The following is a 72089-nucleotide window of genomic DNA, read 5'->3' on the forward strand; positions in this document are numbered from 1 at the left end:
AATGAAGAAATATAACTGCAGCATCTTCTGAAAAAATTACTAGCATTGTCTGCACCCTAGGTCTGCAATTGTCTGCATCACTCACTCAACAATAAGAATTTTCGCCAGCATACCTGGTAGATAAACAGTAGGAGCAACATGGTAGTCAGGCCCAAAATCAATATGTTTTAAATTTCAAACATAGCTTGTGGCAGAACAGGGCTCTTCAGAGGGCGCTATCGCAAATTAAACATGGTCACTTATCATGGATTGTCATGCAGTTACCACTAATCCGTAGGCCCTGCGCATTTGTTGGGCAACATAAACTTTGGGTGAGGCGCCTTGACTGATTCCGGGCAGATGAAGGTGATTACAAGCACCAAAAGAGTAAATAGTAGATACGGTTCTACCATGGTGCTAAGACAGTGGATATAATGTGAGGGTAACTACCCAGGCTATTCGTATAGCAGACACAAGCTATATATTAAACTGCAACATTCCCAAGATTAGAGCATTTAAACCATAACACAAACAATAAAAATGATATCAAAAATAGTGTATTTTAATAAAAACAGAGATAAATTTCTTTTACAATGTAGATGTACAAATATGATGAATTGTGAATAAAAAGTGATCTGTTCTATATTTAAAAGAACACAAATTAAAAAACACAAGACGGGCAATGATACATGTCCTGTCTATTGTTGCTGTGGCTGTTGTTTGCGAGTCAACGCGTTTCGACACGTCGTGGTGTCTTCCTCAGGACAGTTAAAATCTCAGCCAAACTATCTGAAAATAGACCTCTATTCAGATGGTATATTTATGAATTTCTTCAATTAAAAACAGAGTGAGTGAGGCACCGTTATTTTTCTTTCTCATCAACTCGGCATGTGTCACCTTAATTTTGGGGATCCACTGTTCCCATCTCACTTAGTCTGCATTTACAGTTTCTGTTGGTGTCTTCCAGAAAAGAAATACCTCTTGGCTATTAAAACGGGGGATTTTTTCTCAAATGTGAAGCGCAAACCACCATATGGCAGTAACTGGTCGAATTTGAAGACAGCTAATGTGGTATCTTCAAAAAAAGGCTGTTACCCACATATATTCGCAGCGTCAGTATCTGACTTCGTTAATCTCTTTGAATAAACATGCCGCCGTGCATGTATTCTTAAAAAGCTGCAGACCGCGCTGCAGTCAAGCCCTTGTCACCGGTAGTCTCAGACTTCGTTAGTCTTCTTAGATAAACAGGCCGCCGTACATCTATTCCTAAAAGGCTGCAGACCGCGCTGCAGTCAAGCCAGTTACACCGTTTCTTTTCCTTTTTTTTGAGCGCGAAGATCAGCAAAATGTACTGCTGAGCGCTTGCTTCTAGCAGGTCTCTCGTTTGTTTAGTAGAGTACCTGGGAGATGCCTTTCTGGCGCTTCTTTTCTCTCCTCACAAACTGGTCCAATCGGTCGGCGGCTCTGGGCGGCAGAAAACAAAGGTGTAACTGGCTTGACTGCAGCGCGGTCTGCAGCCTTTTAGGAATAGATGTACGGCGGCCTGTTTATCTAAGAAGACTAACGAAGTCTGAGACTACCGGTGACAAGGGCTTGACTGCAGCGCGGTCTGCAGCTTTTTAAGAATACATGCACGGCGGCATGTTTATTCAAAGAGATTAACGAAGTCAGATACTGACGCTGCGAATATATGTGGGTAACAGCCTTTTTTTGAAGATACCACATTAGCTGTCTTCAAATTCGACCAGTTACTGCCATATGGTGGTTTGCGCTTCACATTTGAGAAAAAATCCCCCGTTTTAATAGCCAAGAGGTATTTCTTTTCTGGAAGACACAAACAGAAACTGTAAATGCAGACTAAGTGAGATGGGAACAGTGGATCCCCAAAATTAAGGTGACACATGCCGAGTTGATGAGAAAGAAAAATAACGGTGCCTCACTCACTCTGTTTTTAATTGAAGAAATTCATAAATATACCATCTGAATAGAGGTCTATTTTCAGATAGTTTGGCTGAGATTTTAACTGTCCTGAGGAAGACACCACGACGTGTCGAAACGCGTTGACTCGCAAACAACAGCCACAGCAACAATAGACAGGACATGTATCATTGCCCGTCTTGTGTTTTTTAATTTGTGTTCTTTTAAATATAGAACAGATCACTTTTTATTCACAATTCATCATATTTGTACATCTACATTGTAAAAGAAATTTATCTCTGTTTTTATTAAAATACACTATTTTTGATATCATTTTTATTGTTTGTGTTATGGTTTAAATGCTCTAATCTTGGGAATGTTGCAGTTTAATATATAGCTTGTGTCTGCTATACGAATAGCCTGGGTAGTTACCCTCACATTGTATGTTTTCCCTGACCCAGGATCCTTATCCTTACCAGGGGGCCCTTGTTGTTTCACAAAAAAGACAGTGGATATATGCATGCATATGAACCATGCAGTAATCAGGCATACTCCTACTATTCAATCCCTACACTTAGGTGTAGAGTCAAGAATCCCCCCAAGGGACGATTCAACCCCATTACCTAGCGGGAGAGAATGAAGGACCCCATCTTGGTCACAAACTGGACACCCCTCACAAGATGTCTGACCGCTGCGTTGTGAAGTCACAGCATGCAGGGACCCTCAGGGTCAGCTGAAATGCTTCCTCTGCTAATCTATTGGGATGCTCATTGTTTATAATAGAAAGCTTGCGATGTACAACGACATTTGTATAGAGTGCGTAAAGAGGCCTTTTACATGATGTTCGAGGCATCGTGATAACGTGCTAAGCTAGATCTGTAAACAAAGTAGTTTCTGAGAAACTAATCTGACAGTGTCATGTATGCAAATATGTGCAAACGTTTATGGCAGAAATGTTATTGTGAAAAAGAGGACAATGTAAGAAATGTGCATCTTCGCTACATTGGCCTAGTCCAGGCACATAACAGGATTTTCTCTGCCAGAGTGGTAACCTACATCCTCTTGTTATATCTGAACTCGATCATAAAACATGTATACATGTTCAAATCATATGTCCATTTCCTGCAATCTCGATCTACACATCTGAGTGAGCATACAAAAATATTTTTGCAGATGTTATGCATATTTTTAAAGAAATAATACCTTTTGTGTTTCAGGAGAGCCTTTTCCGCCATCTTTGTGGCACAGCCATGGCAAATTGTAAGCCCACAGCTAGAAAAACATTTGAATTGTCTGGTTGACATTTAACTATGTGGGTATGATATATAGATCACCTATTCTTTAGTTGAATAGGGGTGAAATTGAGACCAAAATATTAACAAGAACACAGTGCCCTAACTTTTAAAACTTTAAGTTTACAGGCAATATGAACTTTAACACTGTGACATATATGGCTTCAGTCTGGAGGTTAGAGGTGGAGCCTTGCAAACATATTTGCACTGCAGCCATCACCTAATGTGACATTATAAAAACATTGCAATGTTTAACCAATTTTTTACCTTTTGTAAGCGTAAATAACTAAGGACCTGGTTTAGAGTTTGAATGACAGGATACTCCATCCCAAACGCAAAGGTGTACCCTGCCCACCAAACCTTTGACCCGCCCACTTCATTTAGAGACAGATAGATCCTCAGCTGTCTGTCAAAAGAGCCTTCTTTGGCTCCATCAATGAAAAGCTTCCTCAGACCATTGGAGAAAGGTCATTACATTACACTGCCTGCCCTATTTAGGATGGATTGTGTAACGCCTTTTTTCCATCCATCATCGCCAAGTAAAGCTCCTAAGGGACAGAAAAAATAAACAATAACCCCTCTACACCCCAGTAGGAGACTCCTAGGGTGTAAGCTCTCGGTTTTTTTCTTTTTTCAGAAATAGACTTTGGGAGTTTGTTTCTGAAAATTATTTTGAAACATTTTGTGGATGCTCGTCAAAACCAATGGTGGCTGTCCACCAAACGTTTTGAAACATGAAAGAAACTCTAAATCAGAAACTAAACAACTAGTTTGTTAAGAATAGTCTATGCAACTATGGTCTTAAATCCTGGCTGGACCAGAAAAAGGAGTATTTCACTTGCCTGAAATGTAAGACCCCTAAAAATATAACAACAGGACATCTTACCCAGTTCCGCACTGCAAGATAAAAAAAGGAATTAAAGCGCTGCTTACATGTTGTACTGCGTATAATCTGCATGTACACCTTATGTTATATTATATCCATTCTATAAGTGGTATGTAGGTTCAAGACCCTTCCTCATAAAATAAAACTAATTCTTGAACATCGATGTTCTATTAAACACAAGGTAAGTGATGTGTAACCATAGATATCTGGTTGCTCATCACTTTCAAAAACTACATTGTAGTAGCTGTGATTTGATAGCCTATTTGAATATTGATGAGGCCTAAAGGTACAGCGGATGTAGCAAGAGGGCGTTGGATCAGAAGGAAACTAGTATGCTATTATATATATTGTTCCTCAATAACATGCAAACCAAAAGGACTTGAATACTGATGAGGAGAAAGCAGTGGATCTATGAGGTTAACACACAACACTAAAAAGAAGAATAGGATTGCAACCAATGGAAAGGCTCATTAAGATATTCCTTGCCTCAGCTGTACAAAACAAATTTATTGCATAATGTTGGCCTCCGTGTCGTGCCATAAAATCACAAATAATATCTTGTAATACTCATATTTGATAGTTGTACATCCATTATTTTCAATGGGAGGTTGTTGCAGTACTGGTGGTTGGCTATGTGGAGTACTGGACATACTACTGTTTTTTTTTACTTGTAACTTACACTAAGGGCCCGATTCACAAAGGTAAACTTAGATGTTTGGTCTAAACTTGGATCAAATGTCTAAGTTTACGACTTTGGGAATCCACAAAGGGACTATACGAGAACTATCTTTATGTCCGCTAGATCCGCCTCGAGTTCGGACATAAAGATAGTATTCGTAAATGCCCTTTGTGAATTCACAAAGTCGTAAGCTTAGACTTTTGGTCTAAACTTAGACCAAACATCTAAGTTTGCCTTTGTGAATCGGGCCCTCAGAGTTTGTGGATACTGAAAAGTAGTAAATGTACTCAAAAGTGTAAACTTACTCAAATTGTAAGTTCCCTGCCTCAGTGAATACCAAAATTAGTAAATTTACTTAAAAACTTAAAACTAATCAGAAATGTAAGATACCATTGTGATTCAGACCCAGAATGTAGTGAAAAAGTTTATGCCTGTTTAGAATTGCCAGTTCTTCTTTCTTGACATATATCAACAGATACTCTCTCTTTTTTTGAAGTGGCTTTCATATCCTTGTAGGTTACGTATGTTTCATCATAACAGTACTTTCTTCGAGTTCATTTGTGTTCCCCACAGGGGATATTCCACTTCAAGTGTTGGAAAGGAGGACAGTTGGTGTTTAAGGAACTGTGACAACCATTTCTCAGATGTATAAATATGTCACTATATTGCCATCTTTCACCTAAGGTCTGGTAGCTAGCTAGGTCATCTCCTCATAAATCATTTGATAGGTAAATTTAAAATTAAGCAAATTTTGATTTAGCTGTCTGAAAAATGTCTTGGGCACATTGTCAGACCACTCCAGATATTAGGCACATCACCTATAAACCATACTCCAACTACCATGTCGTATTTTCCAGATGTTCAAAATGTGTTCCTCACACCAATCCATCAGTAAAATTCACAAAGGTTGGCATAAACATGTTGCCCAAGCCATGGCATGCAGTATTAATGTAGAAAAAGGTTATTCATTATTTTTATATATCTTTTTATTGGCATTACAAGTAGTACATTGATTGAGAAATAATGATGTGCGACAGTCTCACATCTTTATTTCTCAACAAGTGACCAATTTATTCCTTCCCTCCTGTCCCTCTCCGTTCCTTCCAGCATTAACTACAGTCGTGCTGTTCACTGATAATGTCTCATCATTATTGAATATGGGAAGATCGCAGCATATATTACTCATGTATGTGTTTCATTTGGTCCATATTTTGCCAATTTCTTGGGCATTCTCTACCCTCTTACATCACTCGCTCAGCCAGCATGCACCAGTCCATGTCTCGCTTCCTGTCCTCAAGCAGGGGGGTCCTCTCGGCCCCCTCACAATCATGCTATATTTCTCTTAACTACCACTAAGCCTAGTGTCATCCAGATTTGTTGCATGCAGCCTGTATCTGTTTCACCCCAGATGTTTAGCAGGCACAGCTTGGCGGAGACCTCCATACCTCTCCCACTCACTGCCCCCATACATTCATCCATCGCCATCCAAAATCTCTGCATCATTAGGCATTCCCACAGATTGTGAAGAAACGTTTCTGTTTGCCCATCCACACAGACAACACCCATCTGTTGTTTTACCTATCTTAACCATAGCCGTTTGGGCATAATACTATTGATGGAAGATCTTTAACTGGATCGGGCGGAAACACCAAGGCAGCCAAATTGCTCAACTATTGATTCTTTTCTAGTGAAAGAAGTGGGGGCCATTTCAAAGGAAATTGACCGGGCGCAAAGGAGGCTCTCAGTAGGCCATGAAGGGCCTGGAGGCTCACCTACACCATCACCCATGGATGCCCTCACTCGGCCGCCCCCAGCACTTGTGAGTCACTTATGGAGGTATCACTGATAGGCCCAGATGGCCCTATCCCTAAAAGGGCAGGTAAGGTTCCTATCTCTAGAATTAATAACAGCATGGCCATCTCAGCTTCGCCTGCCGCAACTGATCTGACAAACTCTCCCGATACCAAACGGAAGCATAAAGCCAAAAAGTGTGATGACTCACAAGTTAGTCGGAAGGGGCTCGGGGTGAACATGTAAGAAATATACTGGAGGGCAGGGACAAGGGCAAAAGGGCTGTATTGACTCCACTTTGGGACAAAATAGCAAAACTGGTGGTGGACTCAAGAGACATGTTTGATAGATCTGAGAGAATGTTGTCCTTTTTTAATAACACCTCTCCCTTACTACCACTGCAGATTCAATCTATGACCTTCCGAAATGCCCCCCTCTGATCAACTGAGTAGAGGGCAGCCCTGTACTTGCAAAGCCACGCTACTGGTAGCCACAAGTCAGAAGCCCCTATTCGGGCTATTGTTCTTCACCCCAGTGGTAACGGTTTAGCCTCCACGAGCCAGCCCTTCTTGACATGCACCCCTGTAGTAGCTACGCAGACCCTAGGCCCTGCCAACAATAGTCCCCCTTTACCAGTAATTAACCTCTCTTCGGCCTGTTGTCGTTACACTTTAGTCTTGACAGGGGTCCCTGGGCTTGCTCCCTCCAACCAGGAAACCACGGGACAATTGATCAACAAGGTCTCACACTGGTTAGGCATACATGCTAGATATAATGCTGCAGACCTCTGGCATCTCCTGATGGCCCAGAGGTAGGGAGATATCCAGAAATGGTACGAAATATTCGGAGGTGCTCTTTCCTGACTTACTTTCCTGAATCCGGTATTAAACCTCTACCACTGGGCTACTTCTGTAGACCCTCTCAGAGTATCCTATTCAGGGCTCAGCCTTTGGCCTGTGGTGGTTTAGAATGCCCCCGGCTGAGCCTGAGGCATCTTCTTTAAACTAATACGCTCCTCTGGTGGACCTTAATGACCCAGATTGACTCCCAGAGAGCGACAACAGAAGTACAACTCAGGACCTTCCCCTGGGGTTGCCCTTACTGGAAGCAGTAAATACTGAGGTCTCGCCTCCACTGAATTTAGAGCATCAACTTAGCAGGTCATCTTCCCACGGGGCCACAGACCCTTCTATAGGGCCTATAACTCATTTTTAAGTCATGGTACCTGAAAAAACTTAAGACTCATTTCATGAAATGTGACAGGCCTAAAAGCAAAGTTTTCAGATGAAAAGTGGATTTTGTGTGTCAATTCTTTTAATAGTATCGGCCTTCAGGAAATGTGGGAAGTTGAGAATAATTTCTTAGAGGGGTATAAAACCTTTTTCTGCCTGGCTATGGGTTCTAGAGCAGGAAGAGCGAGTGGGGGCTTAATTATTTACGTTGCCCTCGAGTACAGTGGTAAGACAATAAAGTGGGACTCCAAAGTGTTTCAGGACCTTAAACTGGTAGTTGGGAGATCATTTTGCTTGGTACTAATCACATTTTATAACACTAAATAGGGGAAGCAAGGGCCCTCAACCCTCTCAGACTTAAGTAGGTCTATTGATTTGCTAATGGGAGAGAGCTTCACCCAAGAGAATCTTATGTTGGTAGGGGATTTGAACTGTCACCTGTGCCCAAACTCAGTATATTCTTCACACTGTACCCAAACTTGTAGGATAAATGAGGGCACGCTCTTGAAGCACACCTCAGAAGGAGCAGAATTTAATCGTTTTTACAAACTTATAATCTCATATTCACCCTAGATAAGATAATAACCCCCTTAAGTTTTAAATATCACTCTAGTCTATAAAGGAAGGGGAAGTGCTACGATTATTAATTTTATCTTTGTCTCAGCTTTTCTGGGATGGCCCTCCTTTTATTTTAACATTTTACACAGCCCATTCAGCGACCACAACCCCTTGGCCTTAGTGTTTGAAGGGGTGGGTAAGTAACCTGAGCACTCTAGAACACCGCTGGCATATTGTCTTCAACCGACCAGGGGAGGCGGCTATACTGGTCGCAGATAGATGCCAAGGCTTTTTAAAGTACCCTGTTTAAAACCCGACAGCAGGAGATTCTAACCTGCTTAGACCTTTCAGCCTTTGCTGAAGCGACCCTAAGATCCTTTATTTCTTTGCTCAGTCGATTGCTGGTCTGTTAATAGGGCCTTTGGCGGTCCTACCCCTGATGACCGTAGATGGTTTGATGACGAATATTCACAGACCTTTCACCTCCTAAAGAAAGCCCTGAAGCAATCCCCTTGAGACAGAGCATGGGTGGCAAACTGTTGTAGTAATTACAAGGGGGCATTAAGAGAACAGAGGAGTTTGCTACAATGACAGGCATGGAATGAGCTAGTCCAAGTGAGTGAGCAATATGATAGTTCACTTTTCTGGCGGGTTATAAATAGACCTTGCTTTTCAGAGCCATCAAGGCCTGTACTATGCCATCATACTACCCTGGAACAATGGATTGATCACTTTGTAGGAGTGTATAACTTCGGACACAGTGATGGATCCTCCAATGAGATTGAACCTGGACATGGAGATACCCCATTTATTTTCTCCTTGGCGGAAGTATGTCTGGTCATTGAGGGATTGTCCTGGAATAAGGCATCAGGACCGGATGGGATTCCACTTAACCTCGTTCAAGACAACATAGATGTGTGGGCGCCACAATTGATGAGGGTGCTAAATGCAGCAGTAAGGGAAGGGATGCTGCCTTCTTGGTCGACTGCTACCATTGTTCCAGTTTTCAAGAAGGGGGTTAAGGATAATCCATACTGTTACCACCCCATTTCCCTCATTGACTCCACAGTTAAGTGCCTGGGTCGGATTTTATTGACTAGGCTTTCCGCTTGGGCTGACACAAACCACATAATTACTGAGGAGCGGTTTGGTTTTCGCTCTGGAAAATCAACTACCGACCAATGCCTCAACCTCTACCTACTAGTGTCCAAATACACAATAGCTCAACCTGGTGCACTTCTTTTTGACTCTGGGACCTTATGGTTGCCTTCGAGCAGGTGAACCGTAAGAAACTGTGGGACCTATTCACCTTTTTGCAGTCGAACCTGCTATCTTTACCCTTTTCACTAACCTTCACACCCACACCACAGCAGCAGTTAGGTATTTACAAGAAGGGTGGCCTTACTGATCATTTTAGCTGCGCCAGGAGGAGTCCGCCAAGGTTGCAATCTAGCCCCTATTTTATTTACCATCTATATGAATGGCTTACACGCTGCTCTGACCGCATTACATTCCGATTGCCCCCGTGTGGGAAGGAACACATTTGCCAGTCCTATTATACGCCGACGATGTGGTGCTGATGGCACACACACCTATGGGCCTCCAAATTTTGAATAATGGGTTTATGGACAGGTTGGAACTGATGGCTAACTTCACAAAATCGTACGTTTTGGAAGTTGGCCCTCAGGCAACTCGGTCAAAAATGTTTGAGGCGGGAGCCCATATTCTTGTGAAGTTTCCAGCTTTCCCCTACCTGGGAATTTTATTTGACACAATACTTACCTGGAAACAACTAATGGTGGAAAAATTGGGCGGTATGGATAAAGCTATGGGAGCTACTGCCAACTATGCCCACAGATGGGGTTCTTGGTCCCCAGGGGTGATTTTAATGTTATACCAGTCTATATGCATCTCAAAGGTCCTATCTGTAGCGAGATTTGGGGTACATGGCGGCTAATAAGCTACAAGTTTCTGAGGCAAATCTTGAAGTTCCCACAAGGCTTCCCTCGTTCACTGTACACAAAGAATTAGGAGAAGATTATTTAGCTTATTTGGTGGCAGTGAAGCCTCTGTTGTGTTGGGTGTAGATATGGTCTAGGAATGAGGCCGAGTTTAACCGCTCGATCATTTTAGACTGTTTGTCATTATATCACACATTTAAAACCCCTGGTTACGGTATGTAAAGGAGTCCTTGGTGGCCTTGGGCAGGGCAGATATTTTTTCTAAATGAGACACACTGAGGCCTCAGGACATACGTCTAGTAAAGAAGCTGTTTTTTAAACGTGCCATTACCCAGTGTGGAAATACTGAGCTCATGAAATCAGCTGTGAGAAGGCATGTCATGGTGAAATCAGTGCAGGGAATGGAGAAAAACCTATTGACACTTACAAGCGCTTCTGATAGATGTTTAGTAACCCGATTCAGATTTTATCAGCTCCATTATCTCATGGTATCCCCACCTGGTTTTTTACCTGCAATCGTGAGAGAGCCCCGTGGCTGCGACGCTGGGTCTCCATCGGACAGCTTACATTTTGTCCTCTTATGCAAATATTTTAGCTATCCCAGTAGAATGTTTCTTAAGCCCCTTCTAAAAGCTATGAAATTAGGACAAGCATGCATTGCACTTATGTATTTACATCTTTTGCCCCAACTATCACATCTTTTTTGTTGTCACAAATTTCCTGAGGGCTGCTTTTAGATGAAGAAGATCAGGATGGGACTGATGACTGCTTGGACTTTGCATTTATGCACAACTTTTTTTAATGATTCATAACTGTATTGTTGTTCTTTTTATGAAATGTCTCTTTTTATCTTTTATTATGGTTGTGATCACTTCTGAATAAAGATTTATTTATTATTATTATTATTAACTGGACCAGGCAGACACCTGCCCGCACAGCCACCTCCCTGGGGGATGCCAGGCCCTCAGTCCATTCATCGTTCTCCAGCCCTCAAGCTCCTGGGCCCATTTCCCATGTAGGTGGAGCATTCTGTCCAAAAAGGTTATTCTTGAGGCATAATTTTCAACATGTAGAATATCACATATGCATGTTCATGTAGGTGGATGGAGGAGTGGGCATATGTTTTCCATCAGTCGACATGTTCTATGCTAGCGAATAGTGAATTAACAGCAATGGAAATCATTAGCTAATCATCATGCCAATAGATCTCAGAGATTTTATTAAGGACGTCTATACTGTCATGAGCAAAAGAGGATAAGTCTATGACTTGTGGCCTAAAAATTGATCAATATACATTGTGGTTGGCCAAGAAAGACAATAAGTCTGCCTGGTGGTTTAGTAAGATGTTTGTGTATTTTGGGTAAGACGTATAGTCTGAGGAACATTTGTTTCAGGAAATCAAATCAAATCTTTATCCTTCAATTTATCCAATACTTTGTGAAATTCAGCTGCTACCTTATTGTACATTTGCATTGTTGTACATTCACAATATTTCACTTCACCCAATTGTTTCCATGTTTCATTTATCTATGTTTCTTTACTCTTTGCATTATGTTGCTTTGCAGATTACTTAATGATGACCGTTTGTCTGTCCTCAAAGAATGAATGTTATTTAGCTTTTGTTTTTTTGCTAACCTTTGCTAACCTTTGCTCAAAAACGTCTAACTTTCATCAAATACTAGGGGGTCCATTATAATGTCGGGCGGATTGCCTCCGCCAGGCTGGCGGTAGCCACCGCCGGCCTGGCGGAGGCAATCCGCCCGACATCCATTGCCCAATTCCCCCCGCCACATTAGGATGGCGGGGGGGACCGCTGCGGTGAAAAACACCGCCCGCCAGTTTTCCGCCCCGGTGGCCTTGTGGCCGGGGCGGAATGTGTTTCATATGATGGCGGTGTCTGTTAGACACCGCCAGCCATATTACAATGAGCATATTGTCAGGCCGCCACGGAAAGGCAGGCGGTCTTTGGTTTGGGGGCCCCCTGCGGGCCCCCCTGGTGATGGCTGAGGTGATTGGTGCAATGGGGGGTACCTGTGGTACCCCCCCGCATTTGCATACACCAAGCAGCAGGCACCGCGGGGTGCCTGCCGCTTTGTGTATGCAAATGCGTGCATTTGATTGTAAGATTGTGGCGGGCGGTGAAGTGAGCACCGCCCGCCACAATGTTAAAATGAGGATTGAGCCCGCCACTGTGGCGGGCGCATCCCAATGCACATTTCGGGACCCCCGCCCTCGAGGCGGGCGGTCCCGTTTCCTGATAGGGTGGCGGGTGGGCAAAGCCCCCATCCTAATGGCCCCCATAATAACAGTCTCTTGAAAAATACCGGTGGCATTGAATACCATGTTGGCTATGAATTTTTATTTCCTTAAAACACCATCCATGCTATACTCAGTTGCAATGCCCAATCCCTTTAGTAACTAATTCACATTTGTGTTTATTTGCCCTTTATTGCTTAAATCACACATTACACTGAAATGTTTTTGTCAACTATTTCGAGAGGGGTCTTAAAGGTTTTTTTTTTCTTTTCCAAAACGTTTTGTGGCACAATATTTTAACAATTTGAATTTCTGGCAAAATGTAAAGACATCATTCTGAGTATGGGCATAGTCAAAATTATTCTGAGGACAAAATGTAGTCTCCGCAACAATTTTGTACACTCATTATTAGTATATGATTAAATTAATTAACAATAGCAACTGGAGCCTTCAAAGGGACACTTTTAACTTTGAAGCCCTCACTAGTATATGATTAAATAAATAAATTACAGTATTTTTAGCCTCCAAAGGGACATTTATAACTTCTAAACAGTCCCTGAGTATCTCTGCCTTTTCAACAAGGTCCCTTCACACTTCCTATTACTCCCTTATAACATCCTCCCAGAATGAGTTCCTTTTTCCTCCACCTCCTCTGGGTTGACCTCATCCTTTTCTTTTTGGAAGTTGATATTGTTGTACTAGTATTAACACATCTAAAAAATGTCTCTGGGATTTCTATTGTCATCTAATGTAATAATAATAATAATAATACTGAATTTTATATAGCGCAAACAGCTACCTCACAAGGAGGTGTCCCGGCGCTCCCCGTAGTTCCCGTAACTTCTCCTGAGTCAGTTGAGTCCGTATTGCAGCTTCTATCACTTGGATCAATACTGGTATTCTCCTGGCCTTTATTCAAATTCTTGGTTTATACCTCCAAGTGTATTCTTTCTGAGAATATCAAACCATTTTGTAAAAGTAGATAGTCCTATTTATCTCTAAGAGATGCCAGTCTCTTTATTTATTTTTTTTTTTAGTCTTTTATAGCGTGAACTTCGCTCGAGGGTATCAGAGCACTTTACGGAGTTTAAATAGCATTGGTTATAAGGAATACATAGGGGAAAATACAGGAAAATAATATATAATTGAACAATAGGGTATTTAGTGGTTTGATAAAATAGTTTAGAGGTTAGGTTGCTCGAGATGTAGGAAGAGTAAATGCATAGTTATTTCTCGAGGTAGAGATATTGAAGGCTCTTTGAGGATTAAGGGGGAAGGGTATCCTGGGACATTGATTATTTTAGGAAGTGGGGTTCAGGTATTTGTTAAGCAGAAGTAGTTGGATGTTTTTCTGAAGTGTAGGAATGATTGAGTGATACGTTAGTCCTGTGGCAGAGCATTCCAAATTCTGGGCGCATTCCCAGGGAATGAGCGGGTGAGTGATTTTTCTTTCTTGAATTTGGGTGGGATCAGGAGTAGAGTATTTGAGCTTCGCAAGGGCCTCTTTGTACCAGCTTTTGATAGTTAGTTTTAAAGGTAGATAGATTTTCAGTGTAGAGAGTTTGTGGGTTATGCAAGCCATTTTGAAGGTACTTCTCACTTCGATTGGTAGCCAGTTGAGTCTGGCCACTGCATTAAGTGTAGATTTCATAGGGATGAGGTGGATTTTTGGGGTACCGGTGATTGTTGTATTCCCATAGTCCATTTTGGAGAGGACTAGAGATTGCACTACAGTCTTTAAGTCTTCAAGGGGTGATGAAGGCTTTGATTTTTTTAAAGGTGTTTCAGCGTATAGAAGGCACTTTTTGTTGACTCACTGATATGGTCTTTCATGTTCAGGTTTTTTGTCACTTGTAATCCCAGTGATTTAACGGAGTTGGAGATAGATAGATTGCAGTTTAGAGCAATTAGGTTGTCAAGCCAGTTGTGGACGGGATAGGGTTTTCCTTTTGGTTGGATGAGGAGGAGTTCAGTTTTTTGGGGGTTAAGCTTTAGGTGGTTGTTGGTCAGACAGGATTGTACCATGGATTGTTGTTTAGGTGCTGGTTGTCTTTGGATTACTAGTTTTTACTGTACAGTTGGGTGTCATCACCATAGAGGTGGTGGGTGATTCTGACTTGCGTCAGGATCACTGCAAGGGGTTCCATATCGTGGTTTAACAAGGTAGGGGACAGGATTTATCCTTGTGGAACACTTTGTGTTAATGATACTATTGGTGAGGTGGAATTGTTTAATTTGATTAGGTGCACTCTCTGATTCAGGTATGAGGCCAACCACTGAAGGACAATACCATTGATTCCTGAACATTGTAAGAGGATGTTTAGGAGTATTTTATGATTGGCTGTATCAAAGTCAACGGAGAGGTCCAGGAGAAGTAAGCGGCAGGCCTGGATATCATCTCGAGACTATGTAAGTCTATTGTCTAGAGATCTGTTTAGGTGTCCTTAATATTTAAAGTTAATCATTGTTGTCTGATCAAAGTCTCTTACTAAATTGCTCAGTGAATTTTTTATATGCCCAGAATCTTGCCCTGGTCTGTTTCAGTGTACTTAATTAAACTCTTTAACCAAAGTAGCAAGAGTTTGGGTTTTCTACCCATTCTCCAATCATCACTGGATTAGGTTCTTTTTAACTAGTGATTATCAGTATCCTTTATCTCCTGGGGATTCTTCGCATGTCTACATAACTCTGATGGATATGGACTCCCACCATTTACTCATTTCATTACTATGCGATCTCTCTAATCTGTTTTACATCAGGTTAACAGATACAATAGACAATGGTATTTCTTTAGTTTTGCTGGGCAGTTTATGAACTGTATTATCCTCAATAAATAAAAATTATTTACTTACAATTAAGTTAGTTTTGATTAAAACATAGACCTAAATCATTACATTTAATCATAATACAAATGCATAGTTAAAACACAATTATATCTGTTATTAAAATTGAATAAAAGTAACAAGTGAGAAATAATATCAATTAAAATAAAATGGTCATGTTAATGAATAATGTAGCAGCCTTAAATTACTAATATCTAAATAATCTGTGCCTTTGTGCTGATAGACCATGCTCAGTTTACATACTTGCTAACAGAAAATGGAATGGAGGGTCTGTGAGCTGAATTAAAAAGCAATAATTCAGTGAATGGAACATTGGGGCGATGGAATTGCCCACATTTTCCTAATAAATTAACATAGTGGGCAAAACATTAAGAATGAATAAGATGTTTGTGACCGAACCACTCCATCGGGAGCCACGGGCGGGCGGTGCTTATGACGGAGTGGTTCCGTCACGGCCCCGCCCGCTCATTAATTCACCCACGCAGGCGCGGAATTGATGCCGCGTGGGTGGAGCGGCGTGACGGAACCACGCCGTCATGAGCACACGGCGCCCTTGGTTCGTGACGGGGTGGTTCCGTCACAAGCATGGAAGGGGTTAATAGGAGTTGGCCTAACGGCTAGGGCGCTCGACCTTGGACCTGGGGATCTGGGTTCGAGTCTCGGTAACGACGCCAAACATCCTGTGATTCTGGGCAAATCACTTAATCTCCCCGTGCCTAACAAAAATGAATGTGTGTCCTAATGTAACATAACTGGTGCTATGTAAAGCGCTCTGATACCTGATTCGGTTTGGGTTCAGTTCGCGCTATATAAAACTCTGCAAAAAAAAATAGCATCATCCCAAAGGCAGGAACCAAGTAGAGTTCATAATATACTGGTCAACAGAAAAAACTCCAATCTGAATTTAGCATATAAGAATCTTAAACAAGAATACATATATTCTACATATGGTTAACATCCCTTGACTTTTCTATTTAATAAATACTGAAATTAAAATCGGATCTAGATTGCTAGTCAGTACCCAAGAATATCATCTTTCTTTGATGGCAGAGCCATCCTTTCTCTAAATAGAGTAACAGTAGAACTATAATGTAAGAGTATCAAGACTAGTCATAGGCCCATTATTTGTTTGAATTAGGGGGAAATGGATCTCTATCTCTTGAAATGAAATCTGTTCAAGTATTGTTTAAGACAAAATCATGCGATTTGTCCTTAACAGAATCCGAGAGACTAGAGTTTCAGTTGTGCTTGTTGCACAATATTGCGCACTCCCAGTTCCCCATCAAATATTAAAGATGAAGTCAAATGACGCCTGGGTCATGAGGGGCAAGATGGCGGCCGCTGCAGCGGCTGAGTGAGCTGGTGTGCTGAGCTCTTACCTGTTGCTGTCCTGCCTGGCGTTTTTTTTCATTGGTCTCATGCGTTGCACTTTGGAGTTTTTCGGTGTTCGATGCAGTGGTTTGTGTGGGGCTGTTGACAAGTTTTCCCCGAAAAAACGCGTGGAGCGACTGCGGGGTAAAGCGGAGCAAGGCGGCAAAGCGCCAAAGCGGCGTTCATAGGTCTGGGACCGGTATCGGCTTCAACGGTTACCTCCGCCTCTGTGCCGCGAGAGCGAAGGTGCACAGTAGTCGGCGTTTGAGGGAGAAGGAGAGAGGCAGCCGCGGTCACAGGGCTTCACTAGCAAGGCATGGTGGAGACGGAGCGAGATAGCGAGGTGAAGCTGCAGCTGAAGCGGATTAGCGCGGCTTACCTCGGAGCTGCGGCGTTTTTTGGAAAAACGACTAGGGAAAGAACTACAAGCTCTTGTTTAGCAGGAGTAACAGCCATCCATAGCGTGGAGCTCCAGCTTATAAGGATTTATTTTGGATTTTCTGGACTTTCATTGGACTCTTGGTGTGCAGGTATAAACAGTGTGTAGCATTCATATGTAAAAAAATCTCGTTTTGGCAAGGTGGGAAATAAAAAAAAATATATAGCTATGGCACCAAAAGGCAGGGGAGGAAGAGGGAAAGGTGCAACTAATACCAATACCAATTTCAATTCTGCCTGTAATGAGGACCCTCCATCCAATATCACTACTACACCTGTGAACAGCAATAATCCCCGAGCGCGTAATGAGAACATTAAGGAACACACAGTACTTGATTTACTTAGAAAGAAAAATACAGGTGGCACAGTGGGTGCTGTCAGCAGCTCTGTGCAGATACCTCCCACAACTAAGCCTAATAACGGCCTTGCTGATCCCTCAGGTGCAGTCCCCAAACAGAGGACTACTCAGAACCACTTACCTTCAGTTGAAACATCTCTAGCGGAAGCTCCTAGAGAGCAGGAGCGAGAGTAAGACCTGGAAAGGGAGCTGGCGGTTCTATGCCAGGCAGTTGGGGAGGTTAGTGTCTCACCTCAGATCAGGAATAACTTTGAGAAAGAAAAGGATATTCTGTCCTTTGCCGTAAATGATGTGGAATCTGTTGATTCAGGGGGCCCGTTCTTCTCCATGTCAGAGGGTGAGGAAGAAGACGGGGATGGAAAGGATAATGAACAATTTTCTTCTTCTGGTGATTGGGGATATGATATTAATGCTAATATAAGCTTGGTAGAAGATGTCTTATCACCTGACTCCCCGAATGCTACAGTTAGGAAAATTAATGAAACATAGAAATCCCTTGCTAATAGCAAACTTAACATGATCGGGCAACCACAATGGCAGGAACAGGCGGAAGCTGAAGAAATTCAGGATGAGGCGCATAATCTCGGAGGAGAAGGAGAAGGGGAGATCACTTTAAAAGCAATCTATAATCTACAAACATCCATGTATAAAATCATTATGGCCCATAGGGAGGAAACTAAAGCAGAGGGGCTTCGGACACAGTGAGCTGTTCGTAAGTTGCAGAATGTGGTTCGTCGATTGGCTAAAAACTGTACTGAAACGACCACGAGAGAAGTGGAAACCCGAGTTTCAACAGTTGAGGATGAGCTTTCCAGCCAGAAAACCTCAATCAATCAGATGCAAAAACTTGGAAAATCGGGCACGTCGGAATAACTTGCGTATTTTGGGGATTCCGGAACTTTCTGAGGGAAAAGATGTTCGCCGATATGTTGTTGATCTCTTTGCTGCAACTTTCACGGACCTTAAAGACTGGGATTGGGAAAAAGAGATCATTAGGGCTCACCGCTTTCCCTTTACTCAAAGATGAGATGTAGGGAGGGCAGCGACTCAACCCAGGGCAATTCTTATTTGTCTGCATAATTATCTCCTCCGTGAGATTTTGTACGATTTAGATAGACCTACAAAACCTAGGAAAGGACTGGGACACAAATTTTTTGTCCATCCTGATTTTTGTCAGACAACTGTCCAGCAACGCTGGAGGCTTAGGCAGCTAATGACACCCATTCAAGCAAAAGGGGGGCCAGTTGTTCTTATTAAACCCCCCAAAATTGAAAATTGTCTATAAGGGGAAGACAACTTTTTTTGTATCTGAGATTAAAACTCAGCAGTTTATAGACACAATGTAAGGCCATTCAGGGAAAGATTTATTTCCCTTTTTTCTCTTTTCTCATGATGGGGTATTTTTGTCTAGGGTGTTAATCAGTTAAGGCCAGGTTTGGTCAGCACAAACAGGGAGACTACTCCACGCCACCCACCATCAATGAGGACTTTTGTCCTTACGCCTCTGTTGGGAGGGTGTCGCAAGGGTGGGGGGGTAGGGCGGGTGTGTGGAAGGGGAGGGGAGGGAGGAGGGAGGGAGGGTTCCGGGGGCAAGGAAAAACAGTAAATGGTCAATTATTGGCAGCAAAATTTCAAATTGGGCTTGTTTCTGTGTTTTCTCATCTTAATATATTTGATATATTAAGCAACATATCTGAGGTCTGTGATAAATACTTTAATAAATATGATAATAGGTAAAATATCTATATGTTCATGGAACGTGTGGGGGCTAAATGACAAAAAAAAAAGGTACAATCGGACAGATGTTGAAAACTATGGCTGTCGACATTCTATGCATTCAAGAAAGTCATTTAGCCTGGAAAAATAGAGGGTGGCTTAAAGATCTTAGGAGGAGTGGCAATATTAAAAAGATTTGGGCTTGGACAGGTTAAAAATATCAAAGAGGAACCATTGGGCCGCTGGGCTATAGCTGCACTGAAATTAGGTGAAATAACTTTGACTATTTGCTCAATCTACGGGCCAAATGCTGATGATCCCTCTGTTCTACATCAACTAAGTATTGAACTGGCCTTATGGCCACCTTTGTTAATTATGTGTGGGGATTTTAACTTACATTTAGATGAGATATTTGACTTATCTAGTGGCAATCATTACGTCGGTAGAAAGAAAAATGTATACAGAGCTGTTAAAGGATTGGTACAGGAATTTGGGTTGACGGATATAGGATATGCCAGGGCTGGAGGCCTGCCTGGGCACACATTTTTCTCTGCCCCTCACCAGGAGCATTTTAGGCTTGACTACTTTTTTGTAGCTACATCCCTTATTAATATCTCTGTAAACCTATCATATAGGATTCTACCTAAGGTCATTTCCGACCATAATCCTATTCTTCTTAGTTTTGATTGGAATTTTTCACCAACTTTTAGACCATGGTCTTTTGACCGTAAACTCTTGTATGACTCATCCTATATTGAACACGTGAGTAAATGGATCCCTGAATTTTTTGAGAATAATAAAGGGTCTGCCGCGCTTGTAACAATATGGGATGCCTTCAAGTGTGGGGTCCGTGGGAAAACCCTGAGCTACTTGCTTAGAAAACAGAGAGAGATTAGAAAAAAGGGGGAAGCTGAGATGCATAAACTGAGAGATCTTGAAATACAATTCCCCTTCTGGATCTTTTGCAAAAAAAAACACCAATAGGCATTCTCTACTCTTGTTTGATGCAGGAATTTGGGGAAGATTTAACGGAATGTCAGGGGAGGTGGGCCGGCAAATTGGGGATACCCGACACTAGGGTTTTTGATTCAGTTAAACTTGCCTCCGAATGTTTAATAACTGGGATGATGAAATCTCAACATTTTATGTGTTTATATGATCTTTATTATACCCCTAGCAAAGTTATAAAATGGAGTACTACAACTGGGACAAAATGTAATCGATGTGGGTTATACGCTGCAGATGCTGAAAAACATATGTTTTTTTTCGTTGCCCTAAATTGGGAGAGTTCTTTAAACAAATTGAGAATTTTTTGAGTGCCGTGGTAAAGTTTAATATTAAAGTAACGGCTGAGATGGTTTTAATTGGCTTAGAGGCAGGAGTGTCAAGACCTAAACCTTTAACCTGTTTTCTTTTTATTTGTATGGCAGTAGCTCGAGCATGTATTACCAGAGAATGGATTAATGTAGACCCCCCTTCTTTTTTTAGTTGGAGGGAAAGATGATTATATATGTATAACATTGAATCTGCTATATATAAACTCAAGGGGGTCAAAAGAAGAGCTCTGGGCGAAAATATTTGGGAGTTTATAACTGAATGGATTTAGACATTGTTCGATGCTGCTTATAGTAGAAGCGACTTGCTGATGTGGTTCTTATTTTTCTTTGGCTGTTGTCTGTTTTCTACTTATCGCTTTATTTTTTGTTCTTCTGTGCTGATATGTGATTGACCATTTCTGTATATCCTTGCATAAAACAATAAAATAAAAAAAATAAAAAAATAAAAAGAAGTCAAATGAAGGAAAGTAGTGATTAAAAAACCACAATTCTCCACTACGAGCCAGCATATACAGATTAGTATAGCCCCACTCTTCGATGCCATATAAACAACTATTTAAACATTTTACATTATATAAATCAATAGAGCAGATAAAGCCCAAACACCATTGCTTCTATTGAAGACTTCAAGTCTGATGTGGTATTGGACTTTAATTAATTGCTCGGCCTACTTCCTAGCGATGAGATTATGATTCATAAGTATTCTAAATTTGTAACCAGAGACAATGGGGAGCCATTTAGGTGCAAAATCTTTTACAATGTCTGTTTCCAACTAACAACCAGCATCTTAGATTTGAGGACATTGATGGTAAGTTCAGATTCCAAATACAAATTCTCAAATCCAACCAAAGGCTCTAAAAGGGCAGTTCTTCCCTACAAAGCTTCCTGGAAGTGAATATCTGCTATTCTCACTGGAGCGCTCAGCTACATTCACCTTCTCAGGTATCCTAATATGCTGTTCCCCAGGCCCGCCTCTGAATTCCGTTCACCACTCCCAGAACTATAACTGCAGAACTCAGCCTAAAAAAATCCAATCTTACAGTACTAGTAGATCTCAACAAACACTGACAAAAATAGCAACAAACGTATAAAAAACATCACACAGAATATGGCAGTAATTCAAATGACCTGAGTACTATTAACTTTTCTCTATTGAAAACAAGTTACTGTTGCTATTCACTGCTAGGAGCAGCTTACAATTTTGGGGGAGGAAATACCAAAGTTGCCACGCAGAATACAGAGGTGGTGTACATGTTCACAATGACATAATTATGTACTAGCACAAGCTGAAAAAATACACAACACAACAGGCTACAGTGATAGAAAACACTGCAGACAATGTCAGCACAGTAATTATTGACCGAAGAATATCTAAACTTTTGGTGGAGACGGCCAGTGTACCCTAAATGTTACATGTTCAGATTAATGACTGACAGCTGTTGTTCCCACATTAACAGGTGAGGCAAATAACTAGACAGACTTTTCAAACGAGTAGCTCATGAGCTACTGGTAGCTCTCCACCTACATGTAAGTAGCTCTCCTGTGTGTGGCCCAGCCTACCAAATTAGACGTTTTTGTTAAGTTAACTTGATGTATGTTGAATAAAATTCAATAGTGAGAATTTGAGACAAAAATGTGTGTATTCTCAGACTACATAACCTCCAAAATATATTTAAATCTGATATTTGAGTGATAAATCAGGTGGCACTGGGGAGACCTATTACTAATATTATGAACTTGGTATTAGAGGCATTTCTGCTGTGGCTGTTATGTATTCACCATGTAGAGGCATTGCAAATTGATAAAGCCTTTTTTACACTGCAGCTGGCAATCCTGCCTGATGCACTGAGGAGATCACCACTGGTAATCTTGCCAATTATGTCCAGTTATGTAATCTTATCTGAGATGGTCGCTATTACAACACTAATAATATTAATATTATTATTAATAATATTGTTGATTGAGCATCAGTAGCTCTTATTACTAAAAGGTTGGAGACCTGTCACTGGAACAACAGACCGCTGTCACCATGTGAACACTAGTAAACAATGGCAACAATAATAGAAACATATAGTCTTTGAATCAAATTCAAGAGGAACTATTGGTAAACCAGCGGCCTTCCATTGAGAGGGTTTTAAAAGACATATTGGTGTTGCTGATTGGTCAACTCCATGAAGAGTGGTACTATGGAGATGTCATCCACGAAAAGACTATGATTTCTAACACAAGATGTGCTAACAGAGTGGACTTGTGGAAGGCCACTATAGGCAAAGCATTTGCTGAGGAGGAAAACCAACACTACTATGCATGTAGCACATGCCTGTATAGGTCTGAAGAGAGCCAATTGACCTTGTAAAGTTATCTCTTCATTAGGACTGATACATAATCCCAATTTCTATTGGTCAAACTAGTAAACTCTACATGTATAATAGCAGTCATTTCAGGACAGGAGCCTTTTTTTTTGTATTTGCCTTGGTGCACCCCAAAAACTATGTTTCTGAAATCAAAGAAGGAAGCTAGTTGCTGTCACTTAAGAAAGCAAGCAAGCAGACAGGTAAGTCATGTAAGAATACAGCTCTTTCAGTCTCAGACAGAAAACATCAACAGAGACGACAACAGGCCGATTCATCAGGTAAAAAGTGTAACACTTCAAATGATAGACATTAAGAGCATCCAAAGCAACCACCTCTCCTCAACAAGCTGAGCCAAAACATTATGGGACATATTACCAAGGGCCTTATCGCCGCTTTAGCTGGTTTTTTTCCCGCTAAAGCGGCGATAATTTTATCGCCCTATTACCTAGCTGTCGCTAACACCAGTTAGCGACAGCTAGTAGGAGATAGCGATCATCTTGGGGCCCACCTTGCATGTCAGCGATATTTATCGCTAATGACATGCAAAGCGGGCGTGCCAAGATGTTAGCGACTGGAAACAGTCGCTAACATCGCTATCTCCTATTACCTACAAAGGCGTACTTTTGGAAATATTTGCGCTAAGCGCGAATATCTCCAAAAGCTAACGCCTGCCCAGAGCAGTTCTTAGCCATGTTATCCAATGGTGGGTGGATAACATGGCTACGAGCATTCGCTTGGTAATGCATGAATATCGCTGACTTTTCAGCGATATTCATGTATTACGGCCGATTTTTATCGCTTTTGAGATAAACCTTGATAATAGCAAGGTTTATCTGCGATAAAAATCGGCGGAGCTCGGCGATAATAATATTGCCGCTAAATGTGTTAAGCGATACTTATCGCTTAATCTTGGTAATATGCCCCTATGTCAGGTGTTCTGAGCACCATTTTCCTCAACATTAAAATTTACACAACATGAAAATGCCACCACTTCCCCATTTATTTTGAGACAGTCATCAGGAACCATCAGGGACCTATGGCCTCTTCGTGTAGAGATGTAACCAGTCAATACAGAATGGGTGGTAGTTTTGTTTAAGCGAGCCAACTATGTTGAGATGTGCTATGCATATTAATGATACTGATGGCCGGGAGGTGATGTGAGAGGGTCCCTCCCACCAAAGAGACTGAACACCAGCTTCTGTGACCTACTTTGGGAAAGAAATAATCAGATCAATGTTACTCGCAAGGAAACCCGCATAGACACAGCCTGAAGGGAAACAAACTAAAAGAAAATATATGAAGTTGGGATTTGCAATGAAGATTAAGTTAAAATCTAATGCCTCCTGTTTTATTAATAAAAACACAGCCCGTGAGAACATGCTAAATGCCTTGCTCATGGACTCTTCAGGAACTAATAATGCGGTCTATGTTAGGAGAAGGCAAACACCATCGATAATTTCAACTACGATCTACCATTTTTTTAACAGCTTTTTGTAGCTCTCCTACACCATCAAAGGTATTTAGGCTCTTGTACTGAGAAACATTAGAAAAGAAATTAAATTACACCAAACAGCTGTATCACTGGGCAAACACAGTACATGCATGATTACTTACGGCCTCATTTAAAGTTTTGCGGACGGGTTAACCCGTCACAAATGTGATGGGTATCCCATCCACATTATTACAAGGATCGTGGATGTAATGCACTTGTAATAAGAAAGACAGGATATCAGCCACAGTTGTAACAGTGTAACCCATCAGCCAAACTCTAGATACACCTTTAGTCTCTCATATTTTCACCTCTTAGATTCAGAGCTGTGCAAAGTGGCTTATGGGTGTTTAGCATCCATTTATAACATATCGGGTGTGCTGATGGTGACAATAAATAACAAATACAATTGAACTACAATTCAATAATATTCATAAAGGAAATAGTGAGAAATTCTTATATTTGCTCATGCAGGTTGGTCTCTCAAAATGTTCGGGGACAATTACAGTAAGTCCTTGTGACTAGTTTATAATAGTCTACTGAGATATTATCAGCCAGTTTGCTGCCATTCTATCACTTCCCTGTGCTCAGTTGCTGTTATTGATGCACCTATATTTACTGGCAAACCCTAATAAAGTGGATGAAGGCAAATTTACATAAAGAACTGAAGTCCAGTCAGAAATCCCTGGGATTCATCACAAGAAGCAATGTTGCCCATGCAGTATCAGGTGTCAGAGATCACAAACCAACAAGTGCTATTTTTGAGGAAGCTATCTGACACTGTGCTACCCTACTTCTATGAAAGTGACAGAAGAACCCAGAGTATTGAGTGGTTCTATGGCTGAGCTCCCCTCCCCCGATGTTTTTATTTTATTTCTGGGGCTGGTAATAAATAGATATAAGGGGCCATTTGTACAACCCTACCAATTTGCAAGTCACAAATTGCGTCATTTTGCACCTCGCAATTTGCGACTCACAAATAGGAATGTATAATAGTTTCTCAGACACTGTTTGCGATTCCAACTGGGGTCACAAATTGCCTGCCTCATTAGTAGTCATGAGGCAGGTGCAATTTGCGACCCCATTTGGAATGGGTAGCACTCCCAGGGATGGTGGCCTTCTGGGGTCAGCATACCACCATGTATTTGACTGCTTTTTAAATAAAGCAGTTTTTTTTAATTCAGCCCGTTTTCCTCAAAGGAAAACGGGATGCATTTAAAAAAGAAAAATGAAACGTTACTGTTTAGCTTTTTTAAGAGTAGGCAGGGGTCCGTGGGACCCTTTGCCTGCTCTTAAAAAATATTTTCAATGCCAGCCACAAAGGGGAAGGGGTCAATCTTACATTGAAGTGCGAGCAGCTATTAGGAAGGGATGCTCTTGGTACGCCACTTCCTAATAGCGAGTCGTAAACCCTATTTTGCGAGTCGGTAATAGGTTAACGACTCGCAAAATGGGGTTTCTAAATAGGGCAGACCTATTTTGCGGTCGCAAACAGGCCGATTTCCTATTTGCAAGTGCAATAAGGGTCGTACATCTGGCCCCTAGTGGTCTAAGAGATTGAGGTTAGTTATGAAATACAGCATGGAAACCAGCCAATGAGTAGGAACTTTTAGATGGAGTAGTGTAATTTGGATTCATGTGGACGGAGAGGGCTAGGGTTGTGGAGCTGGAGAGATGAGCATATGACCCAGGAGGCTGAAGAAAATATAAATATCAGCTCGACTGTGTAGGCGTTTTTGAACTGAAGAACTAAGGATTAAGTGGCTGATTCATAAAGTGACACGTTGATTCATTTATCGATTGAGAATTACAGACAAATTAGAACCTTTTGTTTACACCAATCCTACATTTTCGGCTAAAACTGCTTAATGGTACATTAACTTTGGGTGTATAGTTACCAATTAAGGAGGACATTAGAATATTTTAAAACTACACCAAATAGTCATTCTGTCTTAATTGAGCTGCACGTACATTTCTTATCTTGATAATGTCTTTGACACTTCTTCAATCCCCGCGAGCTCCAATTTTTTTTTATTCATTTTATATTTTTTTACACTAACCTAATTTTCATCGACGGTTATTTTCTACGCTTGTCACTAATTTTGTTTTGAGTTCCAGCCGAATGCAAGTGTGTCTGAATTGTTGAAAAAAGCAGATGAGGTCGCCAGGCAGACTTGCTCTTTTCTTTGCGCATAGCTTGCAAGTTGTGTTCCCCACAGTGCTTTGCAGCTCGGGAGCCTTCATCTGGTTTGGGAAGCAGCGTCCTGCAGAGCCTCTAAGGCCGGCCTGTCTGGAATTCATTAGGCGCCTCTCTCCGGATTGGCAGAGGGGAAAAGTGCAAATAAGAGGGGTCACCATCTGAAATGCGAGATCAGCCAACATCTTGTGAAGCTTATGGGAATGAAAGGAAACCCAATACTCTTCAAAAGGGGAGATTTAAAGTTGCATCATGTGAAAGCATTTGCGAGAGTTTAATCACGGAGTTTAGGATATAATAAGGAGCATTACCATTTATCAACCTGGATAATCTGAAATTGATTTCCCTTCTCTGAAATGCAGTCTGTCATATGACGAAGGTCCCTTCATCTCAACACTTTACTGGAAAGACACCAGATATGTGCCATTATGTTTTTTTTAAAATGTACATTGTTATCTAGCTTTGGCAACTAATCAAATCCTGTTCCTCTTCCAATTACTGTTTGGTGGTTTACCAGATACACAGGAAAACCAATACAGTGGTGTCTGGAACATAACAGTCTCTTTCCTCCGAGGCCTTGTGATAAGACATTATTTTTAAACTGGAGGATTGTGTTGTGGTAATTCAGCGGCGGCTTCCCTGGTAAGGCGCAGGAGTGTCACCCCATTGCTTTTCAGCAGTGCAAAAAAGGAAAAATAAAATTCCAATAACATGATGTTATTATCATTTTATTTTTCCCTGCTGAGGCAGTTTTGCGGGGCGGGGAAGGGCTGCTCACAGAGCAGGGGAGGAGTATTTGGGGCACTTTCTAAGTGCGCATGACAGTTTGGTCGGCCGTCTTAAGCCGGTCAAACAGTCATGCACACTTTGCATGTTCTACACCAGGCTGTATTTCAGACTGGTGGAGCACATGAACTGGGTCATAGTCCCTATCTGCGCACCGAAACACGGCACTCAGATCAATCATGACGTGGCTGTCATGGTGACAGCAGAATCGTGATTGGCTTAGGGGAGCCGGTGTGCTTCCTGCTTCCGTTCCAGGACTCGTCAGGAAAAGAAGCGGACGAGAGGCGCAGCAGTGATGAGGAAAGTATATTTTTTCCTTCTCCCCCGTGCCCTGACACCCCCGCTCTGTGGCTGCCGCCACTGGTGGAAATGCAGTTTTAGGTACAGAGGCATAATAAAGATTATAGCAGGAGCTAAAAGTAGTTCCTGCGATTGTTACATGTCTACTCTATTTCTACATTTAAAGGATGTGCAGAGCTAGGTTTAGGTTCAGTGTTCACACTGCAAACATAAAATAAATAAGACTAGCAGGACATTTAACTGATCCATGCTACAGACTTGTGTGTCCCAGGAGACCAGGACACACCTTTAACTGCACATTCTTGCATTAGCAGCAATGGCAGAGGATCATCGCCCTCCTCTCCCAGCCTCAAAATTAGAAAAATAAAATGAGAAAGTGTTTATTATCGTTTTATTTTTCTTACTTTGAATGTGCCTAAAGGTCTGGGCATTCACGGATGCAGTCATAAGGGGGAGTGGTGGGCACTGCTGTCAGTGAGCATGACGGTTTGGCCGGCCGTCTCAGGTAATGAAGCTGTCTCCAACCAGGCTGCATTGCTGGGTTGAAGACAGCAGGCACAGGCTTCCAGTGTCCCTGGGAGCGCAAATCGAAGGCACTCTGGCCAATCCTGATGCTGCTCTCATGCATGAGAGCAGTGCCAGGATTGGCCATTGGGGATTTTGGGAGCCCGTGCTTCAGCGAGGACTCAGAGCAGAGGAGCGGTCCGGCAGATAAGTTATTTCTATATACCTCGGTCGACCAAGATCATCAGGAGGACGTATCTGATTTTAGCCAACCCCCCCGAATGTTGCTAATGTTCTGGAAAAATTCAACCTATGCTCTCTAGAACAGGTTCAGGATACGCTGGTTATGCAAAATCCGGAGCTCCTGTGGATTATGTTCCCCCAGGATTACTTCCTGCATAGTGCAATCCATCGCGCCAACATTAATGGCTCTTCATAAACTATCATTAGCCTCTGCCAAACTCCCGACAGAATGGAAGTCAACCTAATGTTTCTTATTTTAAAGAAACCTGCTGCCAACCTAGAAATCCTCTCCAACTACTGTCCAATTATCCTGCTTCCCATGCTAGGAAAAGCGCTTGAAATCCACATAAATAGACAATCGAGTTTCAGAGCATTGCACAGCATGGTGACCGCACTAGTGGCAGTCACTAATACCATCAGACTGTCACTAGATGCAGATACACCAGTTTTGTTAGTATTATTAGATCTATTTGTGGCTTTCGAGATGGTCTCTCTTCTATCTTAATCCACAGACTGTACAACACAGGAATAAATGGCAGTGTGCTACAGTGCCTCAGGAACTTCATTAATAATTGAACCCAAACCATCTTTTTAGACTCCTTTAAATCTCACACCTTGCCAGTCAATAAAGGGGTTCCTCCCTCAGCCCAACGTTGTTCAGTGTCTATGTAGCCCCCCCCCCGGCACATTTCCTAAGATCATGCCGCTTTGAGACCGTATCATACGCAAACAACACCCAACTTCTGTGGGCAAGACCTGGAACCAGTTTAGTCTCTGTTTACTAGCTAAATGAGAGAAATTGCTGATTGGATGACCAAAAACTGCCCCACACTGAACAGTGTGAAAACCGAGATAGGACTATTTGGCAAAGCGCAAGAGGTCTGGTCGTTGGACAGGTGGCCCGTGGAATTTGGCCCTGCCCCAAATATTAAACAGGTTGTAAAAAACCTGGGTATCAAGCTTGACCAAATCCTTTTCTATGAAGGATCAGGTTAGCACTACCTGTGGTACATGCTTTAACACTAGGCGTCTCCTACAAAAAGTATTTCCCTGGCTTCCTTTGACTTCTCAAAAGACTTTGGTCCAGGAACTAATCACCAGTCGCCTCAACTATGGAAATGCTTTGCTTGTGGCAGCCAATGACACCCTCCTGTCCAAATTGCAGATGGTACAGATTACAGCAGCATGCCTGATCTGCAACCTCCCCTCTCAGTCGTCTTCCACAAAGTAGTAATAAAGCAGGAGGCCAATATTGTGACAGGTAAATTTATTACTACTATTGAGCTACATGGTTGTAGAGGACACTCACACAGGAGCTCCTCCACTGTAAAACTGTCAATAATAAAACAACAACATTCCAAACTCCTCTTTACATCATAAGGATATCATATGGAACATTCAACAGTAAAAGTCAATGAAAACCTTACACATAGAATAATACATATCATCCCTTCTTCAACAAAAACAACATCAACAACACATACTAGAGTACTCTTCCTCACATAAAACACAATAAAACAAAAACATAAAAAACAACACCATTCCAAACTCCCCTTTACATCATAAGGCTGTAATATGGAATATTCACCCCATAAAATTCTACTCATCTGGAACATTCAACATTAAAGATCTATGTGCAAACCTACTGGGAGTTATTATAATTCTTGAACTTTCTCTCCTAACCTCACTCTGTGGTGTCACGGAGTTACTAAGAGAATTCTTGGGTTGCTGACTGTTAAGTCCAGAATCCACTTTGTATAAATGAGTATGGCGATGCCCGCCTTCAACTTGAACAGTATTGCCACAGATCCCTTCCACTGTAACAGGGTTGCCAAACTTGTTTTTATTCATTTGCATATTGACAGAAGACTTAGGGCCTAATTACGAATTTGGCAGTATTGTAGCGGCCTCCATGCCAGCTCCCCACTGCCACACCGCCAAACCCGTCTGCTCACCGCCTGCCAGATTACGCATTATAATCTTGGCGGATGGTCCTGCTTTGCTGGTCCCACGGCAGTGCCTTTCAAAGTTTGTATGTGAGCCTTAGAAAGGCACTGCAATGAGAGCGCAAAAGCACGCATTCCTGCATCGCATAAACTGTGAGGTCCATGTCATGCAGGAACAGGGGGTACATACAGACAGCCGGGAACTCCATGTGCCCCCTGCACCCACCCTCAGGACTATCGGACCGCCAAACTCATAGTTAGCCCCTAAATGCAAACAATGTCAATGACATTAAATCTGACCAACAACTCTTTTTAAAAAATTATACCAGAACTTCTATTTCTCCTGAGTTTGACTCACATTTTCCTTTCCCAAGGTCATACATTTTTGCACATCAGGCTCACTCTTAAGTCATTTAGCCATTTACGCAAGTCTGAAATGTATTGGCTTTCCTGCCTGTCAGTAATTCAAGAGGAGACCCCTTTTTGGTTGAATGTGGTGTTGCTCTGTAAAACCATAACATGCTGTGCATGGCTTTTGCCACTTCATGGTTAGCACCTTTGGCCCACTTAATGCACTCCCACACCACATGGTTCATTCTCTCAACAAGACAATTAGTTTGTGGATGGTACAAGGAGCTTCTAAGAATTCTGAAAACACATGATTTATGAAAAACCTGCAGTTCACTACTAGTAAATTGTGGATCATTATCAGAAACCAGGAACACAGGAAAACCCTTCCTCATCAAGATTTCCCTAAAAAGCTCCAGAATGACGCTTACAGTTGGCTCTCTAACCATCTTAAGCTCAGGCCACTTGGACCTATAAGCCACGAGAACAATAATGTATTTAGTACCCCCGAGTAGAGAATCATAAGGACCCATAATATCAATACCAATCTTGATCAATGGCTTGAGCGACACTCAATAGGTATGAGGGGTGGTGTAGTTACCTTGAGACTAATATCAGCAGACTTGCAGACACAACAGTTTTAAATCTTTTTATCAACTTCAGTGTCCATTCTTGGCCACCAAAAAGATTCAGAAATGTGATGTTTAATGAGAGACGATCCAAATGTCCCTCATGGATTTTCCTGGTAATACTCTTCGTCAAAGAATGGGAAGGAACCAAATTGTCTGACTGTATAGGAAACCATCTTCAACAGAAATATCATCTCCCACCTTACTATATGGTTGCAACAATGGAGAAAAGATATTTTCTCTGGGCCATCCACCTTAAACAAATTTGATTACTTGTTGAAGAATCTGATCACCCTTGATAACTGCTATCCATTCTTCTTCAGAACATACTTCCAATTCTTGTATTTCTAGAGACGCCACTAAACAATCCTCAAAGTTTTTCTCAATTAGATCTGATAACTTCACTGTCATCATCACCTTTGTACAGAAAACAAGAAAGAAAATCAGCTCTGCAGTTCCAACCTCCTGAAATGTGAACTATATCAAATTGGTATTGCAGAAACTCTGTGAAGAGCCTCAAAATTCTAGGAGTACAACATTTGCTTGCTCCACCACTCAGAACACTAATCAACGGCTTGTGATCATTTTGTAGCACAAATTGCATCCCCCACACATAAGGTTGGAACTTCTCAATTGCCCACCAACAAGCCAAGAGCTGTCTTTCAATCATAGAGTATTGTATTTCTTTTTTTTTTGTTGAAAATGTGTTTATTGATTTTCATCGAAAAATACAAAAAAAGTCATATTTAAAAAAATAACTCAGACCATTACATTTCTGCATTCATTATCCATGTGTAAGTATTACAGGAACAGTAACATCAGACAGTGTCTTACGGGTAACCTGTACCGACCGACTGCCGTGTAATAAGTAAGAGACACATTGTTAATTACAGTTGCTCATTCATTTCGGTGTTACGTACATATTCAGTAAAGAATCGCCAGTAATCTTTCGGATGAGATCGGGATGGTAGTTCTTCATACATCAATAAACGATCTCTACAACAAGTCATATCACGGAACCATTGTATCACATTAGGGACTTTTGTGCCATCCCAACACTGCTCATTTTGACGTTTTGCTAATAATAATGATATGGCACAGAACTTACGCTTCTCTGCTCTCACATTCATCAGCAGACCCAATAGGCACATTTTTACTGTACAGGCAACTTCAGTTCCTATCATGACCGTAATCCTGGATGTCACTTCTTCCCAATACGCACGAACCTTCACACAGTTCCATGCCAGGTGGATAAAATCAGCCCCATCCACCCCTCACCTTTTGCATATCGCTTCTGTTTGTAACCCATAGCGTTATAGTTTAACCAGCGTGTAATATGTTTGGTGTAGATACTTGAAGTGTATAAGACATAAATTGCCATTAGGCATGAGCAGTTGGACGAGGGCACACGTAGTGTGCCATTATTCTCAGTGAGTGGGTCACTGAGCAATACATTCCACCTCGCCATAGCTTTATCAGTTGTATACGGGATTTCTGCCTGCGCTACTGAATATGTTATGTTAAAATGAGTTTTATATAGCGCTCACCTACTCAGAAGAGTGTCCCGGCGCTGCAAACCCAAAGCGGAGCGGAGCAGGAGAGGATGGCAGACTTACTGTACGAAAAGCCACGACTTGAGGTCCTTCCTGAAGGCCAAGAGATTGGCATTCTTCCTCAAGGACAGAGGCAAGGCATTCCACAATTGAGGCGCCAAGCGTTTGAAGGAGCGGCCTCCGATACTAGATGTGATACTAGATGTGTAGTGTTGGAAGACGTCAAGATAAGTTGAAGTGTATTTAAGCAGGCTGGTTCAGCTGGGTAGTTCGGATATAACTGTGGAACTGCTCTCTGCAGTCTATAGTAGGTGAAGCGGAACAGTAAAGTCTGGTTTTGAATGTATGTCAAGTCCTGTACCTGACGAAATTGCCCCTCATGATATAGATCCCCCATCGTGTCGATTCCCACCTGATGCAGGAGACCTATGCCCACAGCCTCCCCAGTGACCGAAGTCTCTGGATGAAAGTGTAGAGGCAATGCTGGTGTATATAATGGTACCTTGTGTGCCAGTTGTCCTAGTCTCTGCCATGCCTTCGTTGTAGTGTCAATAGTGTTAATATCTTCTGCATGCAAAGGTGCCGTTTATGCGTTATTATGGCTGTCAGTGGCACTGGCATTGCATCACCCTCTTCCACTGCAGTATGCGTGAGATAAGGTGTCCTATGGTATCAGTAAGCAGCATATTGTGCCTGCGCACACAGGTAGTATAGTAAGTAAGAAGTCTGGTACACAGAATCCTCCTCTCTCATAAGGTAGTGTTAGTGTTCTAAGCTCGATACATGCCTGTTTGCCTACGTTCATTTTCACAGTTGCAATACGGTCTGCTAGTGAGAGTGGTAGCTGTATCCAACGCTTAATTCTTTCCTCTAAAGTGGATATTACTCTCCCATAATTCGTGCGGATAACCACTTCGGGATTTCTATGGTACTATACCCCCAGATACTTGATAGGATCAGTCTGCAGTCTAAGGGAAATTCAGTGTCATGCGATCTAGTGGTGCTTGTCAAGGGGATGATTGACGATTTGGCCCAATTTATCTGAAGGACAGAATGTCTGCCAAATTTTCTGTATTCCCTCAACAGTGGCGCTAAATTTTGTTCGGGGTCTCGGACATACAAAAGCATGTCATCTGCATATAATGATATATGTAGAGGCCTGGAAGAGAATTGTAATGCAGAAAGCTTATGTTTTTGTCGGACAATGCAGGCTAACGGCTCCAGCGCAAGAGCGAATAATAAGGGCGATAAGGGGCACCCTTGTCGTGTCCCTCTCTCAATGGTGAACGTGTCTGAAATATACCCATTTATCCTGAACCTAGCTACAGGTTTCGTGTATAGTAACTTCACCCACTGCGTGAACATCGGGGGAAGCCCATACTTTCCAGTATCGTTAGTAGATAAGACCATTCTATTGAATCGAAAGCCTTGGCGGCATCTAGCATAACCGCCACATCCTTAGTAGTGGGTATTAAATAGTGAGAGAGGGAAAAAAGGGTTCCAGTGTTATGGGAGGTGGCTCTAGTTGGTATAAAACCAGCCCGATCCGGAAGGACCAGGTTTGTCATCAATGGTTGTAACCGGACTGCGAGGATCTTAGCCAGGATCTTAGAGTTGACATTTATCAAAGATAAGGGTCTATACGATTCGCATACTTCCGGGTCCTTAGTTGGCTTCAGAAGGGCTATTATTACCGCTTCACGAAGTGTTGGAGGTAGCTCTGCCTGATCGAAAGCGTTGCCATACATTGCTACCAAATGGGGGGCCAGTATATCAACATTTTTTTTGTAAAATTCGCAAGTGAACCCATCAGGGCCGGGGGCTTTCCCATTTGGTAATGATTGCATTACCTCCGTCACTTCCTCCAGTTATTGGTAGCGACAGATACTCCCTCTGATTGTCCGACAGCCATGCAATGGCCACATCTTCTAGATAGTTAAACACTTCTGAGGGGGGCGCTGTGAACTGGGACCTGTACAGGTCCCTATAAGTACTCACAAAGACTTGTAATATACCCTCCGTGTGTGTAGTCAACGTGCCATTTTCCGCCCATACCTGTAAAATTGCCTGAGGACCTTTCCCTTCACAAATCTTAGATGCCAGGACTCTACCCGGTCTGCCCCCTTTGCCAAATTGCCTAGCAGTGTATCTTTTGGTTATATATTTGAGCTCATCCTCGATAAAAGCTTGGTGTTCTGTGTGTATTTGTCTTAATTCCCCCAGTAGCGCTGGATCTTGCGTGTGTTCATAGTGTGTCTCTAGCTCCTTCATGCGGATTTCACACCGCTTGATCTGTTGCCTGATATCTCATAAAATCCCCACCGACGTACCTATACAGACTCCGCGCAAGGTGGCTTTAAACGCCTCCCACAGAATGCCCGGATCCTCAACTGTAGACATATTTAACTGGAAATAATCCCTTATGGCTGTGTGTATGGTATCCGCGTATATGGTGTCTGTGAAGGCTTTAGCGTTAAATCTCCAACTGAATGGAGGGGTGGTGTAATGCGGTATCTGGAGCGATAATAAAACAGGATTATGATCCGAGAGGATTTTAGGCAGAGTACGTAGTTCCCTTGTCCATAGTAAGGTGTTGTCTGAATCCAGCCAATAATCTATGCAGGACCAGCTATTATGGATCACATTAATGTGTGTTGCCCCTGCCTCGTCTGGGTGTCTCTCCCGCCATATATCTCTCATAGGTAGATCAGCCATTATATCAAATACTTTCGCTCTTGCCTTCCTGTGTGGTTCTGTGGATGTCTCAGAACGATCAAGTTGATCTACCAGTGCTATGTTAAAGTCCCCTCCCCACAGTATTTGTGTATCACGAAGTGTATGCATGTGATTCTATAGTTCCTGAAAAAATTCTTGCACCTCTACGTTGGGACCATATATGTTAGCCAGTGTGATCCGCTGTCCCCTCAATATCCCCGTGGTTATGGCATACCTCCCATTCGGATCCAGAATCACCCCACTTATTTTGAAATTCGTGCCTTTCCGCACCAGTGTTATGACCCCCTAGAATATGATGAGTAGTTAGATGCGTGTGCCGTTCCCGCCCATTTCGCACCAATGTTTTTTTGCGTGTTAGGGGCAATATGGGTTTCTTGTAGGAACGTTATATCGATTCCCCACCGATCTAAACAAGCAAATATCGGTCTAATTTTCTTCAGATTCGTGAAGCCCCGCACATTCCATGTGAGGAGGTTCAATCCCGTGTTACCTGCAGGCTTTACTCCATGAGTCATCCAGTGTTGTGTAACATTTGCATAACAATGACATTGCAATAGTGTCTATTCACAATGTTTACATAACCCCACGGAGGCACAGTACCCTGTTCGTGCACCAGAAGTACAGCATGAATTTCAGCAATGCATCTTAAATGCTCTGGTCTTTTAACTGGAACAAAACCCCAACTCCACCCACCTCCACCCACTTCAGCATCCCAATCCTGCTCAAGCCATAGCCCCCAAGGAACATCCCTTGATAACATAACTGGCATGGGGATCACCCATGTGGAGGTCCACCGAGGGTACACTACACCACCCAACTTAATGGATGGGGGCAGACAATTACTTTAGCGTATAGACGCATTCTTCAGTAAATAGACAGGTGTGTTATTCTACAACATTAGTACCCATGTTCAAACAATAGACCAATAGTTTGCAGTACCATATCCCCTTTCTCTACTTAACAGTTGGTAGTAAATAACATTAATGGCATCAATATCATAAACATGAGCAATAAAAAGCATTCCGCATATATGTCCAAGAACACCTTATATCATCTAGTGCCGTTGTCAGACCGGTGTTCGTACATGTCCCTTCATCTGTACTTCAGCTAACTGGGCGTGCACCATGAAGTCATTATGTTTACCGCAACTAGACAGTACCAAACACAACCAGCAGTCATAGTGAAGGGTACTTCTCAGTTCCAGTGTGCTTTCGTTACATCCCTTGTGCATATTGCGGACTGTAAACATCTGCACGCTAAACCCCTTACACAGTGTTACCCCCATACCTGCAGACCCAGCCGCTCAGCCGAGTGCAGTACTTTGCATTAGACTCAGCCACATTCCCTCCAATGTCTCTGTAATTGGCAGTCATGCAGTCTTACCCATGTGAAGCACACCCGGACATCTTACAGCAAAGTCTGAAGTCGCTGCATTCGCTGCTCCTAGTCACCAATCCAGCATCAGCCTGTTAATCAGAGTCTTGCTGCTGCTCCCTTCTGTCCGCGGTCTTGCTCTTGTTTGTTACTTTCTTTATAAATTCTTGTGCCGCCTTAGGACTGGAGAGAATTACCGACTTTCCCTCCCAGTTCACCTTCAGTCGTGCAGGATAGAGCATGGCGTAGTCCATCTGCAATGTCCGTAATTTCGCTTTGGCCGCGGTGAACTCTCGTCGTGCTTGTTGAACTGCAATGGTGTAGTCTGGATAGAATTCTAACTTGTTTCCATGGTGAGTGATCAGACCTTTTTCTCGTGCAAGCCGTAGTATAATATCTCGATCCCTATAGTTCAATACACGAGCTACAATCGGTCTTGGCGCAGCACCCGGTGGTGGTTTCGGTGCAAGGGATCGATGCGTCCTCTCAATTATAAAGATCGGTGATAACGCTTCCTCTCCAAAGATGTCTTTACATAACTGCTCGATATACGCTTCCATGCGGCCTGTATTCTTTGATTCAGGTAGTCCCGCTATCCTTACGTTGTTACGACGGGAATGGGCCTCCAATTCCTCAGCTTTGGCCTTAATCACTTCGAGGACCTTTTCCATGCCATTACATTTGCCCGCCGCAGCATGCACCTTGTCTCCAACTGCCGAAAGGCGCGTTCCAGCAGTCTCCAGCCGCTCCCCCTGTTTGTCCATTTTTGCAGCCATGCTGTCCATACGACACGTGTAGTGATCAAGTTTCCCATTGATGTCCTGTAAGTTGGACTGTATGGCTTTTAGGATGGATTCCATACTACTTTTTGCTGGTGCATCCGCAGGTGGTTCGCCCGCCGACTGTCCAGCAGGGCCCTTTGGCGCTTTCTTATCTTCAAAATGAATCTTTGGTTGTTGCTTGTCCGGTCTTACCATTTTTGAGTGGTATTCAGACCTAGCCGACTGAAGGTTCAGCTATGGTTTCTACGCTTCGCTTATTTAGCCGAATTCCACAGCCACGTTCATGACGATACAGAATTTAGTGCACAGGGGGGAAGATGGCATGCAACGCTTCAAAACTGCGTTATGTGTCACAAGTACAGCTAGTTGGTCCAGATGTGTCAGGCTATGAGGCAGTTGTTGTCGGTCTCGATCCCCCAAGGCTTTGGGCTTCCACTCTTACAGCAGTTTCCCTCCGCTATACATTCTGAAGATGGCACACCCGATGGGGTTCGCAAGGAAGATGGCGCTCACCTCTTCATGCATCCCCCTGTAGATCACTCTCTCCACTTCCGGCTATGCCAAGCAGGAGGTGTGCCACTCTATCACAGGCCCCCCGCCGCCATCCACAATGAGCGCACAGTCCTGTTCTGCGCTAGTGTACCTCTGTACAAATCATAGGGTCCAGAACCTTTTTATCAGCCTGGGATATATTCATCTTAGGCACACGACAAGGTTGGTCAGAAAGTAATGCTCATGCAGGTGTCCCATATACTTCACGGGTATTTTTCTCGGTTGCTCAGGGATGCCAGCAGCGTGTTACAGGCTTTAATTTCTCGCCATTTTGTACCGTTTCGTGCAACCTTCACTACGGATGATGCGCCATATCGCCGCCATTTCGTGATCACAACCACCCAATGTATCTGTTGTTAAACTGATTAATCTGGTATATTAGGCATGTTTACAACCTTTCTGCCGCCATATTATGCAGGTTTCTGCTGTACATGTGTCTCTTTTTGGGCCATGTGAGAGTGTTTAGCCCAGTAGTGAAGGGTCTTTGCTCTCCCCGCTATTCCAATCAGCGGGTGGAGGAGGACATGGGCGCCGCCATATTGATTTTCGCTGCCCTTCCGTTCCTTCACCCGGTGCTACGCACCGCGCTGCAATTACACCTTACCACAGATATTCAGTTCACCTGTTATCCCTCCGACCTCTGTGGCCGATGTTAGAGTCCAGTCGGCGGCAGTGAGCGGCACTCTGCAAAACGGCAGCAGTGTGTCCTGAGTATTTCATTGCCCGCATCCGCCATTTTATCCTCCGTACTCCTCTGGCTGCAGCATCGCTTTTCTCCGGGAATTTCAATCGTTTAATCAGCGGAGACACTCCTCTCTACTCCCGGTGTCTTCCCATCCATCATGCAATGTTTACCGCATTAAATGACGTCCATTTAGCATCATAAACCACGCAGTACTTGTGTCTGCCCGGTGGAGCTGTCACGTCAGGCTGCCATTCCGTTGTGCGCCCCCTAGCGCCTCCCCATAGAGTATTGCATTTCTGCTTCCCTCAACACTCTGGATGTGAAAGCTTCAGTGTTTTCATAATCCCCTTCTTTCTGAGTAAACATAACCCCCAACCAGGCTGGCATCAATTGTGATATACCATGGTAAACACCGTTCAAAAGGTGAGGGCTTTGCTCTGACTCGACAAAGACTAAGGGGCTTATTAGGATGGCGGGCGGACGCGCCAGTGGTGCGGTGGTTCCGCACCGGCAAATTAGGATGCCACCACCGTGGTGGCGGTGGCATCCCCCATGCACAACATTGTGGCGGGCGGTGCTCACTGAACCGCCTGCCACAATGCTGTGGCTGCACAACGTGGCAGGCACAACGCAGTGCCTGCCACTTTGTGCATGCAAATGCTGGGGGTTACCATAGGTATCCCCCCATGAGCCCCCCCCCACCCCCTCAACATCCTGGGGGCCCACTATTGGCCCCCAACCCAGGAATCAGCATGCCGTTACTGCCACGGAAAGGCTGTTTCCCGCAAGCATCCTAATATGTTTGGCGTTGTCTAGTAGACACCACCAACATAGGCAACCCTTTTCCACACGGTCGGCCTGTTGACCGGGCGGAAAAGCGGCGGACGGTCTTCCCGTCCAGTGCGGTCCCCCCGCTATCTTAATATGGTGAGGGGGAAATGGGAGGCGGGTGAGGGATGATGTAGGGTGGATCCCCATCGCCATATGGGCGGTGTCGATCCGCCCTACATCATAATAGACCCCTTAGTCTGATCAAATGCCAATGTACAGTCATCTGACCAAACAAATTTACATCATTTTTTAAGTAAATTGCTGATAGCTGTCACTCTGGTAGCAAAATTAGGAATAAATCGAGAGTAGAATTCACACAAACCCAGAAAAGCCTTGATTTCTGTTTTGTCAGTGGGATGCGGAGCACCCATAATTGATTAAATGAATTTAAGTCTGGGTTTAATACCGTCTCTAGATACTATGTGTTCTGAATATTTTACTTCACTGCTTAAAAATGTACACTTTTCATTTTTTAGAACAACTCTGTGTTCTTCAAAAATTTCCAAAAGCTTTTGGAGATTGGCATTATGAGCATTAACTTCTTCTGCGAATATCAACACATCATCCTGGAACACAAGAACACCTTTCACATCTTTGAGCAAGTTGTACATTACTCTCTGTAAAACTGAGGCCGCAGAGCCTGTCCACTGGGCATGCAATAGTATTGAAAAGTGCCTTTTGGTGACATAAATGCAGTCAAGTGTTGTGAGTCAGGATGAAGTTCCACTTGATGGATAGCAGAGACCAGATCAAGTCTAGAAAAAACAGTAGCACCCTTTGAACTTGTGAATAAATCATTGATTGTCATTAGGGATGTGAATCCACCAATCCCTACTAATTTAAAGATATATGGCACACACACACACACACACACACACACACACACACACACACACACACACACGCACACACACACACACACACACACACACACACACAACCACACACACACACACACACACACACACGTCCACACCTCGTGTGTGCCGCCACGAAAGGAGACAGCCATAGAGAGGATTCTGCTGGTTCAGCACAGACTCCTTTGTTCCTTTTCCAGATCTTCTCTTACACTAAATGGCACCCCTCTAAGTCTGTGTTTAACAGGGATCTCCACTTCCTTTATCTAGATCCTGTGTTTAAAACCCTGAATTTTGCCTAACCCAACACTAAAAACAGTGGGAAATTTCTTACTCCATTCGTGAGCCAAATGATCATAATCAACCACCAGAATTTTCTCTTTGGCATCTGGCTTCAAAACCATACCAAAAAGCCCTTAATGAAACCATCCAAGGACATTAAGACCCTCAACATCCACATAAACTTTCCCACTGATCTGTCTCCCTTTAAATTCCAAAATATCCTAAAAAAATCCCATCAGCTCAATTTTGTGTCCTTCATGTGAAACCGGGGAATTGTCAAGAGACATCAAAGGTCTATTTCCCCATGTTTCAGTAAATAGTCGGTGAGTGATCATAGTGGTTCTAACACTAGAATCAACTAACAGCTTCAAGTCTTTATCAGCAATCCAAATATCAGCACTGGAATGTACACATAATGAAGGATCACCCACTTTGAGACGATCATCTTGAAAAGTGTGTTTATGCAGTTGGAAAATTGGCTGTTCATCCACAAGTACTACATATCCTCCAACTTAAGCATCAGATTCAACTTCTGACTCAGCCACTCATACAACATGCTTCCTGCTGTTTCTCATTTTTAAACATACTTTTGCAAAATGACCATTTCTGTTGCAGTAATTACATATTAAATTAGCTGCAGGACAAGTTTCCCTTTTTGCGTGTGAAGCATTTCCACAGCAGAAGAGGGGAGAGGAGTTTACCTAACGGCTAGGGCGGTCGACCACTAATCTGGGGAACTGGGTTCGAGTCTTGGAAATGACGCTGAACATCCTGTGACTCTGGGCAAATCACTTAATCTCCCCGTGCCTAACAAAAATGACTGTCTCCTCATGTAATGGTGGTATGTAAAGTGCTCTGATACCCGATTCAGGTCAGGTTCGTGCTATATGAAACTCTGCAAAAAAGAAAAAAGCATACATTGGAATTAATCGAAAAAGAGTTTCCCCCTTTTCCGAGTTTGAGTGAGCTAGTATTTCTATTGTGTATACTGGAAAGGCGGGATTTCACCTCTAGAGTCTGCTTACCATTCTCCAGAATCCAGTCACAGGTCGACTGGACCTTTTTACCTGTCATAGAGTGAATTTAGGCAATCTAGTCACAACTAAATAAATCAATTTCAGAATACCCAATTGCTTTCCCCAAAGAACCACTGACTAAAGACTGACTTTAAAAGGTTTATTACATAACCAAAAATAACTGAAGATACAGGCACCTCAACAAGAGGTTCAGAAGATAAACAGGTACTAGTACAAACATAATCCTACGGAAAAGTCTCAATCGACTAATGAAAAGAACGAGAATCAATTCCAGAACCATTAAACTAAACAGGATGGCTATAACTTGTGTTCTGGTGCTCATCAGGATAAAAGACATAAATTCAGATTAGTCTGTCCCTACTCTAGGCTAGGTGACATCCCTACTCAACAATAGCCCAACCTAACCAAAGGTGTCAGCCGTGGAGACTTCCTAAGAAGTTCGCCACCTTCTCTCTTAGACTAAAATTTCCATTACTGCTGCTAAGCTCCTTGCCCATGCGACCGCTCTCCCTAGCTCCTCAGCCATCTGCTCTGCCTCCACCCTCGCGGCACTGTCCCTAATACGAAACCCCACAATGTTGTCGACACGCCTATAGGTACGCCCTCTAGAAGGTGTTGAGTTCTGTAAAATTCCACATGGCGAGGATACATCTTTGTCCGTTCAGCCGTCCTTGGGTCTCAGGCTCTTCATCCTTTCAAGTTGCCTCCTTGAATTCCGGGTCTACTCCTCCATGTCTAGGTCTAGAATCCTAACATACACACACAATGGGCCCTTCTACTACACTATCTGCTCGATGAGGCGCCTGCAAAGGAATACACACACATAACTCGCAGTCTATGATTATTGCAACATTTCTAAAGATCACATCTATCAATCCTGTCTACCGCTCAATGTTAAGCAAGACATTTCTCAACAGGCCTGCACCGTTTCCATTAACTTAGGCCTCTGCTTGTTTTATAGGCCCAACGTTTTACATTAACTTGTTCTCTCAGCTCATTAGGCATCAAACCGTAAACAGTAAATGCATCTTCTACTTTAAGCAAATCATATATATGTAATTCGTCACGTTTCAGATAAAGCAGATCTCAAGTTCTATTGCATTGTTAAACACACGTTGCATTAGGAGAAGGTTTCATTTTTAAAAGCATCTATGTATGTCAGCAAGCATGGATTGCACTTTGTAACGTTGGCTCTGCACATTTCTGATACCAATTCACTTTAGCACTTTTCATACCTTGCATCTAACTATGATTAACAGGCCTCTATATATGCGGGTGCTGACTACTTGTACATATGCTGCACCCCTACAAATTTCACTGTAAATGGCGCTCTCTCAGTTCCCCCCTTTGATGACCCGTGTCATCACCACCCTCACATCATCCTCAGGATAAGAACTGAACTAAACAGAGCTTGTTGCCATTTTTCCCCTCTTAAGCATCTCCAATGCCCTCAAACTGCGGTATTGATTATCTTGCAGTCTTTCCATTCGCATCTCTTGCACTCTCATTGATCTCGCCAATCTATTCGCTTTGTACCACTTGCACAACCTCACTAAACCCCACAAGGCGATCACACATGCCACTGCTATGATAAGGGGTTTCAGTACAAAACCAAGGAAACCCTTTCCTAGGTTGGCAAACCAGTTTCCAACCTTTCCAAATCCCTTGCCAACGGACTCCCATGCATTCTCTTGGGTCAAATCCTCAATCTCATAATGGATTGCAGTAATGTTGGTTAAATATGTCTCCAGATCCTTAGAGTTGTCTGGTATATAAGTGCAACATTCCTGAATCTTCAAACGTTTACAGACTCCGCCCTCTTTTGCTAGGAGGACGTCTAGGGCAAGACGGTTCTGTAAAACCATTGTCCTTATCGACAACATCTCACCCTCGACCAGCACTAATGACTTGGCAGTATTCATTGACAGTTCATCCACTACAGTTGCTAACCGTCTTATCTTGATGTCATTCAAAATGACTCCTAACATAGGTATCGCTGCTCCAAACACATCTCCAATCACTGCTCCAGCACTCTCCCCCCGCTTTACCCTCCTCTGGGACCCTCCCTCCAAGAGAGCAAAATCCTCAGTATGGTAAATCTTGGGAAAGATAATTGCTAGATAACACGTTCCATACCACTTCTCTGGCAATCTCACGTACGCATTCTTTCCACAGACAAAGTATACAGTAGGGATCACCTGCACCACGCTCTTCAAGAAGTCCTTCGTGTAGTACTCTAATGTAAAGGTGTGTTCGCACGTGGTATGCCCCACATACACATTCTCATAATAAGTCTGTGGTCGATGGAGGCACAGCTTCCCTTTCTGTACTTCATCTAAAGCTATTGGACCGTAACTCCCTTTTGACTTGTGCTTCTTCTCTTCTTCGGTCCAATCTACCTTTCCTTGTCCTGAATCTCGCAACTGTTTTTGCTTCGTGTACCTATCTTCCACCTGCTCAATAAACTTCTTTTCCACCTCTGACAATGAGCAAGTCAAATTGTGTCGGTGTGCATACGGTGTGTCTAGTTCTTGTGTGGGAATGAAAAAATATCCCAGTCTGTCTTCTGATTTATAATCGTCCCACTTATTCAAATGCTTGTAATTTGGGACTTCTGGTAACACAGCATCATAATTTGAAAAATAATATTCAAAATGATTTCTACCATACAATATGCTAATCAATAAACTACAGGAAATTCCATATGTCAACGGAAGGTGATGGTATCTAATACCCTCATCTACTGAGGCTGGCAATTGCATACACACGTAACAGTCTTTCGCATCCATCGCATCAATGTATTCATACAACAGTTTTGCATAAGCGTTCTGTCCAAAATTTCCTTTAGACAGGTCAGTATGCAACCTACGACTTTCTGCAGCCAGTAAGGCCTTCTCTCTTCTTTCTCTTTCTTCCTTCTGGCTAGGGGTGTCAGGTGCCTGTGTCCCCACTGCCTTCTCTACTGGTTCGTGTGGTGCAAAATAGGAAACTGAAACTACTATAACTATAAGGAGAATCACTCCTACTAAAAGGGTGCCTACTATGCACTTGGCTCTACGATTCGGGTTTCCAGGTGCCATAGTTTCGGCTCAAGCAGTTCGTGCTCGGAAAGCACCCAAGTCTCTTTCTTTGCTGTTTGAGTCTCTTGAACCACACCTGGCAACTTGAATATTCTGTTTCAGTTCTTCTTTTTCTTCAATCAACAGACAGCCCTAACCCTTCTCCGTCCTCTGTGGAAAGTCCCTAACTTTGTTCTTCTTCCACTTGGCTCTAGGTTAGTTATTTTTAACAGTTATTCACAACAGTTTTTTTTTTCAAAGTCTTTCAACGCACATTTTAAAGCTCAAAGTTCTTTTCAAAAGTTCAAAGTTCAATTCACGGCTCTTAATAGTCTATGATTATACTTGATCCGATTGCCTGCAACACATAATCCAAAAGTTCCATGCGAAGCACAACTACATCATAGGCTGGCATGTCCGGAACGAAGGTAGGAAAAATCAGTCTTTCCAGGAGTAAATCACGTATCTTGCTTAGGAGAGGGGGATTGGGAATGGTGAGTGTCAGGATACCTTCAATTTCAAGTCCAGGTATCAACAGCACTACTTGCAGCTTAACATTGGGAATTGTGCTGGTCACTTCCACTGACCTCACCCTCCCGGACCTCAGTACTCCTGGCATTGGTAATCCTAACATTTGTGAAAGGATAGGTCCACTCTGGAGTGGCATATCTTTGGCACGGCACTCGTACCCTCCTTGACCTTCTCGGTCCACTCTGTGCCGCTCCTTCGGTTTCTCCTTCCAGATCGGACTCTTCGGACACAGGGGCGAGTTCTCTTTCGGAAGCCAATCTCACATTCATTCGCCTCCGCCTTTCGGGCCAATGAGCTTCTGCACCTCTTGCTCGCCGGCCTCTCGTTTGCGCACCCTGTTCTTCCTCACTGTCAGCCTCTTCTGCACTCAGATCACCTTCTCCGCCACTTCCTTCTTCTGGGGCGGATTCAGTATCACTGTCGTCGTGATCATACACAGCTTGATCAGGGGAGTTCCCAACTTCTACCGGCACCCCCACAGCTTGACTTGTCCCCGCTTCCGGATCCTCTTCGTCGTTATTGTTCTCATCTACGAGAGGAGCTGTTCCTTCTTTAGGTGCTGGAGCTCGTCGAGTGTGAGAAGCATGGACCCAATTCGGCAATCTGCCACACTTCACAGCAGTAGTGGTCACGAGTATCACCTGGAAAGGTCCTCTCCAACGAACATCCAAGCAGCTCTTCCTCACGTGCTTTCTCACGAATACCCAGTCACCCGGGCACAGGTCGTGACAGAGGTCGCTAGCAGCCGGAACTTCAGCAGCCTGCACCTGAAGGGACACAGAACGGATGACATCAGATAGTCCCCTGCAATAATCAAGAATCAGGTCATCTGTGATATTCAGCAAGGCAGTTGTAGGAATAGATGGCAGTCTCATAGCCCTCCCCATCAGAATTTCGTGAGGTGAGAGCCCTGTCCTCCTATCCGGGGTACTACGCATACTCATTAATACCAACGGCAGTGCATCGGGCCATTTCAGGGACGTGGATGAGCACACTTTTGCCATTCGGGCCTTCAGGGTCCCATTGATCTGCTCTACTATGCCAGAAGCCTCTGGACGGTAGCTACAATGCAGTCTTTGATCAATGTTCAGAGCAGAGCAAAGCATCTTCACAACTTCGCTATTAAAATGTTTTCCTCGGTCCGATTCCAGAGAGGTCAGAACCCCGAATCGTGGCACCAATTCCCTCAACAATAGTTTAGCCACAGTGAGAGTATTGCACCTACAAGTAGGGTATGCCTCAACCCATCTAGAGAACACACTCACAATCACCAAGACATACCTAAGGCTATTACACCTCGGCATTTCAATGAAATCTATTTGCATCCTGTAAAAAGGTCCGCCAGACCTTCCAATGTGACTCAGTGTAACTGGTGTTCTTTTCCCAACATTTATCTGTTGACATGTCACACATCTCTGACATACTGCTTCCGCAGCCTGTCTAAATTTGGGATTGTAACATGTCTGTCTGAACACACGCAACATCGCATCCCTTCCCAGATGCACGGGACCATGTATCTGTCGTGCCATCGCACTCACCAGCTCATTCGGCAACACAGCTCTTCCATCCGCTGAAATCCACATGTCCAGATCTCCCTTGACACCACCAGCCGATTCCCACACCTTTTTCTCATAATCTGACGTCTGTCCTTGCATGTCTCTTAATTCTTCCCAGGTATCTGCCACCTCAAGCATCATGCTTAGCTCAGTTCTCTCCTTTGGCCCCTCGATCGTCTGTTCAGTATATGAATATCCCTGCTCTGCACAGTAACGTGCAACTTCATCAGCATAACGATTCCCCATAGTCACGAAGTCTGTGCCTTTGGTGTGTGCTGTACATTTAACCACTGCTATCGCTGCAGGACCCTGCAAGGCCTCCAGCAATAACCTGACACATTCGCCATTCCTGATTGGGGAGCCAGATGACGTCATGTAACCCCGCTGAGACCACAACTGACCGAAGTCATGAACCACCCCAAACCCATATTGGCTGTCGGTGAAGATGGTAATCTGAATTCCGTTGGCTGCCAAACAGGCACGCGTCAACGCAATGATCTCAGCCACCTGAGCGGAGTGTACTCTTTCCAGGCAGGCTGCTTCAATTATTCCAGAAATAGTACAAACAGCAAACGCTGCTCTCAACTGACCAGTATTGTCTCTTATACATGAGCCGTCGACAAAGTAAATTTCATCTGGGTCGGTCAACGGCACATCAACAATATCCGGCCTAGGCTTTGTGCACAGTTCAGTTACATCAAGACAATCATGGTCTTCCCAATCATCTTCTATATCGTTTGGTAATGGCAACAAGGTAGCAGGATTCAAGACAGAGCACCTCCTGAGAGTCACATTCTCCGCAGCAAGTATAACCTGCTCGTAGCGTGTGAGCCTGTTGTTGGTTAAGTGCTGCGTCCTGGTCCTGGTCATCAACAATTCCACAGAATGAGGTACATGCACTGTCAGTGGATATCCCATTACAATGCTTTCACATCTTTCAATGCTGACACCTGTTGCAGCAACGGATTTGAGACATCCGGGCAACGCTGCGGCTACTGGGTCTAAGGTAGCCGAAAAGTAGGCAACTGGTCTACGGACTCCTCCATGATCCTGCACTAAAACTGCTAAAGCACATCCTTCCCTTTCGCAGCAGAATGATGCAAATGATTTGTGGTAATCTGGCATTGCCAGGGCCGGAGCACGACACAAGTCCTCTCGCAGCTCGAGAAAAGCCATCATACAGTCTGTGTCCCATGGTATCTATTACATCCTTGTGCGTCAGTTTCTGCAAGGGTTTCGCTTTCAGTGAAAAGTTTGCAATCCATTGTCGGCAGTAGCCAACCATGCCCAGGAACATTCTAACCTCTCTCTGGGTTGAGGGCACAGTCATTCTCATGATCGTTTCTATTCTATCTGGTGACACTTTCCGCTTTCCCTGCTCTATTCTGTGACCCAGATACTGCACTTCTTGCAGGCAGTACTGTAACTTGCTAGGTGATACCTTGTGCCCATTCTCTCCCAAATGGTTCAACAAGGCTATGGTGTCAATCCTGCAAGCGTCTTCGGAGTCTGACGCAACAAGGAGGTCGTCTATGTACTGTACGAGAACTGAGTTCTGTGGCAGTACTAGACTCTCCAAATTCATTTTCAGCAACTGATTAAAGATCGATGGGCTCTCTGTATACCCTTGTGGGATACGGCACCATGTTAATACGCGACTCTCTATTTTGAACGCAAAAAGAAATTGGCTTTCCTCATGCAGTGGGATGGAAAAGAAAGCTTGACACAAATCAATCACAGAAAACCACTCAGCTTGGAACGGTATCTGAAACAGTATTACTGCTGGATTCGGTACCACTGGACAACATAGGACAACTATGTTGTTAATTTTTCGTAGATCCTGTACTATCCTGTACTTCCCGCTTGGCTTCTGCAAGCCCATTATCGGAGAGTTACAGGGGCTGCCCATAACCTCCTTCAGGATCCCTTGTCTAATCATGAACTCAATCACGGGTTTTATACCTTCAAGTGTCTCTGGGGTCAGCTTGTACTGTGGTGTTCTAGGGAAGTCAGCGTTCGGCTTTAACTGTATTCTAACAGGCTCTACTCCTTTGATCAGTCCGATCTCTTCCCCCGTAAAGTCCCACACTTCCGGTGCGACTGAGTCTCTCAAATCCCAGGGAAGTTCTTCCACAGTTATGGCAGGGTACAGTTCAATGCACACATGCGAATTTGCAACTTTAAAATCGGCATCATCATCATTAGTCTGCAACTCTACTCCCTTGGGGGTACAATAGATGGTGCAATTCAGCTTACACAAAAGGTCTCTTCCTAGCAGACATACGGGGCTAGAATCACACACCACAAACTGGTGTCTATCTCTGAAACTTCCGATCTTTACCGGAACTGGCTCAGTCAGGGGATTTGTCATTCTTCTGTTTGCAACCCCCACCACTTGAATAGTCTGTCCTGAAAGAGGCAAATTAGGGACCACTGCGGACCGCACAGTAGACCTGGAAGCACCAGTATCCACCAAGAAGGTGGTAGGGTGTCCATCTACGTCAGCCTCTACAAAGGGTCCCCTCTGATCTACCTCTAGTACTGCTCCAAGGGTACAGTCTTCCTCCCCATTCAGACACCGTCCTGACACTGGATCAAAGTAATAGTGCTCATCTCCCTCGACTATCAAGGGCATCTGCTTGTAAACCTTGTTCCCTACTGAAATCTTAGGTGGTTGAGGAACCAGAGCCCTAGGGGCCGATGTCCCCTCTTTTGTCATTTGGGGCTTAGTCACTGTCACCTTCCGCCTCGGAGGGGCTTCTACTTCCTCTTCCTCCTCCTCCTCCTCCTGCACCTGGTTGTCCGGGTTATGGGGGCACTCGCGTTTCCAATGCCCGACCTCGTGACACTGATGGCACTTGGTCGTCTTTTTCAGGGTCGCTATATCTATCCTAGGTCTCGGACCTTCCTCATTGTCTCTTTTCTGTCCCCCTGACTTCCTTCCCAAGGTGCCATTTCCTGATTGGCCCTGTCCACCTGCTTGCATCTGGACCAGCATCAGTTTGTCCTTAAGCTTCTTCGTTTTCGAATCTATCTCATCACTGCAGTACCTTGCATACCTCAAAATCTCGTCTAGAGGCTTGTTTTGCCAACAGATCAAATGTTGCTGTATCATGAGGCAGATATCAGGCCTCAATCCCAGCACAAACTTGGATACAAACTGTCCCATATCCTTCGGATCCATCACATCTAATCCACTGTACTGTTTAAAAATCAGCAATAGCCTCTCATAGTACTCATGCACCGTCTCTTTTGGTTCCTGCCTAGTCCGATCTATTTTTACCCAGTCTATGTCCTGTGGTGGTACCTTAGTCTTCAGCCACGTGATCGCCTGCTCGTACTTTGCCATTACCCTAGGTGACGGCCCGTTTGTGGCTTTATCTCGCTCTGGCTCCGCTGTGGGCCATTCGACACTGACTTTGCACGCTATCCACTAATCACTTGGAACCACAATGTCAAACAGTGTGTTTAAATCAATCCACAGCACTTTTGAGATTTTAACGAACCTCTCTACCTGCTTGTACCATTCCACTGGGCTCTCTCGCAACTTTGGGAAAGTGTTAGTAAAGGCAGCCAGGTCTCCCCTGCTCCAGGGTACATGTACATATCCCCCATGGACCACCTCCCACAAGGGGTACGCTTCGGCATGCATCAATCCTCCTCCTGGGGGTGTCCCAATAACACTCCGCCTAACTGTCTTTTTCTTTGACCACCTTTCCTCCCATCTCTCCAAGTTGGACCATGTTCGGATTCCCATGAATCAGCTACCTGATATGGGTCTTTAACCCGATCACCCTCTTTTCTTCCAGGTCTTGATCTGAGTACTGTAACCTATGGCCCCCTTGTAGGGCTTTAGTTTTTGTCAAATCCACCTCATACTTGTTCGCTAATTCTGAGAGTTTCTCATGAGCAGTCCTAGCCTTCCGAGTGACATCCTTTGCCACGAACAATAGCTCATCTGGTTCGTATAATTCAATCCTTTCTAGTGGCAGTGTACCTTCCACAATCTCCTCTACTTCTGACTTTAGTCTCAGCACGTCTAACCTTCTTGCCTTTATTGCCGCTCTCAATGTGCCTTGGCTAGAAGTTTCCTTAGAGTCCCTCCCGCTGCCGTTCTGACTCTCTCCTCTGTTCTCTTCAGGTGTGTTAGGAGGAACCCTTCTACCCTCACAGGTCTCGCAGTCCCACTCCTGTCTGCTGTTTCCAGAGGTGTGGTGGGACGCCCCCCTACTTCCCACACCTCCTCGTTCCCATTCTTGTCTGCTTTCGCTAGCTGCACAGTGAGAGACCATTCTATTCTCCTCGTTCTCTGACCCAAACACATTACTCGACCTGTCGCTCTGGGTATCCACAACTGTTTCCAAAGTTCTCAAATCTGGCCTCAACTCGCTCATCGACTTCGGCCTTGGTCCCCTCCGATCCATCGATCCCCTCCAACCCCCTCTTTCTTCCGAAGGGTCTGCCGATGTTACCAAAGGGGTGCTCCGTTCTACCGGTCGAGGTAATGTCTTCCACCCATCTGCCACATGAGTTCTACCATCGCTTGCACTTCTCTCACTCCCCATCTGGGATGAATTCTCATTATGTGTCTGTTCTGGATTGTACACTGATACTATAGGACCTATGGTAACCGGTACTGTAAGTGCGTCTGGCAGTTTCTAAGAATGGACACCCTCTTCCACCCGTACCTTCTGTACTGCAAATCTTCCCACTACTCTATTTACCGGTGAGGGTGGAGGTGCCCTTTCTCCCTTATCTGGGGTAAACTTGTCCCCTGAGGTGTCCCATCCGTTCCCCATTGGAACTCCGCCTTCCCCTGTTGGGGCTTCCCAGTGCTTTCTCGATTGTTGCGTTCCCTCTAGCTCTGGATTGTATGGGGGTGGCCTTTCTGACAACAGCCTCTCTATCAGGCTGTCGTCTGTCTCACTGTCTTCATCTTCTGTACTCTTTTTCTGCCCATCCCCTGTACTTTCCAGTAACGGATACAACTTATCTACTGTAATGGTCTGTACCCTCCATCTCTTTTCCATGGCATCCCATCTCGCTTCCTGAACCGCCCTTACCGATCGCTTCACTCTTTCCTGTCTCCTGTCTCTGTTCCTGTCGTGGGCTGCCCTGATCCATGCATTGAGCGCTTCAAACTGTGTTGGTCTGGGCAAAGGTCGCAATGCAGCCATAATTGCTTTCAACTGGTATAACACTTCTAGTCTAAACGTTCCATATTTAGGAAAAGTCAATTCCTCATTTCCATCTGTCATCTTGCACCAATTATCAAGCCACAATATGGTATGCAACCCAACATTCGTTGCCATATAGTAAGCTGGAGTATCCTCGGGTGGAGCCTCCTCCCCGCCCCGAGGTTCTATCTTGTTTTCTCCTTTTAAACATTTCCGCAATACTTTAAAACATTTCATGATGAAACCCACAACGTTTTCTTGTTTACAACCCTCGTTTACTTCCTGATGACAATCCACCAATCTCAGCGCGGCTTCACACTAACCGCCCTATCACAGCGCGGCTTCACACCAACCGCCCTATCACAGTGCGGCTCCTTCTGACGTCACTTGCCTCCGTTTTGCAGCAGTTCCCCTCCTTTCTCCGATGTCTCGCCGGTCACGCATGCGTCCCAATCATACACTAGAAATGATTACTTCCGATCAAGCAACCACCTCCCTGACTGTACAGCCACAGTCTAACTGTAATTGTCACCTTTCCCGGCGACTGCCTGTCCGCGAGCGAACAGACAATCACCTCTTTAACCTCCGGTAACTTCCGACCAGCGTCCGTTACCCACACAGTCCTTCGGGCGGTCAATGGTACCTCATGACCCCCTTTCACAACAGTCGACAATTACTTTGGATGTTCGATACACCCCAACCACTTAAACTCTCCTTGAGCTTAAGATTTCCACCGGTTGCGCGCGCTCACAACCTGATCTCCTTTCACACTACAGGCATTCAACTCCCCAAGACATTACAACACAACGACACAACATAACACCGCAATCTAGCAACGCATGACCCTTTTCATACTCACTCTCCTCCGACCTGCTGCTTTCCGCCGCACTGTTACTCTCCGTCAGATTCCATGGAACGCCATCCTCCGTCCGTGGCTCTCTGGACACTCTTCATGTTCTTCTCTACGGGCCTCGGGGAAATGTCAACCTACTTCTAGATTACCCTTACTCCAGAAGATAAACCATCCTAATCTGCTACCAACTGGAAAGGCGGGATTTCACCTCTAGAGTCTGCTTACCATTCTCCAGAATCCCGTCACAGGTCGACTGGACCTTTTTACCTGTCATAGAGTGAATTTAGGCAATCTAGTCACAACTAAATAAATCAATTTCAGAATACCCAATTGCTTTCCCCAAAGAACCACTGACTAAAGACTGACTTTAAAAGGTTTATTACATAACCAAAAATAACTGAAGATACAGGCACCTCAACAAGAGGTTCAGAAGATAAACAGGTACTAGTACAAACATAATCCTACGGAAAAGTCTCAATCGACTAATGAAAAGAACGAGAATCAATTCCAGAACCATTAAACTAAACAGGATGGCTATAACTTGTGTTCTGGTGCTCATCAGGATAAAAGACATAAATTCAGATTAGTCTGTCCCTACTCTAGGCTAGGTGACATCCCTACTCAACAATAGCCCAACCTAACCAAAGGTGTCAGCCGTGGAGACTTCCTAAGAAGTTCGCCACCTTCTCTCTTAGACTAAAATTTCCATTACTGCTGCTAAGCTCCTTGCCCATGCGACCGCTCTCCCTAGCTCCTCAGCCATCTGCTCTGCCTCCACCCTCGCGGCACTGTCCCTAATACGAAACCCCACAATGTTGTCGACACGCATATAGGTACGCCCTCTAGAAGGTGTTGAGTTCTGTAAAATTCCACATGGCGAGGATCCATCTTTGTCCGTTCAGCCGTCCTTGGGTCTCAGGCTCTTCATCCTTTCAAGTTGCCTCCTTGAATTCCGGGTCTACTCCTCCATGTCTAGGTCTAGAATCCTAACATACACACACAATGGGCCCTTCTACTACACTATCTGCTCGATGAGGCGCCTGCAAAGGAATACACACACATAACTCGCAGTCTATGATTATTGCAACATTTCTAAAGGTCACATCTATCAATCCTGTCTACCGCTCAATGTTAAGCAAGACATTTCTCAACAGGCCTGCACCGTTTCCATTAACTTAGGCCTCTGCTTGTTTTATAGGCCCAACATTTTACATTAACTTGTTCTCTCAGCTCATTAGGCATCAAACCTTAAACAGTAAATGCATCTACTTTAAGCAAATCATATATATGTAATTCGTCACGTTTCAGATAAAGAAGATCTCAAGTTCTATTGCATTGTTAGACACACGTTGCATTAGGAGAAGGTTTCATTTTTAAAAGCATCTATGTATGTCAGCAAGCATGGATTGCACTTTGTAACGTTGGCTCTGCACATTTCTGATACCAATTCACTTTAGCACTTTTCATACCTTGCATCTAACTATGATTAACAGGCCTCTATATATGCGGGTGCTGACTACTTGTACATATGCTGCACCCCTACAAATTTCACTGTAAATGGCGCTCTCTCAATAATATGTTGCAGTGATTTCCCTGCACTAATAACATTTATGAGTCCAAGAGGTTTGTCATTTAACTTATCAATAGATATCTGCAACATCTCAATACTTTTCACTACCTTGATAGATTCATCCCATGCAAACAACTGTTGATGAATCTGTTTGTCTTTACAATGGTACACAAACTGATCTCTAAAATTCAGCAGCTATAGTTACCTGACCCAACTATACCTTACGCCCACACAATGCACTGCTTATGAACTCATATAACATCACTCATGTGATTAGAGTAACATTTGATTAACTTGTATATGGGGCTGTTCATCCCTTTACTTACCTAAAAATTATCAACATCATGGCTAAACTTACATTCTTTTCACCTACCAAATATTCTAAAACCTTTTAGTTGAGCTAGCCAATTTATATTTTTTTACACCTGTATTGCTGTGCACCAAACGATATTTCAGGGAGGTAGCTTTTTATAGGTGATCATAGGTGATCCTACCTTGGTACCATAATTTCTGAGGACATGCAAATATTTTCTCAGGATAGATCTAATTTTGTTAGCATCCCCGTTATATGTGGTACCAAATATAATCCTCTGATCTTTAGGTTCTTCCACGGATTTTCTGGTAAAGTAATCCTAATTCCTGGATTTGTCTTTGATTTTTTTTGCTGCTGCCATAACGATCTTGTGGCAGCAAACCTCTGTTTATTCTTATTTTTCTTTTTGGAAAATTAAGCATCAGGGCTACAGCTGACCGTAATGGAGAGCAGCTTCCAAAACGGTATGCTATTAATCAACTGCTGGCATGTAATAGTGTATTACCTACATGTAATGTTGTTCCTGAGCAATGATGTAGGGATGTTGCCCTCCTCAATCTATATTTTATGGGCAAACCTTCAATTTCTTCCACACTGAAGTGAAGAATGAAAATGTATTGGTCATGGATTTAACACTGAAAAATTGTTTCTCACACAGTATGTGACTACAGAGCTAGTCCCACCACGTACCCTATGGGGCTAGCTTAGACTGAAAGTGGGGATAAGTCTGTCTATAAGAACAATCCATGCTTGAACATTAATGAAAATGTGTGTGTGGTGTCTTTCTGTCCATACGTGTAGAATCAAGTTTGCATTTTCTCTCACATTCACCAAAATGTGCAGTGTTTTGCATGTTTTCAGTACTCCGCAAGTGTGAACCACAACAAAATGTTTTAATGATTTCATCTGTTTATCTCTTTCCGCCCTGCAATGAAGAGGTGACCAGTGAGTTGGCCGTGACCCTGTGTTTGTATGACTGTGTGCATGTGTTTTGATACACTCGTCACCAAAAAAAGAAGGGAATTATAAATAAATTCCACTATATGTTTTTTCGAGCTATTTTGTCCTGATGAAGGCCACATGACCCGTAAGGGGAATTTATCCTGGCCGTAACATTTAGACTTAAAGATAGGACATAGAAGCCATTATCACCCTCAAATGTCCCCCAGATACTAATTCAGTTCTATATATTTTTAATCTTATCAGGATGAGCATCAATAAACATATGGTAGAAAGATAATTGTGACCTTTTTCTTTCTCATCCGTCCAATATCTAAGAGCTCCCAGATACCTGGTTAAGCCTACCTCAATGCAGAGCCATTCATAGGGTGAGAGTCCCATGATAAAGGCTTGGATTGATGATATTTGGTATTTCTTCATTTTTGTTTGAAATATTTAGGTATTTTAGATATTTTTTACAGAAATATTGTGGTAATCGACGCTTGTATTTTTATGTTTCATGTGTAGGTGCTGATATTTATGTACAGAATATTTTTTGCTGGCAGTTAGTTGCACATTTCCCTTTTTTTACTATTTTTAAATTGGGGACGTGTTTCTATATGCTAACTGTTTTAAGTTTAATACAAATAGTTGCTGAATTAGTAGTTAGATTTTTTTTAATTTTGCACCTTGTATAGTAAACACTAATTATGGGTTTGTTTTGTAGTTCTCTCTCCCTGTGGTTCTGCCATAAAGGGAAAATGTGTGGACAGGACGCTTTATATATATATATAAAATATATATATATATATATATATATATATATATATATATATATATATATATATATATATATATATATATATATATATATTCGAAATAGGATTTCTTTTGTTTCATCAAAGAAGTCATCCGGCACTCGAACATGGATATCTTCAAATTAGGCTTTTATTTGATATTATTGCATTCCCCAAACACCCTCCTTGGAAAAGGAAAGTCATAGCCGCACACCACAACGGAGTTTGCATCTCTTTATTTGGAGGTAATCGGCTGTCCTAACATGTTTCGTTCGATTGTCCTGAACTTTTTCAAAGGGTTGCGCCGCTCTCATCCAGTTAGGCATGACAGGAACTGCAATTATTTATTTGTTTGTCAGCTGTTCGCCCCCAATGGGCGTCATGCTCCATCGCAAGGTTTTATGGTCTGTGTAGTTCCTCATTTTAAATACAATTGTTTTACCCTCCAGTGGGTTATATTTCATGCCTATCCCATGATGCGAAGTCCGTTGTGTCCTGGAAACACCCATTCTCAAGGTTTCCCTGGAACCAATGCCGAAGACAGTGTTTGGTGGCACCTGTCTGTCCTATCGCTTTCGCGTTCTCCCAAGGCGGTTCAGTTTCGGGCACACCATGGCGCTCTTGCTGGCGGTGCGTAGCTTACGGCTGAACCACACCGTTAAATATTCCCCATACACCCTCCTTGGAAAAGGAAAGTCATAGCCGCACACCACAACGGAGTTTGCATCTCTTTATTTGGAGGTAATCGGCTGTCCTAACATGTTTCGTTCGATTGTCCTGAACTTTTTCAAAGGGTTGCGCTGCACTTATCCAGTTAGGCATGACAGGAACTGCAATTATTTATTTGTTTGTCAGCTGTTCACCCCCAATGGGCGTCATGCTCCATCGCAAGGTTTTATGGTCTGTGTAGTTCCTCATTTTAAATACAATTGTTTTACCCTCCAGTGGGTTATATTTCATGCCTATCCCATGATGCGAAGTCCGTTGTGTCCTGGAAACACCCATTCTCAAGGTTTCCCTGGAACCAATGCCGAAGACAGTCTTTGGTGGCACCTATCTGTCCTATCGCTTTCGCGTTCTCCCAAGGCGGTTCAGTTTCGGGCAGACCATGGCGCTCTTGCTGGCGGTGCGTAGCTTACGGCTGAACCACACCATTAAATATTCCCCAAACACCCTCCTTGGAAAAGGAAAGTCATAGCCGCACACCACAACGGAGTTTGCATCTCTTTATTTGGAGGTAATCGGCTGTCCTAACAAGTTTCGTTCGATTGTCCTGAACTTTTTCAAAGGGTTGCGCCGCTCTCCTCCAGTTAGGCATGACAGGAACTTCAATAATTTATTTGTTTGTCAGCTGTTCGCCCCCAATGGGCGTCATGCTCCATCGCAAGGTTTTATGGTCTGTGTAGTTCCTCATTTTAAATTCTATTGTTTTACCCTCCAGTGGGTTATATTTCATGCCTATCTCATGATGCGAAGTCCGTTGTGTCCTGGAAACACCCATTCTCAAGGTTTCCCTGGAACCAATGCCGAAGACAGTCTTTGGTGGCACCTATATATATATATATATATATATATATATATATATATATATATATATATATATATATATATATCCAAAGAAACTCCACACCACCTCCGGCAAGCTATCCACCAAAACCAGCGAGAAAAGGAGACGGACCACAGGATCAGGTGCAATGATTTATTCAGCACAGGAAAACAGCTACGCGTTTCAGGCTACACGAGCCCTTGTTCACGCAATATATAATATAGGACCAGCGCTAAACAAGCAGAGATTATTTAATCTGAAGAATGTATGGTTATTGAACCTACCCCTATGGGCATCCTGGAGGAACATATGTTAACATTGACTGGAGCATGGGCGAAGGTTATATTTCTTCTCTTTTCATCTTGAAATATGATAAAAAGTAACGTGCAGGGACAAGCAGGATTGGGTGCATCGCTCTTGACACCGTGAGTGAAGCCCCAGGGTGGGTAAAGGACAGCTCATACAGAGTGCGATTAAAAGAGAGGACGACAAATATATGGTCCAGAAAGGTGTAAAAAGGGGCATGACTTCGAACCACCTCTCTGCAAGGCAGCTCTGTGGTGCTTACTGGAGGTACATGGTGGGCTAGTTGGCCCCCAGGGACCCTCAGGATTCAAGGGGAATTAATGCCCCAAATTAAAACCAGCCAGGGGGTGCGTTTGCACAGTGGTGAAGGGAGGAGTCAGGCCTGTTGTGACAGGTCTGTACTCACTCCACCAAAACCCAAGCACTTATAAATTCACCATGCACTCTCCTTGCAGTACTTTAATCATCCAATCACTATCCATACACTCATGCAATGACCCATGCACTAACTCATGCACTGCTACAATACCCTGAGCAGTACCCATAAAGTCCAGCCATTGCCTTGTCACTACCCATGCACTCCTCCCATCACCCAGCAAGAACCATGTACTTATCCAATCACTCCACAAAAACCCAGGCACTTATAAATTCACCATGCTTTCTCCTTGCAGTACTTTAATCTTCCAGTCAGTACCCATGTACTCATGGAGTGACCCAAGCACTAACACGTGCACTGCTACAATCCCCTGTGCACTACCCATGCAGACCTCTAACCACCTACACAGTACTGATTCGTTCCTCCAATTACCAAGGTTGTACCCATGCACTCCAGAAATCCCTCTGTCACTACCCTTGCACTCCTCCAATCACCCATCCAGCATCATGTACTTATCCAATCACTCCGCCTAAACCCAAGCAGTTATAAAATCACCATGCACTGTCCTGGCAGCACTCTAATCATCCAGTCACTACCCATGTACTCATGCAATGACCAAGGCACTAACTCTTGGCAAATACAGAGGAGGTCATGCTCATTACAGGGGTATGTTGTCGATGTCAGGTTTTTGTGTTGTACAGGAAGATTGGCGCTCAAGCTAAGTTATCCGTCTGTTTAATAAACTGTGTGTATGTGTGGTGCCAACCGGTCGAGGGAACACACCTTGACACCCCCATATGTATGTGAGTCCAGAAACCCACAATTATAAAGCAAAACACAGTCCAGGGCACACGTAATGAGTGTCAAAATTGGTTCCGTATGGCTATTTGACCATCATCCTAACCACGCCATTTCAGCCCTGAAGAAGTCACGGTATCACTCCCACATGTGACGAAACACGTGCTGGCTGGTTGCTCGCACATTTCTGATTGATTAAACCCACGTGAAACTACTCATCTGGTGTGGATCTAACATCCTGTCTTGTTCATTATATCGTACGGAACCAATTTTGACACTCATTGCGTGTGCCCTGGACTGTGTTTTGCTTCATTAGAGGGGTAGTCCAATGCATAGTGTTCCCTAGTGTATATAGGTGTTTTCACTGCATTCTAAGTGTCTTTTAGCATAGCACTGACTCCGGTCCTGGTTAGTCAGAGTCCGTTACCACCTGTACCCGTCACTGAAAAGTTGGGGGCACAGGAGGACTTTCTGCTCCTCTGTTGGTTCTTTCTGCACATATCTTGCTTCTTCCTGCACTTTTCTTCATCTTTCTGGACTTCTGTTGCCTCTTTCTGCATTTTTCTTGCTTTTTGCCGTGCTTTTCTTCCTCTTTCTTCACATATCCTAGCTTTGTAGGTATAGTTAGAAATAAGCATTTAAAAACCATTGAAATTCACTAAAAAAAACATAGGTTTCAGGCACCTTATAGTTAGAAATTAGCATTTAGAAAACCATTGAAATTCACTGAAAAAAACATAGGTTACAGGCATGTTATAGTTAGAAAATAGCATTTCAAAAACCTTTGAAATTTACTGAAAAAACCATAGGTTTCAAGGACATTATAGTTAGTTGGACATTTCACTCGTACAAAACCAACTATAGTTAGTTCAGCTAGCTATAACTCGCACGCCTGCAATGCACTGCTGATGACGTCACACATCACATCAGTCATGACATGGTCAGTGACATCACTGATGACATCACTGATGACATCTCAAATGACATCACTGATGACATCATACACGTCAAAATCTGATGCACCTCCTCACACTCTAATATAATGTTTGATACACCCACTGTAAAACACAGACTACCATTTTCGAAATCATCGACACACCAATACCAGTTACTACATACACACTCACTGATTCCTAGGTCTACACACACATCCACTCATTCACCCATACAGTCACTCATACATACAGTCACTCATCAATACAACACTATCATATGCACTCATACACCTATACAGACACTCACACACCACCACTCATCCATGGAGTTACTCACACACCTAGTCATGCAAAGAATCAATCACACTCTAATTTCCTCACCTATACAGTTATATACACACCACCTCACGTATTCAAACATATACTAACACATACTTACTCTCTTATACAATCACTGATACAAATACACTATCATCCATACAGCCACTCTCACAGTCACTGACTCTCACGTATAGTCATTTATATACTCCAAGTCTCACATACACTGCCTTTTATATATGTAGTTACTTGAACATGTACCACTGAGGCATCCAATCTCTCAACAACACATCCATACACACACTCACCCGCCCATACAGCTCTTTCCACATGCCCTCTTGAACCCATACACCCAGTGAATCAACCAATCTCACATCTATGCACAGAGTCACACACCTCCCACCCACACACACACTCAGTCTCTCATACAAATACTCAGGCAACCAATCAATAACCCATATAGACACTCATGTAGCTACTGGCCAACACATGCAGCAGCTTACACAAAAACATACTAATACACACATTCAGACAGTTTAGTCACTAACCCATGCATTCAGTTTATGACAGTGAATGCGGGGAGCTCACGGACCCCCGTAGCCCGTGGGACTGCCACCCCCGGGGCTTTAAAGTATAATGTAGGGGGGCATCCATGCCCCCTAAAGCCCTGGGGACCGCCACTCCCCGGGGCTTAAAATGAATTATTGTGTAGCGGGGGGAACATGGCCCCCGCTGCCCCGGGGACCGCCACCCCGGGTCTTTTTTTTTAATTAAATCAACCTGTGTGGGGGGGCCGCAGGAACCACCACCTCCCCGGGGCACTAAGTTTTTTTATTTGGGGGTCCGTTATGGACCCGTAGCCCGGGGACCACAACCCCCCCCCACAGCCCTCGATGGCCCGGGGGACCGCTGTTGTATAGCATTTTAGGACCCTAGTGTAATTTTCCCGATTCATGCCCTTATATAGGTATAAATCACCATGTCCTTACATAGGCATAGAAATCATAACCATATTTAGACATGGCTCATGCAGTCCAAATACAGCATGGCTACTTCCACTAGTTCCGAAAATCCACAACGATTTCTTGGAAAGACTTCCCCATGCTTGAATATTGATTTGTCCAAGAACTCATGGAGTTTTCAAAGAACTAAGACACTTTGATGACGTTATTATGTCCACCTTTACATCAAACTTTGCACCTTCAAGGTATAAATAATCCCCACTTGCACAAGCAAGTGGAGCAGTTCGACTATCTACTTGCCCGATGCATCCCGCTACAGCAAGTGCCGAAGGAAGCCGACCCTCCAGCAGATGCACTGAGAAAGACGCTGTCTTTTCTCTTGCAGAGAAATCCAGCCCCAGTGTTTCCAAGCTCCCCTTGCGGGGTGTTGGGAAATCGAGTCCTGAGACTGACCTCCTTCATTCTAAACCAAGGTACGGAGCTGATTAGACCCTAAGAGAAATCTTGGATAGATTCTTGGCAAAAGAATACTAAACTTATGCTACACCACACTTACTTCTTCCCTCGTACTAGACTTAGGTTAGGTACATCGGAGTAGGCGTATTTTAGAAGCACCAGTTGAGTACTTTTAGTCTTTATTTATTTATGTATGTATTTTATGGCTTAGAAACCATACCATGCTTTTACAGTAGTATTTCATAATACTCCTTGCTGTACGCCTTATACTTTACAGCCAGTATCGCGATTGTAGCAGTTCATTTCTTCTGCATAAGAAAGAAGACTGTTCAATAAATACTTTTTATTGAAAACGCCCGTCTCTCTATTTCTCTGCACCTCTGGTGAAACGAAGCATGCACGAATGACTGAGTAAAATATCTATCTATTGTTTCCACGACTCTGAAGATCAGTTTTATCTTGGGGAAACAAAGTTGTCGTGTATGCGGTTGTCAGAAACTAATCCCTTCTTGTGAACTCAAGAAAGTTTCTAGTGACCTCTGAGCTAGCTGACACTCACAATTAAGTCTAATATATTTGATAGAGACCTAGTCGACATAAGTTCTATGTCACATCTATAGGATATATTATTCCAATGCGCAGAGCCTATTGGGGATATAAGAACTACACTACATGGTGCCCAACGTTTGGTAAGGCACTAATTTAACTCTAGATACTAGAGTAACTCAGTCGTGCTTTTCACAGAGACCCCTTTTTTCCCGTAAAATACTCCAATAGACGTCTGGAGTTGGTTAAAGGATAAAATATCCGCCATAACTGAGTAGAACGAAAAATCCTATGTATTAGTTTTTGGTTTGATTCAACGTTGAAGGATACAGTGTTCCAAAAGTTTGGGGAACCTTATCTTTGTCTCCTTGAAACTTGGTCTGCAAAACTTTCAACAAAATGGCCGACAAGGATAATCCCGGGGCCAGTGGAACTGCAGCATCTACAGCCCGACCGAGTTTGGACGTTACAGGTTTCCCAAAAAATTACACGATGCTATAATCATCCCGGAAAACCTAAGGAAAACACTAGCTATAAAACTTATAGAAAATGGCCTATCACCAAGAGGTGGTAGGGTAATGTTTGTCATAGAGGCACATGAATATCGGCAGACAGAGGTATTCTATTCATGGATTATCTTCCCAGAAGCAAATACAACAACACATGTGTTCCACTTCTACAAGATAGAGGAACCTCCAGCGGAATACGTTCCTTTCGAGGACATTGAAATTCCACTAACTTACCAAGAGCATCAGCTCTGGTTTAAAGGCGCCCTACAACATCAAAATCACATTACCAGGTTCGATCCACTAGGTAGACCAGGAGCAACATGGCCGGTACTAGCCAGCTATACACCACATCCTGACATTGAAAGAATGTCCGATGTAGAACTGTTAGCTCAGCTAAATCAATTCATTAAAATACATAGACAATTGGTACAATATGTCATGCAGACTCTAACAGTCCAACCTGCTATAAGAATTCCACAGCAAACCCTTCATCAAGGGAACACAAACAAAATACACCACAGACTATTCAATCAGTCATTGGTAAATTACCCACAAAAAGGGAACAAATTCCATTCTGGTTAGCTAAAAAAATTACTCAGATCGAGGCAGTATTTCCCGATAGTACACCTCATTAGAAACACAGGATTCTAGCAATCTGTTTACCAATGGGGATCGCACCACACCTGGAGGACTGTGACACTTGAGGTACAGTCTTTGCTGCAATCTACACAAAACTTCATGGTGTACCGTCTATGGCGGTGATACCAGACGTACTGAAACAGATTCAATATGAATACGGGGCAGAGCCTGCTTTAAATCTCGGTATGAAGTTACTGAAGGATTTCAAACAGGTCTCAGCTATAATATTAGCTAATAATAAAGGTGGCAATCCGCCAAAAACTAAAAGAACTTGATGTAACTAAGCAACCATATGAACTGGCCAGAATAATTGAAAAATCCTATGAAGAACTAGGTAGAGATAGTTTGGGACGGAAAGCAGTAAAGCCCGCACTGACAGAAAATCCTGAAAAAGTTTTTATCAAAAACACACTCACTACTCCTAAAAAGAAGTAGGAAAATACTAGACAGACACTTCCTAAAGAGAAGGGTTCCCAATCCAGGGGTAGGTCTCCTCAAAAGGAGCACTCTGAAAAGAGATATAACCTCAGAAATAGGGATCATTTGAGAAAACCTGATAGATAGCAAGATACTGATACACGTTCCTCTCGTACCTTTCAGACTTCCTCGCAGAAATCCGAAAGAAGAGGGCGATCAGAACACAAGGAAGAACGCGTGAAGTCCAAAGATGATCAACACGTTCCAAAAAATAAGAAAACTCAATTCACCAAGAAGAAGATAGCGAATCTAAAAATCAGACATGCCGAGGATCTTGAGGACACAACTCAAGAACGGGGAGTGGGCCCAGACAATGCTGGACAGCGCCGCAGAAGTTACCATAGCTCGCAAGATCCTGAAGAATCATCTGGAGACAGTGGACCTGAATGAATACATTCAGGTAGAAACTGCCGATACCAGGGTTAGTGTACCCCATTAGTTACATGAAGTAACACTCCAGATAGAGGGGGACATAATTAGAAAAATAAAAGCACTCTTTTGGGGAAAACTATCTAAGGGTTATGACATCCTTCTGGTTGAAAAAGACTGGCCACATGGCGAAGAAATCATTATGCCAGCCTTCTCCAATCATATTGCTATTCATAAAAAATACACTTATGCCAGAAAATGGGCTGTAGCCCAGGATCCAGCATTATATAAAAATCATGTGGGATGGGATGAGGACTCTCCTCACCATAAGATCCAGTTAAAAAATCAACCTACTGCTCAAAGGCAGTATCCAATTAAGCAAGAAGCCAATAAACAGGTCAGGGAGATCCTAGACCAACTTGAATACCAAGGGGTGATTGAAACATGCACCTCATCAATGAACAATCCTTTGTTTCCTGTCTCCAAACGAGACAATACATATCATCTAGTTTTGGACTACAGACATTTAAATTCTTGTTGCAAAACTTTTGCAGTACAAAATGCAAACAGTGCAGCACTGATGAACAACATTGTGCGCAAAAAATATAAAACTACATTAGATATTTCAAACGGTTTCTTCTGTCAAAATATCGCACCTGAAAGCAGGTACTTGACCGCTTTCTCAATTATGGGGACACAGCGTCACTTCTGTCATCTCCCCTAGGGATTCAAGAATAGTCTGGGGTCATTTTCAGCCAGAGTAACAGAGTTACTGCAAACGTATGATGATGAGGCATTATCGTATGTCGATGACATCTATCTTACAGACGATGATTTGGACAGGTACTTGAACAGGGTGAACACCATAATACTTGGCTTCACCTTTGAAGGGTACAAATTCAATTTTAAAAAATCAAGCATTGTCCACCTCAACGTCCTATTCTTAGAATACGAACTTTCAAGGGAAGGCAAAAGGCTGGGAGCAACCTCCAAAAACACTGAAAAACTTACAGTCAGTTCTAGGATTCCTGAATTTCCATAGAACTTACATTCTGAACTACGCAGGGTTAAACCTCTCTACGAATTAATCAAACCTGATTTCAAACCTACTAATTGGACTCAAAAACACACAGCAATTTTGTGTTCAGTGCTAACAGATATGTTAGCAACAACCCATTTACAAGCACGCGTAAACAAATGCAACCTTGTAATCGGAATCATCCCAGGGAGATGCGGATTCACATACCTAACCTTTAATGAAGGTGAAAAGGTACTAATAGCTTACAAATCACACTTGTACACACAAGCTGAAATGAAATTCACTTCAACAGAAAAAATTCTGACAGCGGTTCAAACTGCAGTAGCAAAAGAGCGAGCCCTCACGCAGGGAAGACGCATAAAGGTTGTTTCTCCTGTACCTGCCTTAGAGGCAGTGACTAAAGCAAGCATTCCGAATGTAAAAGCTTTACATCCAAGATGGATACAATGGGTTAATTCTCTTGCTGCAACAGACGTTGAATACGTTTTTGACCCTTACTTGAAAACTCAAAGAATTTCTACAATACGAACAAGAATGTCCTCTGCCCACTGAGATTCTGCCTCTAGAACATTACGGATGTATAATTTATACAGATGGATCAGCGCAACCCGCAATTGGGGGAAAACAAGCCTATAGTGCTGCGAGTGCGATTGTCAAAGGTCGCCAGCGCGATGGTAAAGTCAGACCTATGGTCACAAATACTCAATCTCTCGGAGACTGTACAGCTCAGTGAGCTGAACTACAGGCTTTCAAGATGGCGCTTGAAAATACCGATCATGAATTCCCCACACTCATGGTGTGCATTTCGTATTACTGCGTCCAATCTTACAATGAATATTTGCAGAATTGGGTTCAAAACGGTTTCAAAGACGCAAAAGGTGGCACAATCGAGCATTAATTGCTTTGGGAACAAGTAGTTCAGTTACAGAAAGAACTACAAAAGACTCACATGATCCATACACTGAGTCATCAGCGTGATGGTGTTCACGTTGCAGGGAATTCATTGGCTGATGAAGCCGCGAAGGCAGCTGTGTAAACGCTTCCGTAGCTGCAATCACTCGTTCAAAAACACAAATAGACGGTGAAACGAAACAAAGCTCGCTGTCAATGCTACAAGCAAAGGCTGCGGTGCAGCGTTACCTCTAAACTATCCACTCGAATATTCATACATAATTGATGCAAACTCTGTTCCTTTTGCTCGAATCCCTGGAGTGGGGGATAGGGTAATTCCAAACAGGAATCGGAGAGGTGCTTTGATTCAAGAAGTACATATGGGAGAGGGTCTGATACATCAAGGAATCTCAAAATCTCTACTAGAGGTAAAAGAGATGTACTGGTGGCCAGGGATGAATGCCCACATTTACGAATTCGGAATTATTTGCGATGTCTGTTACAGAGATCACAGCTTAGAGCGCCGCCAGATTCCGGACTACAGTGTAGCCAGCCCAGTACAGACACCATTGTTAGATAGCATTAGTCTATCCACGCTCAGACGTCCATATGGACAAAAGCGGCCCCACAACTATTAGGACAAGATTCATTTGGATGTGGCCTCAGCGCTCGGCTGATGCCCGAACTGTTATAAAAGATTTACAAGTCCTTATCGACACATACGCAATCGGCACGCTACATTCTGACCAGGGTCCTGCGTTTAGCTCTCGAGCTTACACGGAGGCCATGCCCAGCTTGGGCGTTGCATTGCGGTACTCTAGTCCATTCCACACTGAGGGAAATTTGGTTGTGGAAAGAAAAAAAACGTGACATAAAGCATTCTATAACAGCGAGGGTATTAGGCTCGTCTGACGGGTGGGTCAAACATCTAATAAGTGTCCAAAGTAGTCTTAACAACCTGCCAAGAAATTCTCTGGGTGGAATCCCTCCATATGAAATCCTTTTTGTTACTAGAATGATGGTCGAAGACCTCGATCGTCATACTTCAGTGGTAGAACAAAAACCCTTTGATACCAAAGACCGTTTGGCTGTTTTGTAGGACTTAAATGAAACAAGAAGAAGTCTAAGCAACACCATATAGAAGCCAACGACCACTGAAGAAAAACCACCTGTCCCAGCAAGACCTGTCTGCATTCCAAAAATTGGGGATCTGGTCAGAGAGAAAATAGCCGATAGGAATGAATTTGGGCCTTCTTACAGAAAACCAGTACCTGTACTAGCAGTCCACGAATCAAGAACAGTGTTACTGCCGCCCTTTGCTGGAAGAAAGTATCAATTGACCTGGTAAAACCACACCATGTGGCCGATAATAAGTAGTAGGCCCAGTGGACTCCAAAGGTGTAGCAGACTACAAAATCTTGCTACTATCCAAGAGGTTCAAACTGAAAGACTCATCACCTTTGAAGAATCTGCAGTGAGAAAAGAAGAACAATGCAACAAAGCCTCTTGAGACCAAAATAACAGTTTGTCAAGAAACTCCCGTCTACAAAGATGTAGCATCTGACTATACTAATATGTCAAGGGAACAAGCAGCTCCTGCAATTTCAAATAATCCGGATGCGATACCAACAATTGACAGAACTGCCTCTGGCTATTTCATCAACTTTGATACGTTTTCTGAGGATCCCAGTGATCCGAAGCAACGCCAGCAAATAAAACTTTCAAGGAACAAGTAACAGAACTTTTTCACCAGCTTGCAAATACATATCTGGTTTCACCATGGGTTGAATTTTGGGTTGTGTTAGGTGTACTTTTTCTCCTACTTTGGCTCATTCTTGTTTTAAGTTTGGGAAAGCTGATAGATGGAAAATATAGTAAAATGGACACAGCAAGTAAAAACATCAACTTGCTCCTGAAGCCACACAAATCATCTCAGCATGAAAAAAGAGACCTGTCATCAGTGAACATCACAGCCGTTCCTCTACCTGGTGGTATAGCATGGGACAGAACTGATTATGACATTTATGGTCCTGCTGAGCTGCTGAAGATTCTACACCAATTTAAGGTTTCCTTGAGTGATTTTGTTTCACCCTGTACGTTTTCTGATGACTGGGACTTTGAGACTATTAATAACATGATGGCAGACTTAGAAATGTCAGCAAAATTTACAAAATATGAATACTTAGAAGGTTCATCAGATTATGAAGAAATGTATTGTTTTAATCATTATGGTCACCATTATGTGCACAAATCTGCAAACCCTAGAAATGTTTTAACTTATAATCAATGGGAACATTGTCCAACGACACCAAAGGGTAGCTCTAAAACATTTAATGAAAAATGTCCATACTTCTCAGGCTTTAATGTCACAAATCCAGAAACATTTTACTTTAAAAAAATGTAAAAGACAGGCATGAAAAGTATGTTGACTAATACTAAACAAATGTATTCTGCGGCCTTTTATGTTCAATTGTCCACATTAGGTTTTGACTTTTGGAAAGACAACATTGAGACAAAAACTATCTGGGGCAAAAAAGACTGGCAGGTGCAAGGTTTAGAAGCCTTATTTAAAGCCTGCGTCATCCCAGAACAAATACTGTTTTTAAATGAAACTGTTCAACAGACATCTTGTGTTGGCCTGGCTAAGATAAAAGACTTAAACAAACCGTCCATACCTAAGCCCACACCTGATAGTAATAGAACTACAGATGAGGAGGTAGACGTAAATTATATCTTACAACAAAACAGAACTAATCCTGATTAGAAAAAATGGTTAATATGGCCCACAGACACGAATAACTGTCAAGATAGATTTCTGAACAAGACACAAGGGTTTACAGTAACTAGGCCAGATCCAAGATATATCCACAGACAACATCCAGGGATAATAACAACTTACAGTGTAGGAAAACTGTGCCTTGAGTGGCTACAAAAATCCACACTCCCAGATATAAAACAACACTTAACTTTACTTAAAGATGGCATTGATTTGAGAGAATTCTTACTAGGACCTCGCAAACAACGTCATAAACGTTTCATATACGCCGGTATCTACGCTGCTTATAATGAAGCATGGAAAGTCACGCAAATGGAAACTGCAGAACGAATACGAGAAATTGATCGTATTAATTTAGAGAAAGCTCTCTCTGTAGTTGATAATGGGTTAACGACTCTGTCGTCTAGAATTTATTCTTTGGACAGCCTTGTATCCTCTGCCATAGACAAAATGGAACAAGACTTGCTCATGTTACAACATGGACAGTCTCAATTACGTTCTATAATGCTGCTAGGATGGACGTTACAAAACCTTCGTTCAGGTTATGTGCCTTGGCGTCTAATCAACACCACGTCATTGTTTACTGGATTTAACCTTACAGATAAACAAATCTCTTTGGCACAGAGGGGAGCAGACAATACGGTGCTGAGCATAGAAAAACTGGAGAGATTACCATTAACCGTTTCTGAGAAACCATCCGTGGAATGGATAATATATGGCACCATCACGATACCAGTGACGATTTTCCAGTTTCAGTATTGCTTAAAACACATACCAGCAGGCCTGTATGAAAGGTTGGGTAAAGAGTACATAAAATCAATCTGGGATTTACCATACACACACAAATGTTGGAGTGGGGAAAAGGAGGTATTTCGTAGTGGTAAAAATTGAAAAACCACATTGAGCGGTACACTTCTGTGTCAGGGTATTAATTTACATGGAGCCTGCGATGGTTCTTCAACCAACTTATCGTGCCACCTGCAGGGTTCCCCGGCAGCAGTGATAGATCCAATTTTTAGGCAGCTTTCTTAAGGGAGCTATATAATGTTGAATGATCACAGCTGTTATGGAATGATGCCAGGAATAGCATATCTCGTTAGTGTGTCAGCCAGGGTCACTTGCTGTATGCAAGTATTGTTTCCAAAAACTAAGACAGACGGGGAGTCACCACTATGGCCTTCACTGAACATCTCTTCTATATGAATTGATACATTAAGCAGAATGAAAGCCAATCTTTTACACAAAACTGTGCCACTGACCTAGTCCAGAGAGACGTAGGATCTGCAGGTTGCAAGGTCCTCTGCGGAGATACATGCCTTATTATCAACATACTGCCCCATACATTTCGCAGAAATGTTAGGTCGTATCTTAAACATGTCTGATACCAGTGGTATTGTACATGTATTTAAGACGATTTTTTCTGGACTGTTAGCAGCCTTTGAAGCAGTCCTAGGCATTTTTCCAAACTTCGTGCACTCTGTGTTCGGCGGCCTGCCTCTCGTTTTGGGACTCGTAGCAGGGATACTATTTTTATTCCTCCTGCTCCGTAATGGCAAGTCCGGTCACCAGCGATACCCCGATTACCATGGAGAACACTCTTCAGGCAATGCAGTATCGTGAGCGCATAACACAGATTCTTGGCTTGGCTCGTTTGAGAGATCTGAATACCACGTGGTTCCTTTCGTTCAGACCAATCTGGCAAGATTGCATCTAACCTGTTCTACGATGCCTGCTTTGTGGAGTGGAATGCGTGTTGGATATTTGTCTGACACTTCCATCAGCGCTGCCAACGGATGTTGACACTTTGTTTGGTTCGGTAAGGGCTCATGCATTGTGTTGCCCCCAGCGCTACCAATACTGATTACGGCATTCATTGAAGTCTCACCAGCAATTCCAGCTGAGGGTGAGATACGTGGACCAACAGGCACACAGGTACCATCTAATGCGAACATTGCTAATGCGACTGACGCTGACGGCGATGCTTCTCATCTGTGTACGATTGATCTACTTAATGAAGTGGTTCAACTTTCACCGACTGTGGTAGACAATTTCTTTGCCAACTTAGAAGATTTAATGTTTTCTCCTGATACCGAGAATAACTTTTGAAATTAGCACACAGCGTTCTATCAACTTTGAATTTGACCTTCGTTTTTCAAAACAAAAACTTCTAACTTTGGAACTCTATTTTTCTACGATTTGATTTGACTTTTTTTCAAAACTGAACTTTGGCACAAAGTAATCTGCTTAAAGTA

Source organism: Lissotriton helveticus, chromosome 1_2 (assembly GCF_964261635.1).
Source record: "Lissotriton helveticus chromosome 1_2, aLisHel1.1, whole genome shotgun sequence".
NCBI lineage: Eukaryota > Metazoa > Chordata > Amphibia > Caudata > Salamandridae > Lissotriton > Lissotriton helveticus.